The 60,948-nt window shown below is 42.4% G+C and overlaps 4 protein-coding genes and 1 long non-coding RNA gene across 10 annotated transcripts; 3 read left to right on the top strand and 2 right to left on the bottom strand.

The window, feature by feature from the left end:
• The first annotated feature begins 556 nt into the window (after window positions 1–556).
• Window positions 557–11,505, top strand: LOC115160861 (UBX domain-containing protein 4). 2 transcript variants are annotated; one of them, XM_029711347.1, is made up of 13 exons: window positions 557–728; window positions 1,259–1,361; window positions 1,492–1,520; window positions 3,521–3,639; window positions 3,846–4,029; window positions 4,232–4,370; window positions 4,462–4,516; window positions 7,210–7,362; window positions 7,544–7,671; window positions 7,848–7,950; window positions 8,089–8,220; window positions 10,044–10,264; window positions 10,714–11,505. In XM_029711347.1, the coding sequence occupies exons 1-13, from the start codon at window positions 647–649 to the stop codon at window positions 10,850–10,852; spliced, it is 1,587 nt and encodes a 528-aa protein (XP_029567207.1). In that variant the 5' UTR covers window positions 557–646; the 3' UTR covers window positions 10,853–11,505. The 2 variants fall into 2 exon arrangements, with proteins under 2 accessions (XP_029567207.1, XP_029567205.1); XM_029711345.1 differs by having other exon boundaries at window positions 7,198–7,362.
• Window positions 11,506–19,126: 7,621 nt separating this feature from the next.
• On the bottom strand, window positions 19,127–36,382 carry LOC115160860 (uncharacterized). Of its 2 annotated transcripts, none has more exons than XM_029711343.1 (26): window positions 35,697–36,382; window positions 35,198–35,388; window positions 35,078–35,102; window positions 34,775–34,954; window positions 32,131–32,370; window positions 31,761–32,003; window positions 29,596–31,661; window positions 29,262–29,394; window positions 26,942–27,046; window positions 26,760–26,834; window positions 26,374–26,550; window positions 26,060–26,244; window positions 25,917–25,971; window positions 25,665–25,769; window positions 25,470–25,532; window positions 25,176–25,352; window positions 24,823–24,998; window positions 23,705–23,828; window positions 23,492–23,611; window positions 23,319–23,381; window positions 23,008–23,184; window positions 22,694–22,876; window positions 21,891–22,532; window positions 21,515–21,678; window positions 19,789–19,963; window positions 19,127–19,560 (listed from the first exon to the last, which is right to left on the bottom strand). In XM_029711343.1, the coding sequence occupies exons 1-26, from the start codon at window positions 35,866–35,868 to the stop codon at window positions 19,265–19,267; spliced, it is 6,312 nt and encodes a 2,103-aa protein (XP_029567203.1). In that variant the 5' UTR covers window positions 35,869–36,382; the 3' UTR covers window positions 19,127–19,264. The 2 variants fall into 2 exon arrangements, with proteins under 2 accessions (XP_029567203.1, XP_029567204.1); XM_029711344.1 differs by having other exon boundaries at window positions 35,078–35,099.
• Window positions 35,329–37,650, top strand: LOC115160862 (uncharacterized). The gene is made up of 3 exons (XR_003869131.1): window positions 35,329–35,417; window positions 37,017–37,107; window positions 37,329–37,650. It is a non-coding gene; the product is annotated as an uncharacterized LOC115160862 (long non-coding RNA).
• Window positions 37,651–40,345: 2,695 nt separating this feature from the next.
• LOC115160859 (N-myc-interactor-like) lies at window positions 40,346–41,960 on the top strand. Its single transcript, XM_029711342.1, has 3 exons — window positions 40,346–40,380; window positions 40,941–41,044; window positions 41,289–41,960. The coding sequence occupies exons 2-3, from the start codon at window positions 40,958–40,960 to the stop codon at window positions 41,490–41,492; spliced, it is 291 nt and encodes a 96-aa protein (XP_029567202.1). The 5' UTR covers window positions 40,346–40,380; window positions 40,941–40,957; the 3' UTR covers window positions 41,493–41,960.
• Window positions 41,961–45,697: 3,737 nt separating this feature from the next.
• Window positions 45,698–50,594, bottom strand: LOC115160857 (B-cell receptor CD22-like). 4 transcript variants are annotated; one of them, XM_029711340.1, is made up of 8 exons: window positions 50,545–50,594; window positions 48,660–48,733; window positions 48,013–48,363; window positions 47,580–47,836; window positions 47,225–47,480; window positions 47,062–47,152; window positions 46,882–46,945; window positions 45,698–46,764 (listed from the first exon to the last, which is right to left on the bottom strand). In XM_029711340.1, exons 4-8 carry the CDS (start codon window positions 47,619–47,621, stop codon window positions 46,489–46,491), a joined length of 729 nt encoding a protein of 242 aa, XP_029567200.1. In that variant the 5' UTR covers window positions 47,622–47,836; window positions 48,013–48,363; window positions 48,660–48,733; window positions 50,545–50,594; the 3' UTR covers window positions 45,698–46,488. The 4 variants fall into 4 exon arrangements, with proteins under 4 accessions (XP_029567200.1, XP_029567201.1, XP_029567198.1 ...); XM_029711341.1 differs by having other exon boundaries at window positions 47,285–47,480; XM_029711338.1 differs by having other exon boundaries at window positions 47,062–47,480.
• Window positions 50,595–60,948: the final 10,354 nt, after the last annotated feature.

Here is a 60,948-nt window from a genome sequence, read left to right as displayed (position 1 = left end):
GCGTTTCATTTTTGTAGCATAAATAAAGGCGAATATATTGATTAGTCATAGAGAGATTTACACAGTTATCAAAACGTCACGCCAGGGTAAGCCTACACGAAATGCAGCCCTTATTTTAAGTGTATTTAAGAACTCCTATGGGAAGAATGAATGGTGGAAAACGATTGGAACCATTTCCCTGTTTGACCTCTAGGTTTTAAGGGTATTATGACTCATACTGTGGCACTTTATTTCCATTGTTATAGTGGTCATGTGACTATCTTGTCACTATAATATATAGTCTTTAATTTTGTAAATGCCGGATCTCTATGGCAAGACGCATCATTCACCAAAATTTCGTCAAAATCGTACCTGTGGTGACTGAGATCTCGTGTGACTATGTACAAATGGACTGAGCGAGATCCAGTCCCACGTCAGAGTTCATCGTGGGGGACAGTTATCTGCACCAATTACTTCATCAGTACCACAGCGCCATCTACTGTTAATTTGGTGACAATGAACGGACTTCAAGTCCCATAAGGAAGCATACGTAACTATGGACTACAACTTCCATCATTCTCCGTTAGTTCCTGTGACGAGATTGAACGTTCTAGGCATTTACAGGATTGAAACGATTAAACAGGAAAAGCCAACACATTTTATTAAAATGATTTGGTTTGAAGGCTCTATTCCAGCAGCCATTATCTCCGCAAAACAACAGAGCTCCATCTTCGTCGTCGTAATAACAGGTATTGTTTTGTAGATTAGCTAGCGCAGATGTGTATGCTAGCAAAGCTAACCAGTCGAAAGATTCGCCGTAGTAGCGAATAAAACTGTCAAGCTCGGGAGAGCAAACGAGCCCTGTCATTGTCAGTCAGCTATTTAACTAGTTATGCATGTCAACAACATGAAACTCGAAGTGTCGATGTAGCCAATACTAACTTGTCAAAACGAAAAGGAATGACAGCTGTCAAATTGCAACTAACTAACGTTAATTAATGCGATTTAGATAGTTAGCTTTGGCTAGCTTCCTACTAACGTTAGTATGTTAATCGCTAGTTGACAATAAACTGGCTGACTGGCAAGCTAACGAGTCGCAATTATTCTGGATGGCGACTGTCACCACCAACACTAGCGGACTAAACTCCTTCCTTCACCATGGAGTGGAGTTTAGTCCGCTACACCAACACCACAGACTTGTATTGTGGGAACTGGGCATTGAGTGTCGTAGGACGAGTGATTCACCACTTCTGAAGCTGACATTCTTGTTCTCTACTAGGCGACGATGAGGTGTCAGGACAAATGATGTCCAGTTGGGAGGACGACAGAGTGGCCGAGGCCTCCTGTAACTGCTGTGTTGCAATCAAGGTTGATTCCAAGAGGTAGCCTTTATAATGGAATCCTCCTACACTTGTGTGGATATGATGTACACTCTTTATGTACAGCACTATCAAAATGGAAATACTAACAAATGTGATGCATTTTATGTTTAATGTTTTTCTTTTCTTGCAGTGAGACATGCACACAGTTCTCCCAAATCTGTATCCTTCCTCTCCAAAGGGTTCTTTGTTGTGTTTGTGGTCCCTAAGGCTTGATTTCCCTAAAGCTTTGTCTTTCAGACATATTCTAGATCAGTGGTTCCCAAACCTTTTATAGTCCGTATTCCTTCAAACGTTCAACCTCCAGCTGCGTACCCCCTCTAGCACCAGGGTCAGCGCACTCTCAAATGTTGTGTTTTGCCATCATTGTAAGCCTGCTACACACACACACACACACACACACACACACACACACACACTATACAATACATTTATTAAACAGAAGAATGAGTGTAAGTTTTTGTCACAACCTGGCTTGTGGGAAGTGACGACAAAGCCCTTATAGGACCAGGGAACAAATAATAATATAATCAATCATTTTGCTCTTTTATTTAGCCATCTTACATATAAAACCTTATTTGTTCATAAGAAATTGTGAATAACTCACCATAGGTTAATGAGAAGGGTGTGCTTGAAAGGATTCACATAACTCTGCAATGTTGGGTTGTATTGGAGAGAGTCTCAGTCTTAAATCATTTTCCACACGGTCTGTGCCTGTATTTAGTTATCATGCTAGTGAGGTCTGAGAATACACTCTCACATAGGTCCGTGGTTGCAGAGGGCATCAGTGTCTTAACAGCGCGATTTGCCAAAGCAAGAAACTCTGAGCGCAGCCCTATCCAGAAATCTGTCAGTGGCTTCTGATTAAATTACATTTTCACAGAACCGCAATATCGGTAAGTGGACTGGAGGCAGGGCATGAAAGGGATAACGAATCCAGTTGTCGTCCGTTTCGGGAAAGTACCTGCGTAATTCCACACCCAACTCACTCAGGTGCTTCGCTATATCACGTTTGACATTGTCCGTAAGCTTGAGTTAATTTGCACACAAAGAAATCATACAATGATGGAAAAACCTGTGTGTTGTTCTTGTTAATGCAGACAGAAAAGATCTCTAACTTCTTAATCATAGCCTCAATTTTGTCCCGCACATTGAATATAGTTGCGGAGAGTCCCTGTAATACTAGATTCAGATCATTCAGGTGAGAAAAAACATCACCCAGATAGGCCAGTTATTGTGAGATTCTCGTCATCATACAAGCGGTCAGACAAGTGAAAATTATGGTCAGTCAAGAAAACTTTAAGCTCGTCTCTCAATTAAAAAAAAATAACATGTCAACACTTTGCCCCTTGATAATCAGCGCACTTCTGTATGTTGTAAAAGCGTTACATGGTCGCTGCCCATATCATTGCATGGTGCAGAAAATACATTATTTCACTGTCTTGTATGCGAAGCAGTAATTGTTTCAAAACACCTCCTGCCTGAAGCGTCATGAAACAGTGTTGTTTGATGGAGGCATTGTCTGTGTAGTTTTTTTTGCCTTTTCCCCCAGCATTGTCCCAGACATATCCGTGGCAGCAGGAAGAATTAAGTCCTCCACAATAGTATGGGGCTTGCCTGTCCTAGCCACTTGGTACCTCACCATATAAGATGCTTCTAGCCCCTTTTTATTAATGGTATCTGTTGCTTTTATACATATTACTTCTTGAAAGTCATCTTTATTCTTGCTCAAAAAACTCCCGTGGCTTATTTTTCTAATTGTCATGTTTCTAAATGTCTGCGCAAGAGTGAAGGTGTCCCGCAAGAGTAACGTTTAATGTGATTGGATGTTAATTATTTGACTAGGCTACCTGTATTTGACATTGTGTTGTTATTTCGGATAAACAATAGATGGTTTAATAACATTTTTGGCGGTTTAATTACATTTTTGGCAGTGAAACGATGCTACTCAAGTGAGGGGGGGGGGACAACTCACTCAAATGTATAGCCCCAGTGGAAAATATAAATGTACTGTTGGAAATGTGAAGAAGGAAAAAAATACATTTTTATTTGGCGTACCCCAGTTTGGGAATACCTGTTCTAGATCATGCAATTATAAGTCCAATCCCATTTCTTATTATTTTTCTGAGCATGGTTGGTTTGCCTTTAACTTTCTGAAAAAGACCCAGTGGTGTGCATCCCGTCCAGTTTCTTTATCGGAGAGAATGGAATCCCCCTGGAAGTTGTTGCCGGGAGTGTCTCAGCAGAGGAACTCATGAAAAGAATTGACAAAGTCAAACAGGTATGATAGCCAATTATAACACAGAAAACACTTAAACAACATCAGTAAATGGTCTCCAAGAGCACTGAGATAGATGTAAGGTAAAGGGTATCTAGTTTGGCTGACACCTGCTCTCGAAGTCTCCAGCTCGCTGTGTAGTCATGTGCGTTGCGCATCAGCCAGCCTAGAGCATGTCACACTTAACATGCATTTCTTGTGCCTAACAGATGCACGCTCAGCAGATGGCAGGTGAGGGAGCGGATGCAGGGGCTCCCATGGAGGGGCTCCCACGAGCCACGGTAGCCTCAGAGCCAGCCCCAGCACAGCCCCCCTCAACCTCACAGGAGCTCCAGCCCAGCCACACACCACCAGCAGACACAGACAGTGCAGCAGCACCAGCAATGTCTAAAGGTGTGTTTGTGTGAGGGGTCACTTTGGAATGTTGATTAAGTAATTTTACTGAAAAGCAATGCAACAAAATTACAAGTACTTGGGCTATATGTAAATGCATGTCTGTGCATGTTATTTGATATGTGTCCTGTTGATTGAGAGATTGAAGTTGAGACACTGTCATGATTGCTGATAATGATTGCTTTGATGTGGTCCAACCCAGAATCCCTGTCCAGGCCAGCAGAAGAAGGCGGCCCCTCGGCCTCAGAGGTTGTGACCTTTGGGGATGACAGGAGCGCATCATCAGAGGACGTGTCAACCAGCTCTCAGCCTGACGAAGGCCTCGATGCCAAGGTGGAGAGGTAGGACCTATATACACACACACACAACGGAGGTGGGACAAAAGGTTGAAACTTGCTTTATCTTTTCAAACTGAAACCTTTCCTTCTGTAGGTTAACAAAGAAACTGGAGGAAAGACGGGAGCAGAAAAAGAAAGGAGAGGAGGAGGTAAAGAATAACTGTAGACATTGGTGTCCCATATTGACACCGCATTAATGCAAATTTTGCCTAATCTCAATTTGTATACATAGTAAGGACTGCCTATTAATAATAGAATGGCCGGGCCTTTCAGCCTATAAGTATCCACTAGAGAACGTTGTCGGGCGGCTCCATAAGCATACACCCGGCCTCGTTGGAACCCCCTCCCAACCAATGATGGGTCAACATTCTAACAGTCTAATAAATACATTTCATATATGCTATGGGAAGAATAATCATTTGGTTGTGTTTATGAAGGTCTTAGGTAACATTAGAATATGAAAACAACTATTTCAAAGAATATTATTCAATTTTCATTAGTTTGTTACTCTAGGCTATAAGTTAAAAATGAATAACCACTAGTTCAAGAGTTAAATCCATCACAAAGAAAATCATTTTTTCTTGTTGTTGGCAGGCCTAAAAAAAACATTGTGGAAATAATAACGTTTATGTAAAAATTGACAAAATAGCATATTTTACGTTTATTATGTTACTAGTCTTTGCTTAGCAACCTGAGCAATGCTGCCCCATGGACAGCACGGTTATGCTTTGAAAAAGTAATATTTGGAAATAGAGCTGCAGCTCTTGAATTGAGTTATTTGACAAAAGTGTCTTAGAAACTGCAGAATATGCTATTGCTGATACAATCAGAGTTTTACCTGAATGTGACTCTGAAGGAGAATTTGATAAAGTGGTGCTCCTTTCTCTGTCAATTCCAAGATGTGCCCATCTTCATGTACAATTTGACAACTGATATTGTCAGTCATCATACTATTGTCATTTTAATCTTGTCTTTAGGCTAACTCTTATGTGTGAAATTAGTTTCTGATTGTATCAGACTCTATATTGTGCCCCAACGTCAGTAGATGATGCCTGGCTATTCTTTAAAAGAGCCTTCCTCACCATCTTAAATAAGCATGCCCCACTCAAAAAATGTAGAACTAGGAATAGATATAGTCCTTGGTTCACTCCAGACTTGTCTGCCCTTGACCAGCACAAAAACATCCTGTGGTGTTCTGCATTAGCATTGAATAGCCCCCGTGATATGCAACTTTTCAGGGAAGTTAGGAACAAATATACACAGGCAGTTAGAAAAGCTAAGGCTAGAAATTTGCATCCTGTAGTGCTAACTCCAAAAAGTTCTGGGACACTAAAGTCCATGGAGAATAAGAACACCTCCTCCCAGCTGCCCACTGCTCTGAGGCTAGGAAACACTGTTACCACCGATAAATCCGCTATAATTGAGAATTTCAATAAGCATTTCTCTACAGCTGGCCATGCTTTCCACCTGGCTACCCCTACCCCGGTCAACTGCCCGGCACCCTCCACAGCAACCCACCAAAGCCCCCACCATTTCTCCTTCACCCAAATCCAGATAGCTGATGTTCTGAAAGAGCTGCAAAATATGGACCCATACAAATCAGCCGGGCTAGACAATCTGGACCCTTTCTTTCTAAAATTATCTGCCGAAATTGTTGCAACCCCTATTACTAGCCTGTTGAACCTCTCTTTCGTATCGTTTGTGATTCCCAAAGATTGGAAAGCTGCCGCGGTCATCCCCCTCTTCAAAGGGGGTGACACTCTAGACCCAAACTGCTACAGACCTATATCTATCCAACCCTGTCTTTCTAAGGTCTTCAAAAGCCAAGTTAACAAACAGATTACCGACCATTTCGAATCCCACCGTACCTTCTCCGCTATGCAATCTGGTTTCAGAGCTGGTCATGGGTGCACCTCAGCCACGCTCAAGGTCCTAAACGACAATCATAACCGCCATCGATAAGAGACATTACTGTGCAGCCGTATTCATTGACCTGGCCAGGGCTTTCGACTCTGTCAATCACCACAATTCTTAGGCTGACTCTCTTCTCTGTATACATCAATGATGTTGCTCTTGCTGCTGGTGATTCTCTGATCCACCTCTACGCAGACGACACCATTCTGTATACTTCTGGCCCCTCTTTGGACACTGTGTTAACTAACCTCCAGACGAGCTTCAATGCCATACAACTCTCCTTCCGTGGCCTCCAACTGCTCTTCAACGCAAGTAAAACTAAATGCATGCTATTCAATCGATCACTGCCCACCTGTCCTGCATCACTACTCTGGACGGCTCTGACTTAAAATACGTGGACAACTACAAATACCTGGGTGTCTGGTTAGACTGTAAACTCTCCTTCCAGACTCACATTAAGTATTTCCAAAATTAAATCTAGAATCGGCTTCCTATAGCGCAACAAAGCATCCTTCACTCATGCTGCCAAACATACCCTCGTAAAACTGACCATCCTACCGATCCTCGACTTTGGTGATGTCATCTATAAAATAGCCTCCAACATTCTTCTCAACAAACTGGATGCAGTCTATCACAGTGCCATACACTACCCACCATTGCGACCTGTACGCTCTCGCTGGTTGGCCCTCGATTCATACTCGTCGCCAAACGACAGGTAAAAAAAAGCCCTTAACACTTTACTGTTTGTGATTAGTAAATTCTGAGTAATGTAAAAGACAAACATTTTAAGAAAAGTTAAGGAGCAGGACGGGGCTTATTTTTTTGGGCCGATTCCTTTTACTTACAAAATCAAACTGGCGATTTTGGTGTTAATGCTTGTGTGCACCTGTATCTATTTCTGTGTGATGATGGTCAGGGTGAAATAAAGAAGGAGATGGAGAGAAGGAAGATGGGGAAGGAGATGCTTGACTTCAAGAGGAAGAATGAGGATGAGAAGACCAAACGCATTATGGATGAGCGGAACAGGGATAAGGCAGAGGAGAAGGCTGCCAGGGAGCGTGTCAAAGCACAGATCGCCCTGGTAAACAAACACATCACACTTTCACTCATAACTAATCCCTGGTTGGGCCTCTCTGATTGAACTTTCCCTCATAACTCCCTCTAGTGGCCTAAATGAGCACTGCAGGGTTTGTTGATGAAATAGCCATTGTTTGGTGTGGGAGGAGGGTAGTGGCTTTGCTGATGCACCTTTATCCCCACAGGACCGCGCTGACAGAGCTGCCCGCTATGCCAACAACAAGGATGAGGTGGAGGCAGCCCGGCTGGCAGCACTGCAGGCCAGACAGGCAGAGACAGAGGCCAAGAAGGAGAATGCACAAAGGGAGAGGAGGTATGGAGCTATTCTACAGTCACAGGGCTAGGGAGGAAGTTATATATCCATGAGGAAGTTTTAAAGCAGTCACTTTCAATAAAAAAAAAGTTTAAACTATTCAATAAGTTTTATATTGTATGTCACTGCTAATGTAATTCTAGATTGTCATCAAACTGTGTGTTACTGTCCTCCAGCGCCATAGCCAGAATACAGTTCCGTCTACCAGATGGTTTATTCTTCACCAACCAGTTCCCCTCAGAGGCCAGACTGCAGGAAGCTCGGCAGTTCGCTGTCAATGTAAGATACTTTTTCTAACTCAATATAATTTAAGAGTTGGACAAGTGACTATTAAGAACATGTTCATCCTCTTTGGTGGAATATGATATTAAATATCATAATGCTGGCTGTCACTTAAGAGTTTATTTCTCCTCTCAGGAAGTGGGAAATAGGTATGGCAACTTCTCCCTGGCAACCGTGTTCCCTCGCAGAGAGTTTACCGCTGACGACCTGGACAAGACTCTTCTGGAGCTTGACCTGGCCCCCAGTGCTTCAATAGTGCTGCTGCCTGTGAGTGAGCTCCCTATTTCTCTCTGTAAACCTCTGCTAATATTGATGACTACTGGTATCTAGTGTCCATAGCTACATCTCCCATTTTGAGAATTCACAAGACAGTGTCATAGAATCGCTGCACAGTTTTATATTTACGCCTCTTAGGTGTCTTTGTGTACAGTTGCATTCGGAAAGTATTCAGACCCCTTGACTTTTTCAACATTTTGTTACGTTACAGCCTTATTCTAAAATGCACGAAATGTTTTTTTCCCCTCCTCTCATCAACCTACAAACAATACCCCATAATGACAAAGCAAAAACAGTTGTGTTGAAATTGTAGCAAATTTATTAAAAATAAAAAACCTTCAAATTCACATAGGTATTCAGACCCTTTACTCAGTACTTTGAAGCATCTTTGGCAGCGATTTCAGCATTGAGTCTTCTCCGGTATGATGCTACAAGCTTGGCACACCTGTATTTGGAGAGTTTCTCCCATTGTTCTTTGCAGATCCTCTCAAGGTCTGTCAAGTTGGATGGGGAGCGTCGGTGCACAGCTATTTTCAGGTCTCCAGAGATGTTCGATCAGGTTCAAATCCGGGCTCTGGCTGGGCCACTCAAGGACATTCAGAGACTTGCCCCAAAACCACTCCTGCGTTGTCCTGGCTGTGTGCTTAGGGTTGTTGTCCTGTTGGAAGGTGAAGCTTCACCCCAGTCTGAGGTCCTTAGTACTCTGGAGCAGGTTTTCATTAAGGATCTCTCTGTACTTTGCTCCGTTCATCTTTCCCTCGATCCTGATTAGTCTCACAGTCCCTGCCGCTGAAAAACATCCCCACAGCATGATGCTGCCACCACCATGCTTCACCGTAGGGATGGTGCCAGGTTTCCTCCAGACGTGACGCTTGGCATTCAGGACAAAGAGTTCAATCTTGGTTTCATCAGACCAGAGAATCTTGTTTCTCATGGTCTGAGAGTCCTTTAGGTGCCTTTGGCAAACTCCAAGTGGGCTGTCGTGCCTTTTACTGAGGAGTGGCTTCCACCTGGCCACTACCATAAAAGCCAGATTGGTAGAGTGCTGCAGAGATGGGAGAATCGTCCTGAAGGACAACCATCTACACAGAGGAACTCTGGAGCTTTGTCAGGGTGACCATTGTGTTCTTGGTCACCTCCCTGACCAAGGCCCTTCTCCTCCTATTGATCTAGGAAGAGTCTTGGTGGTTCTAAACTTCTTCCATTTAAGAATGATGGAGGCCACTGTGTTCTTGGGGACCTTCAATGCTGCAGACATTGTTTGGTACCCTTCCCCAGATCTGTGCCTTGACACAATCCTGTCTCGGAGCTCTAGCTCTTGTTTTGCTCTGACATGCATTGTCAACTGTGGGACTTTATATAGACAGGTGTGTGCCTTTCCAAATCATGTCCAATCAATTGAATTTACTACAGGTGGACTCCAATCAAGTTGCAGAAACATCTCAAGGATGATCAATGGAAACAGGATGCACCTGAGCTCAATTTCAAGTCTTATAGCAAAGGTTCTCGATACTTATGTAAATAAGCTATTTCTGTTTTTTTGCAAAAATGTCTAAACCTGTTTTTGCTTTGTCACTATGGGGTATTGTGTGTAGATTGAGGGGAATAAAATAATTGAATCTATTTCAGAATAAGGCTGTAGCGTAACAAAATGTGGGAAAAGGGAAGGGGTCTGCATACTTTCCGAATGTTATGTAGCTCCCAATGTTTGTTTTGGGAAAACAAGCAAAAAGTTCCCATCTTTTTCTCTGGTTTCCCCAGTAGAATGATAGCATTGAGAATAAAGTGTTTTATATCCTTCTAAATCCTTCCAGCAAACGGGACGGCCTAGCAACATGGTAGTCCAGTCGACAGCTGGAGGGGGTATCTGGGCTGTGCTGGGTACCATCCTCTACCCTCTGCTGGCTGTGTGGAGGTTCCTGAGTGGCTTCCTCTTCACCAGCCCCCCTATCCCTGGAGCAGCAGGCCCCAGAGGCCCAGCCCAGCGGCCCAACACTGCCTCTGGCTCCTCATCCTCATCTGGTGAACCAAAGAGGTGAGGCCCCATCCAGCAGAGTCTTCTATGTACTCATGGTGTACAGGCATATTTTTAAGAGTAGCTGAGATTGTTGTGGTGGTACATTGTGGTTACGAGTTAGTGACAAAATGTTGTTACAATGTAATTGAATGGTTAAGCTGGTCTACTGGTCCAGGTTAATTGTTGTTAGGGGTCATAACAGCCACATTTTAACATGATTTGTTGTAACCAGAGTGCAAAGAATTTGGAGAATGAATCTAGGGGTTTGATTGAGCAGTGTGGTTGGGTGCTCTAAAGCCTACTTAGTGACTTCATTGTCCCCATGGGGAAATTTTGTTGCAGTGTCATGTACACGTTTAAAGTGGCGTTTTAACAAAATTGACAATACAACTTTCATAACAGTTACATACCAATAAAACATGTTTAAGGCCTAGTTGGGTTATTTATTTCCATTTCCACTTTCTCAGAGAAACCCTTCGCAAACGCACACTGGAGAAGCAACCAGCAGACTTCAAACAAGACGGAAAAATCCACAGGCTACGGAACCACGAGGACAGTGAGGATGAGAATAACACTTGGAACGGCAACTCTACCCAGCAGATGTAGTGCAATAACACTGTCTCACTCTCTCCTCCCTCTCTGACCCGGTGAGTTTCCTGAGTGCGTGTCGGTCGGTCTAACGGAGGATAATGCAGATATTAGGGCTATGATTTTCTGTTATGTTTCTCTTGTCCAAGCCTGTACCCTGCTCCTCCCTTGCATGGGTAGATGTAATCAAGTTAACCTCCTGACCGTTGGCCTTCGAACAGAGATGATTTGTGTTGAAACTGTTATTTGATTAATTCAGCCTCTTAGAATACGACCGGCCAGGGGATCCTTCAGTATTCTAACATGTCTACTGTACTGTGTTGAAGGGTTGAGACAGAGGTGTTGATTGAAGTCCTTGTCTAAAGGATATGTTGACAGCTGCATTATTAACAACCTTTTTGTGTTTTATTTAACAGTCAGTAACCCAGATGACAAAACTCAACTTAATGAAAATGTATGAGGGCTCTCTCTGGTCTGGTGGAAGGGGCTGTGTGTGTAGCTGTGTGTTTTTATACCAAGGCTGTGGCCCCCTTGGCATAAACTGCCTCCTTCGGCAGTAGAATGGGTTGTTTCTACTACTAGTTGAACATGAGAAACCACTGTACCGCTCTCATTTAATTATGGGAATAAAAATACATGTTTTTCAATAAACAAGCTTTTGGCTGGCTCTATACCTTTTTTTTGATTTTGTGCTTTAATTAAGTGGAAGTCAGGTCTTATGTCATGCAGTGATATCACAGTGAACCAAAGATCTTTGTTGCTTGTACATTAGTAAGTACTCCTGCAGTGCATTAAGTATTCAGATCCCTTGACTTTTTCCACATTTTATGTTACAGCCTTATTCTAAAATGGAATAAATAACAATTGTCAATCTACACACAACACCTCATAATGACAGCAAATGTACAAAAATATATTTATTTACATAAGTATTTAGACCCTTTGCTATGAGACTCGAAATTTTGCTCAGGTGCATCCTGTTAGTGGCCAGACGGAAGCTCCTCCTCAGTAAAAGGCACCGAAAGACTCAGAAACAACATTCTCTGGTCTGATGAAACTAAGACTCAACACTCTGGCCTGAATGCCAAGCGTCATGTCTGGAGGAAACCTGGCACCATCCCTACGGTGAAGCATGGTGGTGGCATTATCATGTGTGGAAATATTATTCAGCGGCAGGGAGTGGGAGATTTGTCCGGATCGAGGGAAAGATGATCGGAGCAAAGTACAGAGAGCTTGTTGATGAAATCCTGCTCAGGACCTCAGACTGGGGAGAAGGTTCACCTTCCAACAGGACAAAAACCTTAAGCACACAACACAGGAGTGGCTTTGGGACAAGTCTCTGAGTGGCCCAGCAAGAGCCCAGACTTGAAACTGATCTAACATCTCTGGAGAGACCTGAAAATAGCTGTGCAGCGCCGCTCCCCATCCAACTTGACAGTGCTTGAGAGGATCTGCGAGAAACTCCCCAAATACAAGTGTGCCAAGCTTGCAGCGTCATACCAAAGGTTTTTCAGCAAAGTAAAGGGTCTGAATACTTATGTGAGTTTATAATACATTTGCTACACTAAAAGTTTTTTTTGCTTTGTCGTTATGGTTTGTGTGTAAATTGATGAAAGAAAAAAACAATTGAATCCATTTTAGAATAAGGCTGTAACGTAACAAAATGTGGAAAAGTTCAAGGGGGTCTGAATACTTCCCAAATGCACATACCCCTTGACTTATTCCACATTTTGTTACAGCCTGAATTCAAAGTTTGTTAAATTATTTATTTTTCTCAGTCATCGATACACAATATCCCATAATGACAGTGAAAACGTTTTTTAGAGATTTTTGCAAATGTATTGGAAATACAGAAATATCTCATTACATAAGTATTCACACCCCATAGCCAATACATGTTAGAATCACCTTTGGGCTTCACAGGTGTGGCGGGGTGAACAGCATGCCATTCTCATGCTTAAATTCAAGGTCAGAATACGCATATTTTACAACCAGAGTTTCTAGCACTTATGGGGCATTCCTACGTCTTCTGGTTCGCGTAGCAGAGCGGTTGCCAAAGAAGTGAGTTGGTGTTAATACAGGAACTCTCGCCCCACCTACCGTCAACCAATCATATCAATGTGGAGCTATAAGGAGCTTTCCGCATTGATACATTTGGGAGGAGCACGGCGATGTGGTACGAAGTTCAATTTGGCCTCTGCATAACTCTGGAGGCTCCGCAATTGCGTCACACTCCTCACGGCGCCTCCGACTACACTTTCAGATCAAGCATAAGTTGTCTTAGATGCAGCGTAACAGTTCTTAAAGAGCAATGACATACTTTGTAACAGATCACATTTTAGAGCAAATAATTATTTATATATTTATAATAAAATATAATTAATAATAACAAATCAGGATGTGTCCAATGTGGTAAATGTAGATGGACAAACCTCATGCTTCACCCTATGCACATTTTATCACCACTATGCTTCATCAGTTGGGATGATAATGCTTATTGCTAATAGCCCATCTGATAATATAGTCCATGCATAGGCTATATCACATGTCAAACTCATTCCACGGAGGGCAGAGTGTGGCTGGAGGTTTTCGCTTCTGTCTCCTAGAGATGAATGTACTTTGGTGCGAAAAATGCAAATCAATCCCAGAACAACAGCAAAGGACCTTGTTAAGATGCTGGAGGAAACAGGTACAGAAGTATCTATATCCACAGTAAAACTGGTCCTATATCAACATAACCTGAAAGGCCACTCAACAAGGAAGACGCCACTACTCAAAAACCGCCATAAAAAAGACAGACTACGGTTTGCAACTGCACATGGGGACAAAGATTGTACTTTTTGGAGAAATGTCCTTTGGTCTGATTAAACAAAAATAGAACTGTTTGGCCATAATGGCCATCGTTATGTTTGGAGGAAAAAGGGGGAGGCCTGCAAGTCAAAGAACACCATCCCAACCGTGAAGCACGGGGGTGCCAGCATCATGTTGTGGGGGTGCTTTGCTGCAGGAGGGACTAGTGCACTTCACAAAATAAATGGCATCATGAGAGAGGAAAATTATGTGGATATATTAAAGCAACATCTCAAGACATCAGTCAGGAAGTTAAAGCTTGGTCGCAAATGGGTCTTCCAAATGGACAATGACCCCAAGCATACTTCCAAAGTTGTGGAAAAATGGCTTAAGGACAACAAAGTCAAGGTATTGGCGTGGCCATCACAAAGCCCTGACCTCAATCCTATAGAAAATGTGTGGGCAGAACTGAAAAAGTGTGTGTGCGCAAGGAGGCCTACAAACCTGACTCAGTTACACCAGCTCTGTCAGGAGGAATGGGACAAAATTCACTCAACTTATTGTGGGAAGCTTGTGGAAGGCTACCCGAAATGTTTGACCCAAGTTAAAAATGTTATAGGCAATGCTACCAAATACTAAACATGTAAACTTCTGACCCACTGGGAATGTGATGAAAGAAATAAAAGCTGAAATAAATAATTCTCTCTACTATTATTCTGACATTTCACAATCTCAAAATAAAGTGGTGATCCTAACTGACCTAAGACAGGGAATTTTTACTAGGATTTAATGTCAGGAATTGTGAAAAACTGAGTTTAAATGTCTTTGGCTAAGATGTATGTAAACTTCTGACTTCAACTGTATATGCATGGTCTAATATGTTGAAAAAATGTTAAAGTAATTTTACCAATATATTATTGGGCCCATTTTTGGAGGTGGAAATTATATTTTAGATAGTGTCAGCATTATTTTATTTTCATTAATTTCGGAGTAGAATGTCCTTTTTAAAAGTCACCAGAACTGAGCTTCTCAGTCATTCTACATAAAAATTATCCTGGGGAGGACCGTGGATCCCTAAGCAAGGAGAATGGAATTAGCCAAACTTGCATGTACAAAATCATCCTCTTTCCCTAAAAGCATGATGGTCATGGCTTTCTTACATGAAATGGGAGATTAATTTAGCCCCCTGACAATTGATCTGAGATCGACATACATTTCAGTCATGGGATTTTCTTTTGCTTTAAGCCCTGTACTCAATGACGTGTTGTAGTTACTCCAAACAATACACTTTGTATTCAGTAAAGTTAATTTCTTTGCCACATTTTTTGCTGTTTTACTTTAGTGCCTTGTTGAAAACAGAATGCATGTTTTGGAATATTTTTATTCTGTACAGGCTTCATTCTTTTCACTCTGTCATTTAGGTTAGTATTGTGTAACTACCATCCTCAGCTTCTCCTATCACAGCCATTAAACTCTAACTGTTTTAAAGTCACCATTGACTTCACGGTGAAATCCCTGAGCGGTTTCCTTCCTCTCCGGCAACTAAGTTAGGAAGGATGCCTGTATCTATCTTTCTAGTGACTCGGTGTATTGATACACCATCCAAAGTGTAATTAATAACTTCACCATGTTCAAATGGATATTCAATATTGGCTCTTTTTTTTTTTACCCATCTACCAATAGGTGTCCTTCTTTGCGAGGCATTGGAAAACCTCCCTGGCCTTTGTGGTTGAATCTGTGTTTGAAATCCACTGCTCGACTGAGAGACCTTACAGATAATTGTATGTGTGGGGTACAGAGATGAGGTAGTCATTCAAGAATCATGTTAAACACTATTATTGCACACAGTGAGTCCATGCAACTTATTATGTGACTTGCTAAGCACCTTGTTACTCCTGAACTTATTTAGGCTTGCCATAACAACGGGGTTGAATACTTATTGACTCAAGACATTTCAGCTTTTCATTTTTAATATATTTGTCAAAATATAATTCCACTTTGACATTATTGGGTACTGTGTGTAGGCCAGTGACACAATCTCAATTGAATCCATTTTAAATTCAGGCTGTAACAACAAAATGTGGTAAAAGTCTAGGGGTGTGAAGACTTTCTGAAAGCACAGTATATACGAATACGTGAGAACATTATTTGGGTAAAGACAGGACATTAAGTTATGCATTTACATTTTAGTCATTTAGCAGAAACTCTTATCCAGAGCATCTTATAGTGAGTGCATACATCATTCTTTTTCATACTGGTTACCTGTGGGCATCAAACCCACAAAGTGCCATGCCCTACCAACTGAGCTACACTATTTGGCTGCACTTGGACAGGTTAGAAGAGGCACTTCGTGAATTGCAGAGATCATGTTGATTTGAGACATAAAAGCCAGATTACTTATTTTGACATGGGTATTGTCAGAATTCCAAAAACAAACTAAACGTAAAACTGTACAGTTCACAGTTTTTCTGTGCCAAACAATGGCAGATTTTAGTGAACCCTCACAGGAAAATCTATACAATATGTTAAGACATTAGGCCTATTATTTACCACTAAACTACACTACATGACCAAATGTATGTGGGACACCTGCTTGTCGAACATCTCATTCCAAAATCATGGGCATTAACAGTGTTGTGTTCGAGACCACCTAAAGCAAGACCGATTCAAGACCGGAGCAAATCGAGTCTGTGTCAAGACCGAGATCGGGAGGGGGACAAGGGGTCCGAGACCGACACCAGAACAATGAGAGTCCAATTCAAGACCATGATTGTAATTTTGACAAATCATTACCATGACAACAGTTCAAAATGTCCAGTATTTCAGTGCTCATACTTCAGAACATATGGATTCTTTAGATGTTCACAATAGTAAAATAAAGCCACTCTACAAATGATTACCAACCCAAACACAGTGGGGAACAACGGATATAGAATATTGAGTAATTGAAACTGAAACGGTGCATCCTGAATGGAGGCAGCAAACAATGTACCAGGTCAGCTGTCATTTACAACCTGATAGAAATATTCTTTAGGCTACCAAGAAATGTATTGGTGGATTATATTAAATCATGCATTGAACTGCATCCATCTATTCTCCCAACAATGCCTTTGTGTACATCATGGAACGTTGAATCTAATATAACCTATTTTTAAAACCTCTTATATAGTTGGTTTTGTAGCATAAACTGGGAATTGTATATTTTTGACAGATTATTATATTATGATTGTCTGTCTGTTCATATCTGCAAAGTAGTTAACACTGTCAGTTTCACTTTAAACTTTGCTGGTCATCTATGAACATTCGAACATCTTGAAGAACAATCTGGCCTTAATGACCATGTACTCTTATAATCTCCACCCGGCACAGCCAGAAGAGGACTGGCCACCCCTCAGAGCCTGGTTCCTCTCCAGGTTTTTTCCTAGGTTCCTGCCTTTCTAGGGAGTTTTTCCAAGCCACCGTGCTTCTACATCTGCATTGCTGGCTGTTTGGGGTTTTAGGCTGGGTTTCTGTACAGCACTTTGTGACATCTGCTGATGTAAAAAGGGCTTGATAAATAAATGTGATTGATGAATGGTTGTGTTTTTCTATTCTTATGATTAGGACCTACTGGCTTATTATGTCCGAGTTCATGGACTGCTTATCCTTTAACATCATACTGTGTGTGACTGCTGTCTTTCCATCGGCTCTATGCAGTGGTGCCTGCAGAAGTGGGTATACTCTAATTTTGCCAAAAAGTTCCCAAACAACCTGCCCAGCGAAGAAAAGGCACCCTGTCTTTTTTGATGAGTTTTCCTATAGATTTATCAGATTTTCACTCTCAAAATCACACTTTTTTAATTGAAAAAATGAAAAAAGGTCGAAGTCAACAACAATGCTTAAACCACATCAATGTGATTGGACGGGCCTGTCAGGTAGCCGCTCCACAGTGGGGGTCTGCGCCCCTGATGCAAACAGCGCATGAAGACAATTGAGCATCACAAATAGTCTCCTAAGTAAACACGTCAGGGTAAAAACTTTAAACACATGGTTTGCATACCCGTTGTTGCCTTAGTTAGCATATACTGGTAGATATCATAAATTGAACCGTCTTTCTTACTCTACCGGCTATCGATGTCATTCTTCTGTGAGCTGCTCCATGCCAAATCCAATTGAGAGCTGCACGCTCCTGCTGCCTGCAGATGATATTCCGCTGAAACTAGGCTATATGAGCAGTGCGCATGTGCATTTATTTCACGTGTTTTGCGATTGTGTAGGCTACTTTGTGCATGATTTCTCTATTGTACCACATAATTGATAAATCGTACCTCCTCTACACTACGCATCATTAGGGAATAAGAAGTGAGTATAAAAAAGTGGTTATATGGTTTATACCTGCGTATACCCTCCACTACACCACTGGCCCTTTGTGTTTTACAAAAAGTGCACTCCGACATGAGTGCGCTGTGATTACGGTTGCTGGCCTTTAAGAATCACGAACCGGTCACACACTGAAGGCCTGCTTATAGGTCCACCACTGCGCAAACATGTCTATAATAGATAAGGTTAAGATATTAAAGTTTCAAGAAAGGTGTGTATATATTTGGCCTGGCGATGCGGTTTTATGTGCTGACTGAATGGAAGCTGATAATGACTTTTTTTACTCCCCTTACAAAAAAGAGCCATTTTGAAACTGCAGTCGACTGGTATTTCGGACGCAGTAATTGCAGAATTACTGCAGTTATACTGCACTGTAACTGCAGTCACACTGCAAAATTACTGCAGTAAAAAAAAAACGTATTTTGGACGCAGTATACTGGAGTTATACTGACTCTAACTGCAAACATTTTTCTGGTCTTGAGAAGAAATTACTAGTCCTCACTGTCTGAGACAAGACGACAGTGAGACAAGACCAAGACACTCAATATGTGGTCTCCAGACCGGACTCAAGACTGAGATCGGACTCTTCCACACTGATCTCAACAAACCATTTCTGTATGGACCTCGCTTTGTGCACAGGGGCATTGTCATGCAAAAAAAGGAAATGGCCTTCCCCAAACTGTTGCCACAAAGTTGGAAGTATAGAATCATCTAAAATGTAATTGTATGCTGTAGCATTAAGATTTCCCTTCACTGTAACAAAGGGGCCTAGCCTAGCATGAAAAACAGCCCCAGACCATTGTTTCTCCTCCACCAAACTTTACAGTTGTCACTATGCATTGGGGCAGGTAGCGTTCTCCTGGCATCCGCCAAACTCAGATTAGTCCGACGGACTGCCAGTTAGTGAAGCGTGATTCATCACTCCAGAGAATGCATTTCCACTGCTCCAGAGTCCAATGGCGGCGAGCTTAACACCACTCCAGCTGATGCTTGGCGTTGAGCATGGTGATCTTAGGCTTGTGTGCGGCTGCTCGGCCATAGAAACCCATTTCATGAAGCTCCCGACAAACAGTTATTGTGCTGACATTGCTTCCAAAGGCAGTTTGGAACTCAGTAGTGAGTATTGCTACCGGGGACAGACAATTTTTGTGCTACGCGCTTCAGTGCTCGGCGGTCCCGTTCTGTGAACTTGTTTGGCCTTGTTTGTTTGGCTGCTGAGCCGTTGTTGCTCCTAGATATTTTCACTTCATAAAAAAAAAGGCCAACAGGCGCCTCTCTCTCTCAGACAGTCTTGAAGCTGATGAGGTAGTCGGGGTAGGCCCCTGCATCACAGAACACCACATAAATAAAGGGATTCTGCAGGTCATTGACAGCACAGTCATGCAGGCCCTGATGGAGATCAGTAGGGTTCAGAGGGTTCGGCTCCTTCATGCCCCCCACCCCTAGGCAGGGATTACCCACTAGCACCCTGGCACGGTACATGTACTTTAGCCCACTGGCGTCTGGGTTGGAGTAGGCATCCTGGCACGAGTACCACGTCTCTTTGGCAAAGTAGGTCCCATCCCCGTAAACAGTAGCTGAAACCAAAGAAAATCCAAAAGATTCGAGAAACCGAACGATTCAAGAAAGTTTCAAGGAGTTAAATATGGAATGAAATGGAGGGTTTCCACTACAGGAATCTATAATGACGAGACAGTTTTTTAAGTGATAATTTGTTTGAATCTTTGTTTGATTAAGCTCTACAGAGCATTACTGTTATGTGAATGGAGAGGACAGTGTATGAGTTGATAAAGAATGTTCTTTACCGTTTCTCCCACAGAAGCTCCTATTGAAACCACAGGCATTGATTTTCTGACAGATGTCTTTGGTGGTGCCATGGTAAAGGTTCAGCTCATTCTTGTTTTTAGGATACTTCTTATCCAACGCCTGTTTCTTCACTGCGTACCTCTGCCACTGGTCCTTGCTCTGAATCCTCTGGATCTGTAAATGAAGCATTATAGATATTGTCAGTGATACAAGCACTACATTCCTCTCCTGGTTGTATATAATCTACACTGAACAAAAATATAAACGCAATATGTATAGTGTTGGTCACATGTTTCATGAGGTGAAATAAAAGATCCCAGAAATGTTCCATACACACAAAAAGCTTATTTCTCTAAAATGTTGTGCACAAATTTGATTACACCTGTTAGTGAGCATTTCTCCTTTGCCAAGATTATCCATGAACCTGACATGTGTGGCATATCAAGAAGCTGATTAAACAACATGATCATTACAAAGGTGCACCTTGTGCTGGGAACAATAAAATGCCACTCTAAAATGTGCAGTTTTGTCACACAACACAATGTCACAGATGTCTCAAGTTTTGAGGGAGCGTACAATTGGCATGCTGACTGCAGGAACGTCCACCAGAGCCGTTGCCTAATAATTTTCATTTCTCTTTCATAAGCCACCTCCAACACCATTTTAGAGAATTTGGCAGTAAGTCCAACCGGCCTCACAACCGCAGACCATGTGTAACCACGCCAGCCCAGCCAGGACCTCCACATCTGACTTCTTCACCTGCGGGATCGTCTGAGAACAGCCACCGGGACAGCTGATGAAACTGTGGGTTTTGCAAACGGTCAGAAACCATCTCAGGGAAGCTCATCTGCGTGCTTGTAGTCCTCACCAGGGTCTTGACCGGACTGCAGTTCGGCGTCGTAACCGACTTCAGTGGGCAAATGCTCACCGTCGATGGCCACTGGCACGCTGGAGAAGTGTGCTCTTCACGGATTAATCTAGGTTTCAACTATACCGGGCAGATAGTGTGTATGGCGTAGTGTGGGTGAGCGGTTTGCTGATGTCAACGTTGTGAACAGAGTGCCCCATGGTGGAGTTATGGTATGGGGAGGCATAAGCTATGGAAACTAACACTATTGCATTTTATCCATGGCAATTTGAATGCAGAGATACCTTGACGAGATCCTGAGGCCCATTGTCGTGCCATTCATCCGCCGCCATCACCTCATGTTTCAGCATGATAATGCACGGCCCCGTGTTGCAAGGATCTGTACACAATTCCAGGAAGCTGAAAATGTCCTAGTTCTTCCATGGCCTGCATAATCCCCAGACATGTCACCCATTGAGCATGTTTTGGATGCTCTGGATTGACGTGTACGACAGCGTGTTCCAGGTCCAGCCAATACCCAGCTTCTTCGCACAGCCATTGAAGAGGATTAGGACAACATTCCACAGGCCACAATCAACAGCATGTGAAGGAGATGTGTCGCACAGCTTTAGGCAAATGGTGGTCACACCAGATACTGACTGCTTTGTTTGATCCACCCCCCTACCTTTTTTAAAAAGGTATCTGTGACCAACAGATGCATATCTGTATTCCCTAATCCATAGATTAGGGCCTAATTAATTTATTTCAATTGACTGATTACCTTATATGAACTGTAACTCAGCAAAATCTTTGAAATTGTTGCATGTTGCGTTTATACTTTTGTCCAGTGTGTATCATATCAGTAATAGTTCATTTACCTGGACAATCTGAACGGTTGATTGTGTTTTAGTATTTGGTTTCTTGGAGGTTGCAACAAATTCCTTCTCTATGCTCTGGTACTCCCCTGAGTTAGGAGCCAGTGTGACTATCTCCAGATCCTTGCCGTCCATTCTGGTCCAGCTACGTGGGAACTGAATGACAGCTGAAAAACAGGAGCATAGAGGAAACCATTGAACAGATCATCAATGTAAAAACTCAGGATCAATTAGTTATTATCAAATACATTTTTATTATTTCAATTCATATTCTCTTGATGTTCTGTATGATACACTTTTGATAAACTATACATTTGTATGAACTATAAATGATGCTTGACTATAAAGCTTTTTCCTAAACATATAACCAAGGTATTACCTGTGTCAGAGTCTGCCACAAGGCTCCTTTTGACCCAGGTGATGGTCCCTTTGCTGTCAGTCTGCTGCATTCTGCTCAGATCAACAGTGAATGTCTCCCCCTGGTGGTTATATTTAAAACTCTTGTCTTTCCTGTGGCAGGCCAGCTCCAGGTCATAGCTGAGACTCTGGTCCAGCTCTCCCCAGGCCTCTCCCTCCCCGGCCTCCCAGCGCACCGTCTCCCTCATCCTCTTCTCCTCTCCCTCCCGGTTCTCCCTGTCCCTCGCCACCAGCAGATAGTCCCTAATCTGGAGGACAGCGGAAAAAACGTTGTCTTTCTTCCCAGATACAGTGACTTTGTTTGGGGATGCTACCAGGACACGGACCTGGTTATTCTGGCTCAGGGCCACGATGGCGTGTTTCTGCGGCTCCAGCAGCAGGGGCAGGTGGCTGGAGGGCAGGTCCTGGCTAACGCACTCCTCCGAGAGCAGCTCGTCCAGAAGTTTCTTCACCTGAGCCAGGCTGGCAGGGGAGGGCCCGTACACCTCAGCCTCCATACTGGGGAAGACCACCGCTGCTGTGGCGCTGGCCAAACACAGGGCTGGTTTGGTAGGAGCAGGCTGGGCTGGTGTGTTTTTTTTTACCGTTTTTGATAACTGTTTGGCTGTTGTAGAAGTAAATAAATACATAAATAATATATGAGAAACATGCATAGTAATACTGGTGAAAATGATTAAACACTTGTAAAGGCTTAAACACTTGTAAAGAAACTATTTTAAAGGCTTATATAGTCATATTTCTGAAGACGATTAGGTTACTACTAACCAGCAGTCTTGGGTGTCAACTTTTTGAACTTTTTCATAACCTCATCAAAGTCCTTCATCATCTTGGTTTGGAATATAACAATGTGAATGGTTTTAACCGATGGGGTTCCGATGGTTTTCTGTAGCTCAGTTATTGAGTGCAACATTGCATTCCCAACCTCCACTGCTCCCAAGTTACCAGCACCTGTACAGGAGCATAAACGTTTGTGTTTTTGGTGTCCAGTGTATTTTTTTATCATTACAGTACATGCATAGCAAATAATAAATGCCACTTTTAGGTTTTTAACAATGATACTACAATGTTATTATGCCTACCTGTTCCAAGTGCTGGGATGGAGACCGACTGGATTTTCTTGTCTTCACACATCTTCAACACCTTGAGCATGGAGCTGGTGATCTCCTTCTCCTTGGTCTGCCCCACCATGTGAATGATGTGCTTGGTCTGGATGTTTCCAGGTTTGGTCATGACAACACCATCATTGGGTTGGGTCCCTGGGGTCAGAAAAGAAATGCATTAGCATGCCTCATTTCTAACACAAACAGCACTTTTTTTTCTTCTTCAGTTACCCATATTTCAATTCTCGTTTACTTTGTTTGTATTTATGGAAGAAATGGAAGACTCATGCCTAAAGCTTTGCACTCGTCCACAACCGACTGTCCAGCTGCTTTTAGAATGGCTCCTGAAACACCTACACAGTGAGGAACAACATGAGTCTAATTATCTTCACCTGAAGACTTTTTATGATGAAAGAATATCAGATATGTTCAGCTGATTTGAAAGTTGGAATAGGGATCTTGCCTGAGTTCAGATCGAGACTTGAGTTTGTACTGCTGACGATGGCGTCCGTTTTCTCCTGAGTGATGTCCCCACATACCACCTTGACCTTCACTGACCCAATTATTGCTTCAATGGTGTTTCCTGGATAAAGGGTAAAGGTTAGAGAGGGAGGATAAGTGGCAGTCATACTGTCGCAGAATGTCACATGCTGTAATACATCGGAACTGTACGAACCTGTCTGACCACTGCTGCCGTCTTCTTCCCCAGAGCTGGTGTCATCATCATAAAAATCATCCTCAGAGTCACTGTGATCGTCATCATCATCACTACAAAGATCATCTTCATCCTGGTTGAGAATCTAAAGAATGGGTTTAAAAGCAATAACTATACACAGTAATGTACACTGAGTGTACAAAACATTAGGAACACATTCCTAATATTTAGTTGCACCCCCCCATCCCTGTGGAAAGCGATCCACAGGGATGCTGGCCCATGTTGACAGTTGTGTCAAATTGGTTGGATGTTCTTTGGGTGGTGGACCATTCTTGATACACACAGGAAACTGTAGAGCATGAAAAACTCAGCAGTGTTACAGTTCTTGACACACTCAAACCGGTGCGCCTGGCACCTACTACCATACCCCATTAAAAGACACATCAAATATTTTGTCTTGCCCATTCACCCTCTAAATGGCACGCATACACAATCCATGTCTCAATAGTCTCTAGGCTTAAAAATCCTTCTTTAACCTGTCTCCTCCCCTTCATCTACACTGATTGAAGTGGATTTAACAAGTAACATCAATAAGGGATCATCGCTTTCACATGGATTCACCTGGTCAGTCTATGTCATGGAAAGAGCAGGTGTTCCTAATGTTTTGTACACTCAGTGTAACTATACATCCACAGTATGCCTGAAGTGAAGTTATATTAACAATGGCAGTTATGACATTATTATTACAAAGTTAGTACATTTTTTCTATTTCTTTAAAGCTAGAATCCTTAGCTACATCCATTTTTGGACTTATAAAGGAATGATATGTACCCATTGATTCTTGAAGAATATAACTTATAAATGCCTCATGAGCTTAGTTCAAATGTTGTACCCCACCAGAACCCAAACTATAAGCTTGTTTTACTCCAATGTTTAGAAACAACATAAACAAACACTGTTTATCCTCAAAACATGTTTAAAACTATAATTTGAATCATGGATGGCCAGTCCTTGCATCCATTGCGCTGTCTATAGATCTGAGAGCGGTTCTCCAGCCCCACCCCTCAGCTTTTTAGCGAAACGGGGGCGGGGAAAACGCTTTGTTATTGTTTCAATTAAGGATTCTAGTTTTAACATACCATCTGTCTAGTCTTCCACTGGTTGAGCCCCAGCTGACACTCCTGCAGGACCTTGTCCTCGTGGATGACAATGTAGATCAGTTTGATGATGGTAGGAATGAGGCACTGTGATAGATGATCCTGGATGCCCTGGAGGATGGCACCCATGGAGTCTGCACCATTAAGGCCGCCACCTCCTACAATGAGAACGTTTTTTTTTTTTTTTTAAATCACTGCATTAGCTGTAGCTGAAAAATAGGACAATAGCTGTGGATAACTCAACAAATTAAAATGCCTGCATGTTGGGAGCCTACAATAACAACTGTTTATAATAACCTGTAATAACACTGAACCACTAATAAACCATTGCCTACCAGTGCCCACAGCAGGGAAGGACACGGTTGTGATCTGTTTGTCCTCACAGCACTTCAGCACCTTGGTGACTCGTAGTGTAGTGTCAGCCACAGAGTGGGGCCCCAGCATGTGGAGGATGAAGTCACACTGCAGGGCCCCTCCACTGGTCACCCCTGCTGCATCAGCCCTCAGAGGGCCTGGAGAAATAAAGCAGATGACACACACACACAGAGACAGAGAGAGAGAAAAGAGTCAGACTGAATGGCTGTGATACACCACAGCTAACATTTTTCCTGAGATGGGGAGACACTCACAAATGGTTTTGCACTCCTGTTCAACTGCGCTCCCAGCTGCTTTGAGAATCGCAGCACTAACTCCTGAAGAGAACATGTTTAAAATGAGGTTGTATCCAGTAGGTAGGAAGAAAGTTATATTAACAGAATAAATCATATTTTCTGGAGTGCGCTAATAATGTAACATTTTCTGTCATTTTTCTTCAGTATACAGACCTGTTGTTAAGCTGATACTTGAGTTGGTGGTATTCACGATGCCTCTGACAGTTTCTTGAGTGATGTCGCCTCTCCTCACTTCAATTCTGACACCATGGATTTTAACTAGGGGAGGGAAAAGGTCAACATTTCACCCACACACATTGTGATAATGATACCAATGCACATTTTAAAATAGGACACCATGAATTCATTTGAAATGTAAACAAATATGAATTAATTTCAAATTCAAACAAAGTATCAAAGTCAGACCTTGATTTGGGGGAAGACTGGACTGAGAAGGTGTAGATGTTGATGCAGCCTTTGCCTAGATAAAGCCCATAACCTCTAGTTATCACACTCATCAACAAAACAACAAAACATTTTCAAATGAGCCTTAGGTGAATTAAATCTACCTGCTCAATTTTGTGTGGGCCCAGGTTCCTTTCGTTAAAGTAATCTCTCAAGAGGTCAAAGATCTTTTGCTCAAAGGCCACTATGAAGATGATTTTGATGCTGGATGAAGGCATCTGTGATATGTGGCTCTCCAGTCCTTTTAGTATGGCCTTGATGGAATCTTTAGGCTCAATGCCACCTTTCCCTGAAGCACAAGACATCAGCATCCAAAGTGAGAAATAGATCAATTGAAACAAATAAATTGGTTGATTAATCAATACAAGTGACACTGGAATGGAACATTTAGTTTTACAATATATTTCAGTTGAATCACCTGTGCCAATAGTAGGAATGGACACTGTGACTGCCTTCCTGCCCTCACACTGATTAAGGACCTTCTCTATAGAGGTAGTGATATCTGCAGCATTCTTGGGCCCAACTATCTGAGCTATGTTCTGACAGTTCAGTTTCCCACCACATGAGAGCACAACATCATTGTCCTTCAGGACACCTGGGGAAATTGGGACAAAAAGAAAATCAGTATTCTGTGATTAAGGTTCAACACTAATGGTCTGGTAGCAAGCTGAATACTATATTATTTCTGGAAATATTGATTTTATAACCTAATCTTATCATATCAAGTATTATCGCTTGACTAAGTCCTCTTGTAAATGGGACTTCCTGGATAAATTAAGGTTGAATAAAAAAAGTATACCTTACCAAGTAATTGTACCATTCTTCTGCATTCATCCACTACTGATTTCCCAGCTTCTTTTAGGATGGCTCCAGACACACCTGTTGAGATAAGACATAAGTTAGAGACTTACCGTACACCGACAAATGAAAACAAACTGAAAACAAACCGTGTGAACATGTCATTAAAAACATTAAAAAACACTTGCCAGAATTAAGATTCAGATGATGGTTGTTGGAATTCACTATGACATCCACTGTCTCTTTGGTGATGTCTCCCTTCTTCAGGATCACTGACACTCCACTAATAATCACTGTTAATAGAAGAAAAATTAATTAAACAATTACCCCACCGAAGACATTCTTTCAAAAAGTAGGCAGCAACAATCAATACAGAATTCAAACATACAACACGATCCAGCCTAAAAAAAGCATTTACACTCCTCCGTAAGAGTCTCCCATCAATATTTTAAATTCATTCAGTAGCACTAACATATCTAGATGAAGCATGGATTGTAGACTATTCCATGCCTCTGGTGCACAAGAAGAGAATACAGTCTTGCCTAATACTGTGAATGTCCCGGGGACTTTAAGTAGCAACCACCTAACAGACAGGGTATGGTAACTGCTGGTGGGGAAGGAGACCAGACTACAGAGGTAGAGGGAGTTTACCCAAAAGGGCTTTGTAGATGAACACATACAAATATAGCTTCCTGCGCATATAAAGTGAGGTCCAACCTTCCATTTGGTATAAGGTGCAATGGTGGGTGAGTGACTTGGCATTTGTAACAAAGCACAAGGATGCATGATAAACAGAGTCCAGTCTCTATAAGACGGAGGAGGTTGCATGCATATAGAACAAGTCACCATAATCAATTACAGAGAGAAAAGTGTCCTGAACAAGTTTCTTTCTAGCCATAAGCGGGAAGCAAGCCTTATTATGAAAATAAAAACCCAATTTCAATTGAAGCTTCCTCACAAGATTATCCAAATGAACTTTAAAAGGACAACTTGTCATCCAACCATATACCTAGGTATTTGTAGGATGACACTCTTTCAATAGATAAGCCACCAGATGTGACAATGCTAACCTTCTCTGGCAGAGTTCGAGCTCTGGTAAAGGTCATGCATTTTGTTTCTTGTACATTCAAGACCAGTTTAAGACCATAAAGGGAGGCAGTGACTGAAAAGCAGTCTGGAGCTCTTCAACAGCCTGAACCAGAGAAGGAGCACATGAGTATTATGACTGTGTCACCTACATTTAGATGTAACTTTACTGGTTGCATCCCATTTCTTAAATCTTTAATAGAAATTGAGAACAACACAGGAGCTAAAATGGAACCCTGGAGCACACCTCTACTAATCTCAAGAAAGCTAAACTTGTGATTGTCAGTATGTACACATTGTGATCTGTCAGAAAAATTGTTCCTAAACGAATTTACTGCCCCTTCACTGAGACCAATGTTACTGAGTCTTCCTAGCAACAATTCATGGTCAACTGAATCAAATGCCTTTGATAAATCCACAAACAGAGCAGCACAATGTTGCTTTTTATCAAGTGAATTAATGATGTCATGTACCAAGGCCATAACTGCAGTTGTGGTGCTGTGCCCCAATCTAAAGCCAGACTGAACTCTGCTCTGTATGTTATTTTCAATTAAGACGTTTTTTTTAACTGAGTTCACTAGGGATTCAGACTTCAGTAATAATACCAGCTGCTATTATTAAGAGGTAGGGATCCAGGTTGTCTGGACCTGCAGACATTTTAGTGTCGATTGCCTTCAGTGCTTTATAGACCTCAGCATAAGAAACAGGCTCAAGCCTGTTCAAGCCTGAGGGTGGTTTTAACCTTCTAGACTATGAATTGTATCAACTCGCTATCCAATGTTTTTACTTGCGACAGATACACTGAGTATACCAAACATTAGGAACAATCCTTGGATAGCTTTGAAGAATTCATCGATAAATTGGTCCAAATGGCAAACTAAAGGCACAGAAACGGTAAATTATTTGGTAACAGGAAATACATTTAGTTTTGGACTGACCAATGTAGATATTTTCAAATACATGCAACTTAAAAGTTACATATCACAACATTTTTTATTTGAAATCTTTTGGACATTCAGTCAGAAAATTCTAAACTAACGTATAGAATGTATTATACAAAAGACAAAATTCACAAATTCTACAGCATAACGGTCATGTCTTAAGTGTAAAACGAACAATTACTCAATATTCCACGCTTTCTGGGAATGCTATGAAGTCCAAAAGTTATGGACGGAGCTAGAATGTTGGCTGTCAAAAATATTACAATGAAAACATACTTTTAATCCGTCTGTCTGCATATTTCATATGGGGGTGTAGTGAGATAAGCAATGGGCTGGATGATTCTCTTCTCATCACTCATCTTGAAAAACCTTATACTAAAAACTTGGAAATCAATTTGTGAGGACAGGGCATGCTGTAGGTTTCCTGCAGTATTCAACTGTATGGTATGATTATATAAAAAGTATGGTTGAAGGAACTAACCTTTGATGTCTAAGCCTGGCTTAGCCACTAGGTGGGGTGGTGGATGTGTGTTATGTGGGGCAGCGGCTGCAGAGGGAGCAGTTGGAGTTGTGCCTGTTGCTGTTTCGTTGGTTATTTGTTGTCGACGATAACCCTGTTCAATGAAGTAGGACAAGAAGAGGTTTGACTTTCAACAGGAAGTCTTGACCCCATTTACAATAACACTGCACATTTCCTCCTTAATCAAACCCATGCATGTACCAAGGTCTGAAATGGTATGTTAATCACAGGTGTAGCCAGGTGGCATTATAAACAAACAATAAACATCGAATGGAATGTTGATAAGTGGACATACCTCTCCTTCAATGGCTGACTGGAACTCCCCCACTATCTTGGCATCAGAGTCTATCACAAATATGTTCCTCAGGTGTTGGGGTTTCTGTTTAATGAAACCGAGGACTCCCTTGATAACTGCTGCACAGCTCTCTGTGATGGGAAAACCAAAGGTACCGCACCCCATCGCTGGCATCCATATGGAGACGCACTTCTTGATGTCTGCTTTCAGTAAACTGTCCTGGACCGTCGACTGTAGATTGATATTTTTAAGAGTTGAGGTGACCTTCCCCCATACTGGAATCACTGCATAAATGAGGTGCTGAGCTCCAAGGGTGCCTGGGTTGGACAAGACCACATCTCCTGGCTGTAGAGTCTGCCTCTCCTTCAGGAACTTGTCAAACACCTTCCTGATATCAGGCCCACCAATCTGAAGGAACTGCTTGGCGATCGGAGTATCAAAGGACAGATTGCTGCTCAGAGGGCAGATCAATGCATCTGCAGCATGTTGGGAGATGTTACCCTGACCAACAGTTAAAGTGACGCAACCTTCAATGTTGTATCTGTATTTCTGACAGTGGGTAATCACTGGTGATAGGTAGAGTTTGCACCCTAAATCCTTGAACTTAGACTGCAGATCCACTTGGTTTTTCTCTAGGACTTTGGACTCTCCGGCTTTGGAGTATGTGTACCTCTCCGTTGTAATTGTACTGACCTGCTGTTTCACTGCATCTACGGCCTCTTTGATTTTATCACTCGCTGCCGTGATCTTCAGACAAGGAGATGCTAGTGTTTTGCATGGCAGTATAGTCACGCCCAGAGCCTTGATTTCAGGGACCTCTGAGAGGTTCATGCAAGAGGCCACAAACTCTACTTCCTGGACAGATTTGAGAGAGACATCCACTGTTTCCGGCTTCTTGTTGTCCAGGTATCCCCTCAACTTCCCTGCCACATCTGCCACCACACTGGAGAATCCACAGACTCCAATCTTCTCCTGTGTTACGGAAATGCTGACATTGTGGTTGTTCCTGGTGAATTTGAGGTCGCCATTAAGTATGGTAAAGAACTGTGTCCATTGTTCGCCATTGGTCACATGGGCTTGGTCTGGTGTGAGTTTGATGACTTCCTCTTTGATGACATCATGTAATGTGTCTTCAGCTCTCTGGATGTCAGCTCTTTCTGCAAGGATGTGGATGGAACCGTCACCAAGGAGGAATACAGACGATATGTGGTTCTGGGCAAAATGCTTCCTCTCAAACTTCTTCAGGTCCAGAGATTTCAAGAACTCCATCAAAGGCACTGATACATTAAGCAGTCTGGTTTCAACATTCCCCATTGCCTCATTGACAACACCTTCTGCGGTACTCACCTTGTTCTCTAAACCCTTTAGACATATGATGAAGCTTTCTTCATCTTTGGAAAACTCCACGTCCACTAGTTTGCCAGAGACAAGATCCCAGATGATCTCAAACTTCTCTTTGGAGTCCAGTGAGATCTTTTTTACTATTGTGTTCCTCTCCATCTCAAGCTCATCACTGACCTTCTTCACCATGTGCTCAATCTTCTCCACAAGGGTCTTCACCTCATTCTGCACTCCTACCACCACAATCTCACCATTGCTCTTCTTGTAAGAGATGCTGGCATCAGAGGATTTGAGACCAAGACAACTATTCTCAACCCTTTCCCAGACCTCCACCGCTGTGGGCAGCTGAACCTCTTTGTATTTCTCTAGCAAGGCCAGAGCCTCTCTCCGGGCAATTCTTCCCCATTTAGGGCCCAGTCTGAGCATGCCCAAGGACTCCTTCTCCATGGTCATGTCCAGCTCCATCTGTGGGGGTTCTGTGATCCTATTGAAGGAGACACTAGCATTGACCTTACGTAGTCCAGTTGTTAAATCCTGCTTGCGGGCTTCATCACATTTAATGAAGTCGAAAAGTGCTGAACTGAGACAAAGGGCTATGTTAGAAGGGATGTCTGATTGGGGGGCTGTTTGCCCTGTTAACGCCTTCTGCAGACTGGAGTAGAATAGCTGAGCTATGAGGTCCACCCCACCGAAATGATGCTTGTGTTCCGCCACCCGATAGGCAACTGGAATAAGGTGAACAGAGGGCAGAATTATTTACTGAACACGTTAGCTTAAAACGTCATCCTATTTCTAGAGGATAATGTAATTGAAAAGGGGCCTACCATGACAGTCTTCAAAGGTGATGACCATGCTCTTGCCCTTGGTAACCCAGATCTGGGACTTGATATCTCCTCCTTTGCTCCTCTTGCTGGAGAAGTAGAGATTGAGGGCCTCCTCCACTCCTCCTTTGATTTGGCTAATGTCCCCCTGGACAAGCACAGAGTCTGTCAGCTCTAAACGACACGCCCCGATCTCCATGCCCTGGAACTTCTTTGATGAACATTTCCTAAGGAAGGACTTTATGTCTGCGTAACATAAAATGTTAATAGTTAGTTTAGTATTGTATGTCGTTGTTTGGTCATTGAACTTAATTTAATGGCGGAATATTAGAGATATTGTGTGTACATCTTTTTGATGTATCTGTGGACCCACCAATGTTCTGTTTGAAGCTGACCACTACTCTGTCTCCATCGTCCAGGGTCTCCCAGGCATGCTCAGCCCCTTGGCTGCAGCTGCCAATGAACAGAGTGATGATGTCGCACTTGCAGTTCTCATTAAACCCAGTCAGGACGAAGCGCCTGTTGTCCAGTTTCCCTTCCACAGCAGTCTCATTGTACACCTCAACAGAAATGCCATAGTGATGCTCCTTCTTGGCAAGGACTTTCTCTGCATCTGACAGGAGGTAAAGAATTTATTGGTGGGCATGATTGTCCAAACAGACTCAAGAAATAAACTCATATGATGTTCACCTGTTGATATAAGTAGATGGCATGTAATGTAACAATGTAAATTCTCTAAAATGCAAAGACTCAAATAGCAGCCATTGTGTTCTTGTGACTGGGAAGGAAGCATTTCCTCATGACCCCTATTCCCAGCTGAGATGAGACATTCCATTTTACAGTCATAGCAAACTAACCTCTGAATGATAAACAAGTATGGCAGATCTAATTACAGTGTTTATTCCAACAGGCACAAAGTGGAAATGTACACTGATTAGAGGTCGACCGATTAATCGGAATGGCCGATTAATTAGGGCCGATTTCAAGTTTTCATAACAATCGGTAATCGGTATTTTTGGTATTTAAAATTTTTTTTTTTTAGTTTTTTAAAAAACCTTTATTTAACTAGGCAAGTCAGTTAAAGAACACATTGTTATTTTCAATGACGGCCTAGGAACGGTGGGTTAACTGCCTTGTTCAGGGGCAGAACGACAGATTTTTACCTTGTCAGCTTGGGGATGCAACCTTACGTTAACTAGCCAACGCTCTAACCACCTGCTTTACGTTGCCAAGGTAAGTTGCTAGCTAGCATTAAACTTATCTTATAAAAAAACAATCAATCAATCATAAACACTAGTTAACTACACATGGTTGATGATATTACTAGTTTATCTAGCCTGTCCTGCTTTGCTAATCGATGCGGTGCGCATTCGCGAAAAAGGACGGTCTTTGCTACGACGTGTACCTAACCATAAACATCAATGTCTTTCTTAAAATCAATACACAAGTATATATTTTTAAACCTGCATATTTAGTTAATATTGCCTGCTAACATGAATTTATTTTAACTAGGGAAAATGTGTCACTTCTCTTGCAAACAGAGTCAGGGTATATGCAGCAGTTTGGGCCGCCTGGCTCATTGCGAACTGTGAAGACTATTTCTTCCTAACAAAGACAGCAGACTTCGCCAAACGGGGATGATTTAACAAAAGCGCATTTGCGAAAAAAAGCACAATCGTTGCACGACTGTACCTAACCATAAACATCAATGCCTTTCTTAAAATCAATACACAGAAGTATATATTTTTAAACCTGCATATTTAGCTAAAAGAAATCCAGGTTAGCAGGCAATATTAACCAGGTGAAATTGTGTCAGTTCCCTTGCGTTCGTTGCACGCAGAATCAGGGTATACAGAATCTGGCTCGTTGCGAACTAATTTGCCAGAATTTTACAGAACTATGAAATAACATTGTAGGTTGTGCGATGTAACAGGAATATTTAGACTTATGGATGCCACCCATTAGATAAAATACGGAACGGTTCCGTATTGTCACTGAAAGAATAATGTTTTCGAGATGATGGTTTCCGGATTTGACCATATTAATGACCTAAGGTTTAATATATTATAGTTAAGTCTATGATTTTATATTTGATAGAGCAGTCTGACTGAGCGGTGGTAGGCAGCAGCAGGCTCGTAATAGTCAAAGGTATATGGTTTAGAGAGAAATAGTCGACGCGTCATAATTCCTGTAATAACTTGCGGCTGAACTTGAAAGGGGTTCCTTCGTTATTTTACCGTTCATGTCTTCCATAGAGAATGTCTTGATCTACTTCAAATAAGGTCTGTGTTTTGTGCTTAAACCGCCTCGGCGTTTTGATACCCGTGTAAATCTCACTAGGTAACGTTTGTCAACATATTTTCATAAATCCACTCTACAAAAAAATGTATCTTCGCTTATATTGATCAGAGTTATATCCTATGGATATCTACACAGTTATAAAATTGGCAAGGTGGTGTAAGCCTAAACCAAACACAGACCTTATTTTAAGTTAATCTAAAAATATCCTATGGAATAAATGAAGGAACCGCTTTTCAGATTTTGCTAGAAGGTGTCATGGGAATTATGACTCGTACTTTGGTAGTCAATTCTTACCATGCCCATTATTAAAATAGGATTTCCTGCATATAGAAATTACAGTTTTTGTTTTCAGCATTCATCACAGGTAACTTAAACTCTATTTTTATTATTCAAACAGTTGAGAGTATTTGTCTCCTAAGCAGACTCTTCAGTATCGTTGTCACTTCAGAGCTGTGTATGTGTGTGTATATATATATATACATATTAAAAAAAGCATAATAATAATCGGCCGATTAATCGGCAGCGGCTTTTTTGGTCCGCCAAATAATCGGTATCGGCGTTGAAAAATCATAATCGGTCGACCTCTAACACTGATTACAGTAAAATAAATCCAAGTGCGTGGTTAATAACTCCCACATACAGTAAATCCACAATATAATATTAATTTGAGGAAAGAATATTTAAATTATATAAGTCTATGTAAAAAAACTCCTTACCTGACTGAAAAGACAGTTTGAGGATCCAGCTATTCTTGCCATGTCTTGTAATGCTGACCCCTTCTTCTTCCGATGCAAACTGGTCAAAATACAACTTAAGGAGCTCCTTTTCGAGTTCCTTGGTGGTTCTAACAAGCAGTGTATATGTGTCTGCTTTAATATCCTTATCCTCCACTGAATCTGAAAAATAAACAGAAAGACACACACACACACACAGAGAGAGAAAGAGCATTAACATGAATGGGATTCCCATATTAATGTTATATATTGATGAATAAGTGTCTTTATGAATATCAGTCTTACCTGCTTGACTGTCTGACACTGGCTGCTACATCACAGATAAAGACAGGTACAGAAAAACACATGTCAAAATATTGTAATATGGCAAACTTGATGCAATATAACAAATAAACAAATAATCACCTTTTCTTCGGTGTTGAGTGCAGATTTCCCCACAAGAGTCAGATTGTCTCTTTTTGGTAATAGAGGTGGTTTAACATTCTTCACTTTTGTTTCACCGCCATTCTCTTTCAGTTTCACTTGAAGCTCAACTACCCCAATGGGTTTTTTAAAATCTATCTTATGATCTCTTTTAGCCAACACTTTCTGCAGAGCTGGGGAAATGATAAAATACCAGCATTAGGTACAGTATATGTAGTCTTGGCCTGATTAATCCATTGTACAAAACCAGATTCTGCTGTTTTGGCTCCTAAGACATTACATTACTGAACACAATCTTGGTGCTTCAGATGTTTGTCAAAATACTTAGATTGTTTACATTAACTGTTTATCACAATACTTCAGATATAGGCCTGAGCACAATAGATAAACTGTATAACTAGGCCAATTTATTCACAATCAGATTATGTGTCTAAATTGACAGAATGTAAATATTTTGATTTCAAAATATTTGTATAATTACATGCATCTTCGAGGTAAACGAGCAGAGCCTTCTTCTTGTCCCCAGGATAGTCTTGAATTTGTAATACCTCTCCCCCAGACCTCCTTTTGTTTTTGAAGTACAAATCCAACTTGGATCTAATTTTGTCTAGGTCGTCTGGCAGACCCTCCAAAATCACTGTTTTTTCCGTCATTATTCAGACAATTAGGTCGGCCTATATTGATTGAAGCATGATAATATTTGTATGACTCTTATTTCAGAAACTTTGATTGCTCACCTGTCCTGTTGAAGTGACAGTTCGTGTCTCAGGGGAACGACGATTCTGAAATTCCACACTCTGAAAGCGTGCTACAGTGTCTTTTTTATTTCGGTTGTTATGGAAAACCCGTGCTAATATGTTGTGTTGAGCCCTGATGGTTGCGCCCTGTATAGTGCATAAAATAACTTTCACTTTTGATTTTAACCTCGTGACTTCGAGGAACTTGATATTTTACTGAACTAGAAAGTTAAAGTTGGATATTCGACGGATATTCGCGCTTTCAAACCACTTGAGCCACAGACTCCAAATAAGTGTCATGATGTTGGAAAAATTGCGCACAACATTGCACAGGTCTTATTTTCACGATTAGGACATTCATTCGCTTTACAAAGCTAATAAACATGTGGAAATGTGAGCAGCATTTTGTATTCCTAGATGAATTAGTTAGGGAGCGTAAACAAAGTTTAAACTTCTTTTACATTCGAATTTCAATAGCTCCTTGGTCATGTGACCTATTTGACTCAAACAAGGTTCAGAATGTCCACTGACTACCCTTCTATATTGCACACCCCTTGGTTTATCCATTTTCATCTCACACGTTTTTACATTACTTTTCCAAACTTTCAAATTTCAATAGCTCCTTGGTCACGTGACCTACTGACTTCAAACAAGGTTCAGAATGTCCACTCAGTGGGCCTACACATTGCACAGCCTTTAGTTTGTCAATTTTCATCTCACACGTTTTTACATAAATGTTTTAAAATTCAACATTTCAATAGCTCCTTGGTCATGTGACCTAATGACTTCAAACAAGGTTCAGAATGTACACTCAGCAGGCCTACACATTGCAGACCCTTTAGTTTGTCTATTTTCATCTCACGCAATTTTTCAATGTTTTTCAATGTTTCCAATTTCAATAGCTCCTTGGTCATGTGACCTACTGACCTCAAACAAGGTTCAGAATGTCCACCCCTCTGTCATTTTGACTGGCAGGCTGTAACAACAGATTGCTTTGATATGAACTTAATATGAGGGGACTAAAAAGAAACAAACACTCACAGTATTGACTCTGCTGGCTTCAGATCTATACCCAGATCCCTGAGAAGAAAGTGAAGTTTACCAGTAAGGAGAACGAGGGCAGCGATGACAGCGGTCAGTGCATCAAGGAAAAAGGTACAGGAATCAGGACGGCCAGATATGAACAGACAAAGGGACCATGTCTTCTCATTTTGGATTAGCCTTTGATATATAATAGGATAGATCACTTACTTTTGTGGCTTGATAAAGGACAAATTAATGTATAGTAATGTACTGTACAAATCAGATTTGATCCTATTCCAGAGTTATCTATGTTCATTGTATGTGAAATACTGGGATTCCCCTTTTTTCTCTAGTGGCAGCCCAGATCCTGAAGATGGCCAAGTGCACTGTGTCCTGTGACAAAGACAAGGTGTATGTGAAGCCTAAAAGCCTAACACTGGACCCTTCTGTCAAGTTTGAGGTACAGTAGTTCACACAATTAATGTTATAATTAAGTACCTTGAAGACATTAAAGAGTTACTGCCTTTAAAAAGCAACAAATCCCTTTGAAAAGGGATTATGTGGCATCGATTCGAGTCAGAAACAGTTATTCCACTGTCAAAATTGACTACAAAGTGTAAATAGGTTACATTTTGTCATAAAGTCAGTGTCTTCTAAAACGGAGTTTGGAACATCTGTGCGTCACAACGGGTAAATGAAGGTTGGGTTTTGATTTGATGATGTCCATTTACCCACTAACATGGGGCGAACAGCTGCGGTGATTGCTCTATCCAATAGCATAGACAGTGAGACACACCTGCCCAGCACCTCCAACTTTGTTTTCATAAGACAAAACGTTGCACATTTTCTTACTTGAGAAATAATGCACCAAACACCTTAGTTAGATGTAAAACTAAAACATCCTTGGCAAAAACATCATTATGGTTATTTTGAGGAAGTGAAATAGGCTTCCGTGCCTACAGTGTCTCATGGGGGACAAACGTCAATAACCAAACGGGGATGAAACACACCTCCAAGACTGAAATCTCGTTTTTCTAATGAGCAACAGAAAAACACACATGCCAATCGGTGTGTTTAGTGGCCCTTAAAAGACAATCTCCTACACCTGATAATGATTTCATTTACCAAGGACTCTGTGTGTACTAGGCTAGGGAATAACCGTCTTTACTGCAAAGTGTAAAGGCATGTTCCAATTTACTTTCAGTTAGGAGTTAGGGGTACGTTCAAGAAAATGATGCCATTCGCCTGGCACTTGTCCACCGTTACTTATATTATGGCTGATTAAGTGCTGTACTGTTGACAAGGTGGCACACTGTGAACAAGGTTTGTGGCTGTCGCTGTGCAGGTGCACCTTGATGTGAGGAGCAAATGAGAAATTGTCTGGAGATTAGCTTCTCCAAGCCCAGTTGAGGGGGAGGAGAGGGGAGAGGTTGGACTATGACATGCACTCTGGGAAAGGAAAAATCACCTTCCTCAACACTGGAGGTACAGTAGATCTATTCTATTAATAATTAGTGTGTGTGTGTGTGCGTGTTCACTCACACTGCACACTGCCCTAACCCATCTGGACAAGAGGAATACCTATGTAAGAATGCTGTTCATCGACTACAGCTCAGCATTTAACACCATAGTACCCTCCAAACTCGTCATTAAGCTCGAGACCCTGGGTCTCGACCCCGCCCTGTGCAATTGGGTCCTGGACTTCCTGACGGGCCGCCCCCCAGGTGGTGAGTGTAGGAAACAACATCTCCACCCCGCTGATCCTCAACACTGGAGCCCCACAAGGGTGTGTTCTCAGCCCTCTCCTGTACTCCCTGTTCACCCATGACTGTGTGGCCATGCACACCTCCAATTCAATCATCAAGTTTGCAGACGGCAGTACAGTGGTAGGCTTGATTACCAACAACAACGAGACGGCCTACAGGGAGGAGGTGAGGGCCCTCGGAGTGTGGTGTCAGGAAAATAACCTCACACTCAATGTCAACAAAAAATCATCCAGAAGGCGAGGTCAGTACAGGTGCATCAAAACGGGGACCGAGAGACTGAAAAATAGCTTCTATCTCAAGGCCATCAGACTGTTAAACAGCCATCACTAACATTGAGTGGCTGCTGCCAACATGCTGACTTATCTCTAGCCACTTTAATAATGGAAAGATTGATGTAATAAATGTATCACTAGCCACTTTAAACAATGCCACTTTATATAATGTTTACATACCCTACATTACTCATCTCATCAGGGGCGGAAATCCCGGGGGGGACGGGGGGGACACGACCCCCCATCCTGGAAAAAATATGATTTGTCCCCCCCAATATATCACTGAAACATAACTATGTAATTTAAATAATATTAATAATACGCAATGAAAGCAATTGTGCGGATTATAGACACTTAATAGCGCGTTTTTAAGTTTCAAAAGATTGCGACCCCCCCACCCTTTTCCTCACAATGGTTTGATCCACTGGCAAGGTAACAGAGGGGTCATGTCTACTGTCTGAAAGGCACTCAATGAGCGTAACTGACGTGAGGTTAATCCAGTCAATCGCAAACACACACTAGCTGAATATGCAGAGCTAGCGCGCAAATATTAACTATTAAGCTAGCTAGTACCTATTCCATTTATGTGGCCTCGTCAAAGATGGAATCTTTGCTATCGTCAATTTATTCCGAGATCAGCATGCAGATGATGTAAGTTAGTGCTTCAAAGTCCCTGTGATAAGGTTAGCGATAAACTGAAGTCCAAACTGAACAGAACTACACTCTCTTCTACCATTGTCTTAAATATATTTAATGGTCTCGTTGCAAAAGCTAAATTGTCGCAAGGGAACTTTTATTTATTTATTTTATTTAACCCGGGTAGCAAAGATTATAGCAAACACCACTGAAACTGAATTGGTGCTCGCTAGCTTTGCAAATTCAGCTATTGTTGGAAGCCAGCCAATATGAAAGAAACTATTAAAATTACAAAAGGTTGCAGCATATGTTGTGTAAATGGTGAACTCATACAGCTGTCAACTCTTGTCATTTTAATCCGTTTCACATTTGCTAGCTACCTTTAGATCGAAGCCCAAATAGAATGATAAAAGATAAGATGATAGAAGCCCATCTCCTACTGTAAATAACCTACACACTGTGTGTGTGTGTAGCCAGCCAGGTAGAAAAATGGCAGAAAAATAAAAGACGGACATCAGAGTATTTTTCAGTACACCAAAACGCAAAGTAAGAACCCTAGTAGCCTAATATCTCAAAGACTAGTTGATAAAATGTTCATAAGAAAGAAATGAAATTCTAATGGAAATGTTTCACAATGATGTCATTAGGCAGAGCAGGCAACAGATGGCACACAGACAGCAGAGTTGGGGACAGATATGCAGGGACAGACTGGCAGAGACAGGGAGTCTCAGGTAAGTTTGTTGAGTCTTTGTTTGGCAACATTATGAAAGGTTGTTTACTTGATAGCTACCTACACTAATAGCTAGCTAGAACAAAGTGTTAATAAGATAAAAATTCATTAAAAAGCAATATGTAGGCTATGTGTTACAGCACTACTTTTGGTGTCCCCCTCAGGAATTGCTCTTGAGAAAATTTCATGTAATTGTCCCCCCCAAAGTTGATATCAGATTTTTGCCCCTGCATCTCATATGTATATACTGTACTCTATACCATCTACTGCATCTTGCCTATGCCGTTCGGCCATCGCTAATTCATATATTTTTATGTACATATTCTTATTCATTCCTTTACACTTGTGTATAAGGTAGTTGTTGTGAAATTGTTAGATTACTTGTTAGATATTACTGCATGGTCGGAACTAGAAGCACAAGCATTTCGCTACACTCGCATTAACATCTGCTAACCATGTGTATGTGACAAATAAAATTTGATTTGATTTGTGAGTGCAGTATTCAATATGGTTAAGCAGAGAAGAGTTTACACAAAATATAATTTTTGTCTACTATTCAAGTGTCAGAGAGTCTGGCCATGAAAAGGAAGTACAGTGTGGATGTCGACCGTGAAGTGAACGTGAACGTTGGCCTCGGTGACAGTTACCAGCTGAAGAAGTTTCTGGTAAGATAAATAATATTCACTAATCTTTCGCCAGGCATTTATTTATGTATGTCAAAAGCATTGCCCAATCAGGCACCACATGCTACTTTATTGGGTTATATAGTCTCTGTTGGAGCAGGACTTTAACACATGCCTATCTACTGTGTGGTAGTCTCCTGTGACAGAATGCTAACAGAAATCCAGACTTGGTTCTGGTTGTGTTCCGAGATTAACAGTGGAACTTTTCTCCACTCTGTTATTCCAGACGTTCTGTGGCACTCCAAAACGCACCATCCTCCTGAACGATATAGAAGACATCCTGGATGAGGAGGACCTGCAGGACTACCTGGAGATTCACTTCCAGAATCCCAGTAACTACGGTGGGGAGCTGGAGTGCATCAAGCACGTCTCCAGGGGCAAGGAGGTGAAAGCCTTCTTCACTGAGGATGCCGCTGAGGTGGAGGCCTAACATTAACACTAACGGCCATCCTCTTACAGTACATTTATACTCATGTTCCTCAGTACTTGGTACCACAGGAATATGCCTTAGAAATGATGCATTAATCAGCATTCACCATGAACTCTACACCCCCCTGACATTTATCACTATATGATGCCAAAACTGATATGTACGTCTTATACAAACTTGAATGGTTATCTGTAGGAGACAGATGGCTGTGGAATGTGTTGGGGAAGACGGGTGGAGATCTTTGGATTAGGCCTCAAGGGGGCTGAGTTCAGGTCAGTTTCCCTTAAGGGAGAAACAATGGTTTATTATCCTATCACTTCGTCTTCCTGTCGGACCATAAAATATGTAAGGATTGGAGAGAAGGAGGAGTGTTTAAATTGGAGTATATATACTTGTGGTGGTGGAAACATGTGATGTCTGAATGTAGCTGTATTGACCCTTTGGGAAGAATTAAACTTGGTTAAGCTACTCTATTGTCCATTGAGTTATTTACTCAAAAAATTAGAACCTAACACTACTAAACATTTGCCTACTTTCTCAATGTCATCATATTTCCAGGCCACTATAGTGTTACCTAGGCAAAATAGTCGTTAACCTCCATCCATCGCAACTTTTGTGCCCGTCTATGGCATCGACGGCAGAGGGAGGTTTAGAGAACATTCATAACAAATCAAATCAAATCAAATTTATTTATATAGCCCTTCGTACATCAGCTGAAATCTCAAAGTGCTGTACAGAAACCCAGCCTAAAACCCCAAACAGCAAGCAATGCATGTGAAAGAAGCACGGTGGCTAGGAAAAACTCCCTAGGAAAAGCTCCCTAGAAAGGCCAAAAACCTAGGAAGAAACCTAGAGAGGAACCAGGCTATGAGGGGTGGCCAGTCCTCTTCTGGCTGTGCCGGGTGGATATTATAACAGAACATGGTCAAGATGTTAAAATATTCATAAATGACCAGCATGGTCAAATAATAATAATCATAGTAGTTGTCGAGGGTGCAACAAGCACGTCCGGTGAACAGGTCAGGGTTCCATAGCCGCAGGCAGAACAGTTGAAACTGGAGCAGCAGCATGGCCAGGTGGACTGGGGACAGCAAGGAGTCATCATGCCAGGTAGTCCTGAGGCATGGTCCTAGGGCTCAGGTCCTCCGAGAGAAAGAAAGAAAGAGAGAAAGAGAGAATTAGAGAGAGCATATTTAAATTCACACAGGACACCGGATAAGACAAGAGAAATACTCCAGATGTAACAGACTGACCCTAGCCCCCCGACACATAAGCTACTGCAGCATAAATACTGGAGGCTGAGACAGGAGGGATCAGAAGACACTGTGGCCCCATCTGATGATACCCCCGGACAGGGCCAAACAGGCAGGATATAACCCCACCCACTTTGCCAAAGCACAGCCCCCACACCACTGACATGACCCACTGACTGAGGTTCAACCTATGAATGAGCAAAATGTGTTTTACATTTGTCTATTTTTCCCAGCTCTCAGACTCTGTGTGTGTGTCTCTCTCTCTCTGTTTGTCTGTCTTGGAGTTCTAGATGTGGCTGGAGGAGGGGTGTTGGCCACTAGAAGGCAACTTTAATACTGGAGCAAATGTAGGAGGTCATCATCATTAAAATTAATCTATAACAGCTGATACAAGTATTCTATATGTATTAGGTACTACTACAGTGCTAGCAGGTGAGCCCTCCCTTACTGATCAGATTTCATGAATGTACAGGGTCCATTTTGACCCAAAACAACAATCCAGACTAAAAATTTACCAAAGGTCAGATCATAATGGACAGAGTCAACCTGATCCCAGATCAGCACTCCTACTCTGATGGCGAATTCTCTCTTTACGATCATCATTTCCATCATTTCAGAATGTCACCAGGTGTGGAGGTGGAGGTGTAATCAGGGTGTAGTGATGTAGTAAATTAATGTCACCAGGTGTGGAGGTGTAACCAGGGTGTAGTGATGGAGTAAATTAATGTCACCAGGTGTGGAGGTGTAACCAGGGTGTAGTGATGTAGTAAATGAATGTTACCAGGTGTGGAGGTGTAACCAGGGTGTAGTGATGTAGTAAATTAATGTCACCAGGTGTGGAGGTGTAACCAGGGTGTAGTGATGGAGTAAATGAATGTCACTAGGTGTGGAGGTGTAACCAGGGTGTAGTGATGTAGTAAATTCATGTCACCAGGTGTGGAGGTGTAACCAGGGTGTAGTGATGGAGTAAATGAATGTCACCAGGTGTGGAGGTGTAACCAGGGTGTAGTGATGGAGTAAATGAATGTCACCAGGTGTGGAGGTGTAACCAGGGTGTAGTGATGGAGTAAATGAATGTCACCAGGTGTGGAGGTGCAACCAGGGTGTAGTGATGGAGTAAATTAATGTCACCAGGTGTGGAGGTGGAGGTGTAACCAGGGTGTAGTGATGTAGTAAATGAATGTCACCAGGTGTGGAGGTGTAACCAGGGTGTAGTGATGGAGTAAATGAATGTCACCAGGTGTGGAGGTGTAACCAGGGTGTAGTGATGGAGTAAATGAATGTCACCAGGTGTGGAGGTGTAACCAGGGTGTAGTGATGGAGTAAATGAATGTCACCAGGTGTGGAGGTGTAACTAGGGTGTAGTGATGGAGTAAATTAATGTCACCAGGTGTGGAGGTGTAACCAGGGTGTAGTGATGGAGTAAATGAATGTCACCAGGTGTGGAGGTGCAACCAGGGTGTAGTGATGGAGTAAATTAATGTCACCAGGTGTGGAGGTGGAGGTGTAACCAGGGTGTAGTGATGTAGTAAATGAATGTCACCAGGTGTGGAGGTGTAACCAGGGTGTAGTGATGTAGTAAATGAATGTCACCAGGTGTGGAGGTGTAACCAGGGTGTAGTGATGTAGTAAATGAATGTCACCAGGTGTGGAGGTGTAACCAGGGTGTAGTGATGTAGTAAATTAATGTCACCAGGTGTGGAGGTGTAACCAGGGTGTAGTGATGTAGTAAATGAATGTCACCAGGTGTGGAGGTGTAACCAGGGTGTAGTGATGTAGTAAATGAATGTCACCATGTGTGGAGGTGTAGTGCTGCTGGAGCTTTAATTAATCAAATACTATATGATCTTAACCCTCCTGTCCATTATCTGCTGTGTGCCTTGTGCAGAGTTGGATTTGGAGGCCTTCTTCCTGTTTTATACGTGAACAAATGAATGAAGAATCAAGTTATTAAATCCAAATGATAACGTGAAATGAAAGTCTTAGATTCTCACCTGAACCAGGTGAATCCAGAGAGACGGAGTATGAGAATCTGTGATTCCTACAGCTGAAGTCATAACTGAGGTCTGTTTCCCTAAAGGTTAAACGAAAAGGTGTATGATATGAATACACATTATCATATAGTGGAGCTTGAAATGAAATATCGTTGTATTTGAATCTCAAATGTTTTTACCTGTACTCGGTCACACTCTCTCAGGTTTGTGATTATCAGGGTGGAGTGACTCACTCTATCCCCACAGGACTCTGAATGACCACCATTCTCAGGTTTCACACCAGACCATCTATAGGACCATGATGCTTTTATGACTGTGTGACCTCTGGGATGTGTGTAAGAGCAGGATAGATCCACTGTTGACCCCTTCACGGTAAAGATACTCTGAGTAGTGTAAGTCACACTATAGCCATCCTGACCCAGTACCACTGAAACACAAACACACAATATAAGGACATTAAATTAAGCACAAACCTGTCGGCTCATACTGACAGTAAAGTTTGTCCACACTTGTTTACCGTAGTTGCAGAGTTGAGTGAGAAAAGTAACCACAGACAAGCATCCCTCTGATCCCTCTGACTCAGTTAGTTTTACAGTTGCTGAGAGAGTTATGGAAACCACTAGTGCATCTGTGAAGAACAGCTCTTAAATGTGAACATGCCAGAAAAATAGAGAAACAACTGTCCTTTATTAAAAATGTCTATAGATTGAATAGCAAAGCATAGGAGAAAAATGTTTACTGAAACATTATGAATGAGGCCATACCTGCCTCATTCAGAGAAAGACCACCAACACGCTTCCTGCTGTTCTCAAGGCCGTTGTTGCATCTCCCACCCTGCAGTCTTAGAAACATGAAGATAAACAACTAAAACATACTTTATAACTGGTGAATAACTAATCCTGATACTTCTATTGAAAAAAAGCACTTATAGCAGATGTGTAGCACTGTAAGACACGTGTTTCTCAGTTGATTGTTTTAAACCTGTTTTATTCTCAGGACCATGACTATAACATTGAGTATTGGGACCCAGGCCAACAACATATCCTGGTCTCTGTTCTCAGGACCATGACTATAACATTGAATATTGGGACCCAGGCCAACAACATATCCTGGTCTCTGTTCTCAGGACCATGACTATAACATTGAGTATTGGGACCCAGGCCAACAACATATCCTGGTCTCTGTTCTCAGGACCATGACTATAACATTGAGTATTGGGACCCAGGCCAACAACATATCCTGGTCTTCTCTACGTACTCAACTATACTTTTTTAAACAGTCTTTATTAAAACATTTATATGGAATCAGCAATGCTGAACAAAACAAAATGTATGAAACCACACACCAAATGGACATTTTTTAAATGATGTTCAGAAGCAAGCGTTCATATTGCAAAAATATCTAATAAACTAGAACATGGTATGGTTCAGTATAATATATTATCAAGTGATACAAGGTGAAGAGAGAGAGGTTTGGCAGGGGACCTACTGACAGTGTGAAACAGAATAATGTGATGTCTGAGGTTGACACCAACTAGAAGTACTGAGGGACTAAAATTGGGATGCAGAGCTGACGTCCTGTCTTCATGAGGCCTCTTCCTAACAACCAAAACGTCAGTGAAGGTCTTTACAAGAAATGCATTTTTGGAGCAAACATATTATACAAGAAGAATAGTTGGAAAATATCCCTATAATTCGTCCATAACAATTGGCTTATTTCTCTTTACTTTTGTATGTCTCACCAGCTACACTAAAACCTGGTGTTTCCAGTGTACTGTACCACAGTGGTCTCTACTGGCATGTCAACAGCACTGTTGTGGTTATATTTCACAGCAGCGTACTGGACATCCTCCTCCTGTTTTTGGGGTTGAGACGGTTGGGCAGTGGAGTATTCAGGCACTTCCTGGTTTCTGTGTTGGATGCTGGCGTAGTGAACGCTATCCTGGTTGTCTGTGTCCACTGTCGGTGCTGCAGTATGGGTCATGGCCATGCCTGAGACGTTGTCATACACAGGACTAGAGTCTTGCTGATGAGGAGAGAGGACAGACAACATGAGGGTTGAAAAATAAAGTAATACCACAGTCATTGAATCCATCTCTTCACAGACCACTGTAGTTCTCAGACAACTGATTCCAACACTCACCTGTCCATTCTCTACTGTGTCTCTTCTGTCTCTTGTGTCGGAGATGGATTTGGAGGCCTTCTTCCTGTTTTGTTAATGAAAGAATGAATGAACAGATGAATGAATGAATCAATTCAAATCAATCAAGATCAATTATAAAAAACAGAATGTAAAAAGGAGAGGTAAATTATTCACACTGACCTGAACCACATGAGGACAGAGAGACAGAGGATGAGAACCAGAACAACCACTATGATTCCTACAGATGCATTCTTCACAGAAGCTTGTTTCCCTAAAGCATAAAGAATGATATGAATGTTATCTGATAGTGTAACTTGAAATTTTAAATAAAAACACATCTTACTGGCTACAATGATCAATTGAGGTGTAGATATCTGGGCTCCAATCGTATTCTCATCCCCACAGTAGTATTCTCCACTGTCCTCAGAGCTGATGTTAGTGATGCTGTAACTCTGCCCTGATGCTTTTGGTGAGGTTACATTCTTCTTGTACCAGGTGTATTTGTCCACAGGTGGGTTGGCATCACTGCTGCAGGTCAGAGTCACTGAACTGCCCTCCACTATTTTACCAGAAGGACTGACTGATACTCTTTGGGCCATCTGGTGTTGGGAATGACATACAAATGAACACACAGTGTACCCAAAATATAAGACTATAATTAAATTACAGTTAGATTATAATATATTTATTGTACTCACATCTGACAGCGAGAGTCTGTTCAGCAGAGGGGGGATTTTCATGGCCGTTTACAGCGCAGGAGTATCTGCCTGTATCCTCACTGCTGACTGGGTCTAGGTACAGCTAGTTATTTTGGTATTTGGGTTTGTGAGACGTTGTCTGTTCTTGTTCCAGATGTAGGTGGGGTTGGGGTTGTCAGTCAGAGTACAGGTGGTGCTGCAGGTCAGTGTCACAGCCTGTCCCTCTGTCACTATAGTTTGACATTTTGCCTTCAGGCCTGTGATTAAAAACAAACATAACCTTATCAACTTACCCAACAACCATTGTAATCAAATGAAATAAGACGTCCATATTATATACAGACTGTCATTCCTAATGGACTGTATAATGTCAAATTAAAACAGATTTCCAAAGACTTGAATGTAACTGATAAAGCATTACAAAATAGTGTACCTGTGACGGACAGCCTGGCTCCAGGACTGCCAGAATAGCTCTCACTTCTCACACTTTGAAAGACATGACCTTGTAGGATCTGAGTCTCGAATGTGAACCAGTACTCAGCTGAGTCGCTCTCTCTCAGGTCTGTGATTCTCAGGGTGCAGTCATTCACTCTGTCCCCATAGTACTCCACACGATCATCATTCTGAGGTTTCACAACAGACCATCTATAGAACCATGATGTCTCTGTGACTGTATGACCTCTGGGATACGTGTAAGAGCAGGTCAGATTCACTGTTGACCTCTTCAAGGCACAGATATTCTGAGTGTTGTAAGTCACCCTTCAGCCATTCTGACCCAGAACCACTGCAACACAGTCACACATCACAGGGAAACTAAAGAACCATTAAAGAAGCCCGTGGCCTACACCCAATTTGTTCCACAGTTGTGGAGAGATGAGCGAATGGAAACCACAAGCATATACTGTATGTGAGGTGTGAAGAGCAAATCTAAATATTAACAAGGAAATGAATAATTTACACCAAATGAACATTGAGAAGCAACTTATTGTGAATTGTTAGAATTGTTTAGAAATGTCTATAGATTGAATAGCAAAGGATAGGAAAAGGATGGTTACTGAAAGGTTATGAATGAGCCCATACCTGTCTCAGACCAGATAAACACCATCAACACACTTCCTGCTGTTCTCAATGCCATTGTTGCATCTCCATGCAGTCTTACAAACAGAACGGTAGACAACTAAAACACACTTTATAACTGTTGAATAACTACACTTGATACTTAGCACACAACGGTATTATACACTGCTCAAAAAAATAAAGGGAACACTTAAACAACACAATGTAACTTCAAGTCAATCACACTTCTGTGAAATCAAACTGTCCACTTAGGAAGCAACACTGATTGACAATACATTTCACATGCTGTTGTGCAAATGGAATAGACAACAGGTGGAAATTATAGGCAATAAGCAAGACACCCCCAATAAAGGAGTGGTTCTGCAGGTGGTGACCACAGACCACTTCTCAGTTCCTATGCTTCCTGGCTGATGTTTTGGTCACTTTTGAATGCTGGCGGTGCTTTCACTCTAGTGGTAGCATGAGACGGAGTCTACAACCCACACAAGTGTCTCAGGTAGTGCAGCTCATCCAGGATGGCACATCAATGCGAGCTGTGGCAAGAAGGTTTGCTGTGTCTGTCAGCGTAGTGTCCAGAGCATGGAGGCGCTACCAGGAGACAGGCCAGTACATCAGGAAACATGGAGGAGGCCGTAGGAGGGCAACAACCCAGCAGCAGGACCGCTACCTCCGCCTTTGTGCAAGGAGGAGCAGGAGAAGCACTGCCAGAGCCCTGCAAAATGACCTCCAGCAGGCCACAAATGTGCATGTGTCTGCTCAAACGGTCAGAAACAGACTCCATGAGGGTGGTATGAGGGCCCGACGTCCACAGGTGGGGGTTGTGCTTACAGCCCAACACTGTGCAGGACGTTTGGCATTTGCCAGAGAACACCAAGATTGGCAAATTCGCCACTGGCGCCCTGTGCTCTTCACAGATGAAAGCAGGTTCACACTGAGCACGTGACAGACGTGACAGAGTCTGGAGACGCCGTGGAGAACGTTCTGCTGCCTGCAACATCCTCCAGCATGACCGGTTTGGCGGTGGGTCAGTCATGGTGTGGGGTGGCATTTCTTTGGAGGGCCGCACAGACCTCCATGTGCTCGCCAGAGGTAGCCTGACTGCCATTAGGTACCGAGATGAGATCCTCAGACCCCTTGTGAGACCATATACTGGTGCGGTTGGCCCTGGGTTCCTCCTAATGCAAGACAATGCTAGACCTCATGTGGCTGGAGTGTGTCAGCAGTTCCTGCAAGAGGAAGGCATTGATGCTATGGACTGGCCCGCCCGTTCTCCAGACCTGAATCCAATTGAGCACATCTGGGACATCATGTCTCGCTCCATCCACCAACACCACGTTGCACCACAGACTGTCCAGGAGTTGGCAGATGCTTTAGTCCAGGTCTGGGAGGAGATCCCTCAGGAGACCATCCGCCACCTCATCAGGAACATGCCCAGGCATTGTAGGGAGGTCATACAGGCACGTGGAGGCCACACACTACTGAGCCTCATTTTGACTTGTTTTAAGGACATTACATCAAAGTTGGATCAGCCTGTAGTGTGGTTTTCCACTTTAATTTTTAGTGTGACTCCAAATCCAGACCTCCATGGATTGATAAATTGGATTTCCATTGATTATTTTTGTGTGATTTTGTTGTCAACACATTCAACTATGTAAAGAAAAAAAGTATTTAATAAGATTATTTATTTCATTCAGATCTAGGATGTGTTGTTTAAGTGTTCCCTTTCTTTTTTTGAGCAGTGTATATGTATTGCTCTAAATATTTTTTCCCCCCCTAATTCTGACCATAGCGTTAAGGCCAACAACCCTATCATTATCACAATATATGGTTTATTACTAAAAACATCAAATTAAACACAATGTTATAAGATATTGTCACACGTACTTACAGAGTGAAGTGGAAAGGACTTGTACAGTAAATCAACTGACTAGCAGTGTGTGGAAACAAGAACTAACAGTGTGGTTGGCACATATTGAAAGTAGCTGATACAGAACTGTCCTTCCACTTTAGACATTAACATGCATGATGTTGTTACGAGGAGTGAAGGGGGGGAACCCAAGAGCGGACTCAGAAGAGGAAGCCGGGAGGAATGCACCAAAATGTTTATTGAACACAGAGAAATATGAAGTGCAGAACCGGGGTAGCTCAGATGAGTGCAAAAAAAACAGGAGTGTAGAGTGAGTTTGGAGTTGCCTGAGCAGAACAGGGAAACAGGTCCTGAGGGGAATCCAAGGTAATGGTGGGGAGTGAAATCCAGAGCAAGGTGGTTGGTGGTGAGTTGTGGAACAGTAGACAGGAGCCAGAGACAGAGCGGTACTGCAAGGAGAGGACAAAAAATGGCGTAAGCCAGGGAAACAAGCACAGCAGAGCAACAGGATCTTGAGAAAAGACAAAAGGCTAGAATAATAACTGACTGAGCAGAGATTACGATCTAGCAGAGTGGAAGTGGCAGGAATGGGTACATGTAGAGGTCTTGATTTATGGATGAGTTGCAGCTGGTAGGGATCTGCTCTGATTCCAGCACACCTGTCTCCAACCACACAATTAAATAGAGAGGGAGCGGGAGAGAGAGAGTACAGGGAAAGAACTGTAGGTCAAGGAGACACCGGACGACCACCAGAGGGCGTAGCAGGAGCAGATGTGACAGATGCATTCTACCCAATAATAATAATTACATTCATCATCATTATGATCATTATAATAATCAGAACACCACAACAGACTTATATGGCACTTTTCAAAGACCCAGAGACGCTAGAAGCAGAACAACTGATGATGTCACCTAGGCCCACAGATCTGTTAACAGAGCAGATTGAATAGAACATGATAGACGAAATCTGGTTACTATGAGGAAGAATAGATTACACCTGATACTGCAATTAGGAGGTATCAGGCAATGAGACTACTATGTTGTATTACATGCTAGTACATAACACATATGGAAACAGTAATGCAAAACAAAACGTTTTACAAAGAGATTCATATGCAGAACAAATCATCAAATGCAGTACAATCACATGGAACAAGCTATTATCAAGCTGCAAAAAGGAAGCAAGCCTAAATATCCTTTATTGACTGATAATTACTTTTTTTCTTGTTTTTTTCTTAACAAGCTAAAGCTATTTTACCTTGATAAGACGATTAAAGTAAAATAATAAAGGTAATATAATGTAGATAATCTGATAGAAAACAAATACTATTTGATCTGAAGTCACCTGTCCATTGTCTGCTGTCCTTTGTTGCATCTCCCTCCCTGCAGTCTTAGAAACACAAAAGGTAGACAACTTAAACACACTTTATAACTGGTGAATAACTAAACCTGATGTAAACAACAGTATTGTGCATTTTCATTTGCATCTAAGGACACTATGCCTTTTTTTCTGTGCCAAGTGTCTTTGGTATGAGTCAAGGACACATTTTTTATGCTCAACTTCAAACCAAGGATTTTAATCTGTCATCATGAAATTAGTCATCAATATATTTGATGGTTAACCTTATTGATCAGTATTAAAACCGTGATACAATTGATAATTGTATTGTCTAAGGCAGTGGTTTGCAAACTTTTTATAGTCCTGTACCCCTTCAAATGTTCAACCTCCAGCTGCGTACCCCCTCTAGCACCAGGGTCAGAGCAATCTCAAATGTTGGTTTATGCCATCATTGTAAGCCTGCCACACACACACACTATATGATACATTTATTAAACATAAGAATGAGTGTGAGTTTGTCACAACCTGGCTCGTGGGAAGTGACAAAGAGCTCTTATTAGGACCAGGGCACAAATAATAATAATAATAATAATCAATAATTTTGCTCTTTATTTAAGCATCTTACATATAAAACGTTATTTGTTCATCGAAAATTGTGAATAACTCACCACAGGTTAATGAGAAGGGTGTGCTTGAAAGGATTCACATAACTCTGCAATGTTGGGTTGTATTGGAGAGAGTCTCAGTCTTAAATCATTTGCCACACACAGTCTGTGCCTGTATTTAGTTATCATGCTAGTGAGGGCCGAGAATCCACTCTCACAAAGGTACGTGGTTGCAAAGGGCATCAGTGTCTTAACAGCGCGATTTGCCAAGGCAGGATACACTGAGCGCAGCCCTATCCAGAAATCTGTCAGTGGCTTTCGATGAGGCTCTCTTGTTCAGATATTGGTAAGTGGACTGGAGGCAGGGCATGAAAGGGATAACGAATCCAGTTGTTTGTGTCATCCATTTCGGGAAAGTACCTGCGTAATTGTGCACCCAACTCACTCAGGTGCTTCGCTATATCACGTTTGACATTGTCCGTAAACTTGAGTTCATTTGCTCACAAAAAAAATCATACAATGATGGAAAAACCTGTGTGTTGCCCTTGTTAATGCAGACAGAAAATATCTCTAACTTCTTAATCATAGCCTCAATTTTGTCCCGCACATTGAATATAGTTGTGGAAAGTCCCTGTAATCCTAGATTCAGATCATTCAGGCGAGAAAAAACATCACCCAGATAGGCCAGTCGTGTGAGAAACTCATCATCATGCAAGCTGACAGACAAGTGAAAATTATGGGCAGTAAAGAAAACTTTAAGCTCATCTCTCAATAAAAAAAAAAACATGTCAATACTTTGCCCCTTGATAACCAGCACACTTCTGTATGTTGTAAAAGCGGTACATGGTCGCTGCCCATATCATTGCATAGTGCAGAAAATACACGAGAGTTCAGGGGCCTTGCTTTAACAAAGTTAACCATTTTCACTGTAGTGTCCAACTTCTTTCAAGCTGTCAGGCATTCACTTGGCAGCAAGAGCCTCTCGTGGATGCTGCAGTGTACCCAAGTGACGTCGGAGCAACGCACGCACGTTACCACTCCACTATGTCTCCCTGTCATTGCTTTTGCACCACCAGTACAGACACCAACATGAGCAGCAGCTACGTTTGGCTACATACGGACCGTTAGTGGAATTCCCGCGAGAGAATAACGGTTAATGTGATTGAATGTTAATTATTTGACTTGACTACCTGTATTTGACATTGTGTTGTTATTTCGCTGAACACTAGATGGTTAAATTTTATTTTTGGCAGTGAAACGAGGCTACTCAGGAGAGAAAAAAAACCTCACCCAAACCCTTTGGAAAATGTAAATGGACTGTTTGAAAATGTGAAGACAATTTATATTTTTTTTATATATAAAAAAAAAAATGTGAATCACATTTTTATTTGGCTTACCCCCGACGGCATTGCGCGTACCCCAGTTTGGGACCTGGTCTAAGGTACTGTACCGCTCAGCTCATAATGACTGCTGAAGGCCACTAGATGGCAGTGCCTTGTCATTATTCCAACCTTCATCAAACACTAGATTACAAATCTTTATCAATTCAGCCATGCATCATAAACTGACCTTGAATGGGCTATTTCAGGTAATAAGATATTTGTTACGTCAGCATAGGAGGGCTACAAACATCCCATAATGCTGATAATTTGATCGGAAATGGCATCATCAGAAATGCAAAACACAGGCATCTAGGATACATTGAACACATCCCAAATGGCACTCTATTCCATATATAGTGCCCCTCTTACAGTGCTCTGGTCTAAAGGAGAGCACTATTTAAAGTGAATAGGGTGCTATTTGGGACCTACCCATTCTTTGTTATGGACACTCATACATCTCACAGTGGCCATTAAAGGGTTTTTTTCATCATTGAAAGCCCTACAACTGCAGTTATTGCCTCCAATCACAGCATGCCATGTCATAAGTCAAGAAGTATGGCTATTCGTATTATTTATTGATTTTCCCTGACTTAACCCTGACTGTAAATCAATCCCTGACATGAATATGGAGGTATTAAAGCACTGCCGCTGCTAAATCGTGGCCGCCACTGCAACAAAAAAAACAAATCACCAAAATATAAAAACTAGACGGTCAGGGAGAATCCAAATGATAAAAAATGACATGGGGACCACATTCCTTTTGTTATGTTTGAGTCACTCAGATAGCATAAGCCATGGCTAGTTGTGTTGAATTGCAGGAAATTAGCTTCGAAACTTATATTTTTCTCTTAGACCCATTACCAAATGTGTAGAATTGCAGATCTGCTTTACAACTGTAAATGTTTTCTCCACCCCATGGCGACGTGTAGAATTGGAGGAAATTAGCTTTCAAACAGCAACATTTTGTCTCTGTGGCCAAGAGGGCCTCTGAAACCTCTCCCCCACCTAACTTTGTCACTGCTGAAAAAAATCCTAGGGGAAACACTGCTATGGCAGTCTAAGCTTTCATGTGTGCTGTTCCATTGAATTGAACACCAATGAGGACCCAAAACAATGCCCAGTATAACCTTACACCCTGGCAAGATCTTTTGTCACTTTATATCTATCTTCCAGCCCTGGCTGACTCTGAGTGAGGTACAGTAATGAACATCTACAGTACGAGACATTGAGGCTGTGTACGTACAGTGAGACGGTAGTAAGTCATGCTAGGGAGACTGTCTTGTACCATAATTAGAAAGTGAAATGGGGAGGAAAGATCCCTTAATGATTTAACCCATCTGTCACTGCAGGCAGGTGCCTCAGAGAGAGAGAGAGAGACTCCTCCCTCTTGCTCACCTCCGCCTGCCTCCCCTTTCCTGCCTCCACCCAACCCCCCCTGCCTGCCTCAGTGACTCCTTCTGTCTCCCCCAGCCTCTCTTTTACTACAGCTCCTAATTGGTTGAATGGTGGCTGCTTGTCCCTACATCCCTGGGTTCTATACAGTATGATCCATGTCCATGCCAGTGTGAGGTAAGAATGTCAGAATAGATGCATTTGTCTAAATCTCTCCAGGGGATATCTTGGGTGATAGGAAGGATGAAGCCGGACTTTCATAGCCCAGAGCATGACATTTTTATTCTTCCATTTGGGGGCCCCCGAGTGGAGCAGCAGTCTAAGACACTGCATCTCAGTGCTAGAGTGCAAGAGGCGTCACTACAGTCATTGGTTCTACAGGCTGTATCACATCTGGCCGTGATTGGGAGTCCCATAGGGCGGCACACAATTGGCCCAGCGTTGTCCGGGTTTGGAAAGCCCTCATTGTAAATTAGAATTTGTTCTTAGCTGATTTGCCTAGTTTAATAAAAAGGTAAAAATGACCCTTTTTAACCCCTTCAACAAACATTTTAGGTGGTGATGTGATTGATGCCCTCTAGTTGAATTTAAGAGAGATTTGCACTCTGACAGGGTAAAAGGCTGAAAAGTGTGAAACAGGGAGAGAAATTGAAAGAGTGTGACAATTGAAGTGCTTCCAAACAGCACATCACCAACCCTGATTCGACTCCCCGAGTTTGAGTTGTAACGGATATATTCCTCATTAAAACGTTTGTTATCTCATTTTGCCAAGACAAGCCGCTGGCACCCTGAATGGAGCCAAAATAAGCCAAATACATTTCCTGCCGTGGATTATTTAGCCTTCACTCAGTCATTCAAATAAGAAGAATGTCTCCCCACAGTGAATAATGTATGACTGAAGTGGTCTGCAGGGCCAATTTAGCTGGGCCGGCCGGCTGATACAAAACCACTTACTGGCCCATTTGATGCATACATCTTTGGAGTCCGGGGACTGATGAGGATTGGAAAACAAGACTTAACCAGATACATTACTCCACCAGTGTCATGGCAACATATTGGGCGCCCTAAAATAGGGAGCTATCTAATCTAGCTCTCTTGGCTCAGACTGTGTTGTTCTTTACCCGCCAAATGAGCTGATGGATTCACAAATGAAGAGAGAGCGAAGGGCTCAAGAAGGGAGACACTGTCTGAGCAGTGCAGTCTGGGAGGACGACAGAGGGGTGTGATTGAATGACTAGAGAACCCCAAAGTGCTGGGGGTTCAGCTACTAACTCCTTTAAGGTCACAGACAGTGATTCGGCTGAACATCAGATGGATTTATGATCCTTTGCGGCCCACTTCTTCTCACAAGTCAGTCACCACACTGGACACAGGTGTAGGGGTCCTCTTAACGACAGATAGTGAGAGAGGACGAACAACTCCGACCTTCAGAGATCTAGGTGACATCCATCCCTCTGTGACAGAACAGTCACATTCATCCCTTCCATATCAGCTCATTCTTTGTCCCCAATGCTCTAGGCGACCAGTTCTGATAGCCTTTAGCCGTACCCTCATCCTACTCCTCTTCTGTTCCTCGGGTGATGTGGAGGTAAACCCAGGCCCTGCGTGTCCCCAGGCACCCTCATTTGTTGACTTCTGTGATCGAAAAAGCCTTGGTTTCATGCATGTCAACATCAGAAGCCTCCTCCCTAAGTTTGTTTTACTCACTGCTTTAGCACACTCCGCCAACCCTGATGTCTGAATCCGCCAACCCTGATGTCTGAATCCTGGCTTAGGATGGCCACCAAAAATTCAGAGATTTCTATACCCAATTACAACTTTTTCCGTCAAGATAGAACTGCCAAAGGGGGAGGAGTTGCAATCTACTGCAGAGATAGAACTTTGCAGGCTGTCATACTTTCCAGGTCTATACCCAAACAGTTCAAACTTCTAATAAAAAAAAAAAATCTCTCCAGAAATAAGTCTCTCACTGTTGCCGCCTGCTATCGACCCCCCTCCGCTCCCAGCTGTGCCCTGGACACCATTTGTGAATTGATCGCCCACCATCTAGCCTCAGAGTTTGTTCTGTTAGGTGACCTAAACTGGGATATGCTTAACACCCCGGCAGTCCTACAATCTAAGCTAGATGCCCTCAATCTCACACAAATCATCAAGGAACCCACCAGGTACAAATCTAAATCCGTAAACATGGGCACCCTCATAGACATTATCCTGACCAACTTGCCCTCCAAATACACCTCCGCTGTTTTCAATCAGGATCTCAGCGATCACTGCCTCATTGCCTGTATCCGCTATGGGTCCGCGGTCAAACGACCAGCCCTCATCACTGTCAAACGCTCCCTAAAACACTTCTCCGAGCAGGCCTTTCTAAATCGACCTGGCCCGGGTATCCTGGAAGGATATTGACCTCATCCCGTCAGTCGAGGATGCCTGGTCATTCTTTAAAAGTAATTTCCTCACCATCTTAGATAAGCATGCCCCGTTCAAATAATGCAGAACTAATAACAGATATAGCCCTTGGTTCACTCCAGACCTGACTGCCCTTGACCAGCACAAAAACATCCTGTGGCGGACTACAATAGCATTGAATAGTCCCCGCGATATGCAACTGTTCAGGGAAGTCAGGAATCAATATACGCAGTCAGTCAGGAAAGCAAAGGCTAGCTTTTTCAAGCAGAAATTCGCATCCTGTAGCTCTAACTCCAAAAAGTTTTGGGACACTGTAAAGTCCATGGAGAACAAGAGCACCTCCACCCAGCTGCCCACTGCACTGAGGCTAGGTAACACGGTCACCACCGATAAATCCATGATAATCGAAAATTTCAATAAGCATTTCTCAACGGCTGGCCATGCCTTCCTCCTGGCTACTCCAACCCCGGCCAACAGCTCCACCCAAGGCTTTCGACTCTGTCAATCACTATATTCTTATCGGCAGACTCAATAGCCTTGGTTTTTCTAATGACTGCCTCGCCTGGTTCACCAACTACTTTGCAGACAGAGTTCAGTGTGTCAAATCGGAGGGCATGTTGTCCGGACCTCTGGCAGTCTCTATGAGGGTACCACAGGGTTCAATTCTCGGGCCGACTCTTTTCTCTGTATATATCAATGATGTCGCTCTTGCTGCGGGCGATTCCCTGATCCACCTCTACGCAGACGACACCATTCTGTATTCTTCTGGCCCTTCCTTGGACACTGTGCTAACTAACCTCCAAACAAACTTCAATGCCATACAACACTCCTTCCGTGGCCTCCAACTGCTCTTAAACGCTAGTAAAACCAGATGCATGCTTTTCAACCATTCGCTGCCCGCACCCGCCCGACTAGCGTCACCACCCTGGACGATTCCGACCTAGAATATGTGGACAACTATAAATACCTAGGTGTCTGGTTAGACTGTAAACTCTCCTTCCAGACTCATATTAAACATCTCCAATCCAAAATCAAATCTAGAAATCGGCTTTCTATTTCGAAACAAAGCCTCCTTCACTCACGCCGCCAAACTTACCCTAGTAAAACTGACTATCCTACCGATCCTCGACTTCGGCGATGTCATCTACAAAATAGCTTCCAATACTCTACTCAGCAAACTGGATGCAGTCTATCACAGTGCCATCCGTTTTGTTACCAAATCACCTTATACCACTGCGACTTGTATGCTCTTGTCGGCTGGCCCTCGCTACATATTCGTCGCCAGACCCACTGGCTCCAGGTCATCTATAAGTTTATGCTAGGTAAAGCTCCGCCTTATCTCAGTTCACTGGTCACGATAACAACACCCACCCGTAGCACATGTTCCAGCAGGTATATCTCACTGATCATCCTCAAAGCCAACACCTCATTTGGCCACCTTTCCTTCCAGTTCTCTGCTGTCAGTGACTGGAACGAATTGCAAAAATCGCTGAAGTTGGAGACTTTTATTTCCCTCACCAACTTTAAACATCAGCTATCTGAGCTGCTAACCGATCGCTGCAGCTGTACATAGTCCATCTGTAAATTGCCCACCCAATCTACCTACCTCATCCCCATACTGTTTTTATTTTATTTACTTTTCTGCTCTTTTGCACACCAGTATCTCTACTTGCACATCATCATATGCTCGTTTATCACTCCAGTGTTAATCTGCTAAATTGTAATTATTCGCTCCTATGGCCTATTTATTGCCTACCTCCTCATGCATTTTGCACACACTGTTTATAGACTTTCTTTTTTTCTACTGTGTCATTGAGTTGTTTATTGTGTTATTGGCTTGTTTACTGTTTACTCCATGTGTAACTCTGTGTTGTTGTCTGTGTCACACTGCTTTGCTTTATCTTGGCCAGGTCGCAGTTGTAAATGAGAACTTGTTCTCAACCAGCCTACCTGGTTAAATAAAGGTGAAATAAATGTTTAAAAATATCCATCTTCTGTCTCGTTTCTGTCTGGCGCTGTCACATTGTGTACAGACTACTCAGAGTATTGATTAGGGATATACCTACTGTAGCCTGAATACCCATCCACATCGCTCCAGCCAAAAGCCACACCAACGAGTGTTTCTTCTCCACGTTGAGTCTGCATTTGCATTCCTCCCCAACTCTTTTAGAATGCGAACACGTTCTGACCGTTCTGACTTGAAACAAGCTATACAAAACATACAGATGTTATGAGGGAGAGCGTTGCGCGAGACATAAATACTTTACACTTCAATACGTTGTAAGGAGAGCATAGACAAGTGGTCTCTCCTTCCTTTCCCCTCTCTCTCTTATTGCTCTCTGAGTTCTGTTCATTACTCATAAGGCTTTTTAACACCCATCTGTCCCTCTGTTTTATGTCCATATCCCAGGGCCAAGGCTACAGTCAGACTAATAGAACCAGCCAGGTTAGCGCTCTCTCTCTCTCTCTCTCTCTCTCTCGCTCTCGCTCTCGCTCTCTGCTGTTCTAGTTTATCCTCTTAGGAATGACTGTAGTCTAAGAAAACAAACAGAAATTATATTTTTAAAGAGCTCTTGAGAGAGGAGAGGTATTAGATATCGATCCCTCCTCAAGTCTTCTTAGGTGCGTAGACATACAGCATATTGCAGTGAGAAAGAACATTGCCAAGTCTGTCAATATGTTTAGCCAGCAGCATACCACCCTGCATCCCACTGCTGGCTTCCCAGGGTCGGTCCACTGGATGGGAGACCAGATGCTGCTGGAAGAACTGTTGGAGGTCCAGTAGGGGGGACTCTTTCCTCTGGTCTAAGGAGATCCCAGGGCAGTTAAGGAGACATTGGCCTGCGTAGTGTGCAGTCTTTTGGGTGGGACGGTTATCGTAAGAGTAGGTGTGCTAATCTCGGTGTCATGGCAGGATGTCCAATCTGGCCCTCATACCATCATGTCCACCACCTAATCATCCACAGCTTCCCGTTGAATCATTCATCCCCGCTCCTCCCCCCTGCAACTCTTTCCCAGCTTGTTGCTGTAAAAGATCATTTGTTCTCAGTCAACTTACCTGTCAAAATAATGGTAAAAATGTAATACATGGCTTCTAGGAATCCATCCTGTTTAAATATGCTTTGGCGATATGCCAGGATTTGTCCGATCGGGGTAAAGGTTGCTGTGCTCTGAGGTGATGTTTTGTAGATGGTGGATGCCATCATGCCAGTCCCTGGGAACAGCTAGAGTCACACCTAATATCCTTATTCCTTTCGATCTTCATTATATAGTGCTGGTACTGAAGAGACTGGCT

This window comes from Salmo trutta, chromosome 24 (assembly GCF_901001165.1).
Source record: "Salmo trutta chromosome 24, fSalTru1.1, whole genome shotgun sequence".
NCBI lineage: Eukaryota > Metazoa > Chordata > Actinopteri > Salmoniformes > Salmonidae > Salmo > Salmo trutta.
The sequence above is the reverse complement of the archived record's forward strand: the minus strand, read 5'-3'. Positions and strand labels throughout refer to the sequence as shown.

What these genes read in the sequence shown, in the direction of transcription:
- LOC115160861 (XM_029711345.1), top strand. Translation starts at nt 647, where the DNA reads ATGATTTGGTTTGAAGGCTCTATTCCAGCAGCCATTATCTCCGCAAAA. An exon ending in ATCAAGGTTGATTCCAAGAG is followed by an intron (nt 1,362 to 1,491) that starts GTAGCCTTTATA and finishes CTTTTCTTGCAG; the next exon opens with TGAGACATGCACACAGTTCT. An exon ending in AGCACCAGCAATGTCTAAAG is followed by an intron (nt 4,030 to 4,231) that starts GTGTGTTTGTGT and finishes GGTCCAACCCAG; the next exon opens with AATCCCTGTCCAGGCCAGCA.
- LOC115160860 (XM_029711343.1), bottom strand. Translation starts at nt 35,868, where the DNA reads ATGACGGAAAAAACAGTGATTTTGGAGGGTCTGCCAGACGACCTAGAC. An exon ending in GCCCACACAAAATTGAGCAG is followed by an intron (nt 25,972 to 26,059) that starts GTAGATTTAATT and finishes GGCTTTATCTAG; the next exon opens with GCAAAGGCTGCATCAACATC. An exon ending in CATCCCAGCACTTGGAACAG is followed by an intron (nt 22,877 to 23,007) that starts GTAGGCATAATA and finishes GCTCCTGTACAG; the next exon opens with GTGCTGGTAACTTGGGAGCA.
- LOC115160859 (XM_029711342.1), top strand. Translation starts at nt 40,958, where the DNA reads ATGAAAAGGAAGTACAGTGTGGATGTCGACCGTGAAGTGAACGTGAAC. An exon ending in ACCAGCTGAAGAAGTTTCTG is followed by an intron (nt 41,045 to 41,288) that starts GTAAGATAAATA and finishes CTGTTATTCCAG; the next exon opens with ACGTTCTGTGGCACTCCAAA.
- LOC115160857 (XM_029711338.1), bottom strand. Translation starts at nt 47,621, where the DNA reads ATGAAAATCCCCCCTCTGCTGAACAGACTCTCGCTGTCAGAT. An exon ending in ACAGACTCTCGCTGTCAGAT is followed by an intron (nt 47,481 to 47,579) that starts GTGAGTACAATA and finishes TCCCAACACCAG; the next exon opens with ATGGCCCAAAGAGTATCAGT. An exon ending in TCTGTCCTCATGTGGTTCAG is followed by an intron (nt 46,946 to 47,061) that starts GTCAGTGTGAAT and finishes TTAACAAAACAG; the next exon opens with GAAGAAGGCCTCCAAATCCA.